The sequence below is a fragment of the Syngnathus leptorhynchus genome, chromosome 6, assembly GCF_054491065.1.
Source record: "Syngnathus leptorhynchus isolate UIUO chromosome 6, UIUO_Slep, whole genome shotgun sequence".
Classification (NCBI taxonomy): Eukaryota; Metazoa; Chordata; class Actinopteri; order Syngnathiformes; family Syngnathidae; genus Syngnathus; species Syngnathus leptorhynchus.
This window is the reverse complement of record NC_141200.1, coordinates 12,645,183-12,706,508: the sequence shown is the minus strand read 5'-3', so window position 1 is coordinate 12,706,508 and position 61,326 is coordinate 12,645,183. Positions and strand designations below refer to the sequence as shown.

General features: G+C 37.9%; 4 protein-coding genes across 8 annotated transcripts; 1 reads left to right on the top strand and 3 right to left on the bottom strand.

Annotated features, from left to right (window-relative positions):
• Window positions 1-2,953: 2,953 nt before the first annotated feature.
• hsf4 (heat shock transcription factor 4) lies at window positions 2,954-14,016 on the bottom strand. The gene is made up of 13 exons (XM_085914083.1): window positions 13,470-14,016; window positions 12,111-12,219; window positions 11,894-12,021; window positions 11,696-11,820; window positions 10,742-10,817; window positions 9,928-9,995; window positions 9,206-9,305; window positions 7,977-8,095; window positions 6,609-6,845; window positions 6,450-6,546; window positions 5,713-5,778; window positions 5,425-5,522; window positions 2,954-5,179 (listed from the first exon to the last, which is right to left on the bottom strand). The coding sequence occupies exons 1-12, from the start codon at window positions 13,593-13,595 to the stop codon at window positions 5,463-5,465; spliced, it is 1,311 nt and encodes a 436-aa protein (XP_085770209.1). The 5' UTR covers window positions 13,596-14,016; the 3' UTR covers window positions 2,954-5,179; window positions 5,425-5,462.
• A 127-nt stretch (window positions 14,017-14,143) lies between these two features.
• LOC147056041 (cytochrome P450 2F2-like) lies at window positions 14,144-21,588 on the bottom strand. Its single transcript, XM_085914082.1, has 11 exons — window positions 21,377-21,588; window positions 19,497-19,659; window positions 18,969-19,121; window positions 18,616-18,776; window positions 17,877-17,945; window positions 17,598-17,702; window positions 17,347-17,488; window positions 16,133-16,218; window positions 15,829-15,930; window positions 14,934-15,075; window positions 14,144-14,865 (listed from the first exon to the last, which is right to left on the bottom strand). The coding sequence occupies exons 1-11, from the start codon at window positions 21,533-21,535 to the stop codon at window positions 14,672-14,674; spliced, it is 1,476 nt and encodes a 491-aa protein (XP_085770208.1). The 5' UTR covers window positions 21,536-21,588; the 3' UTR covers window positions 14,144-14,671.
• Window positions 21,589-22,688: 1,100 nt separating this feature from the next.
• psme3ip1 (proteasome activator subunit 3 interacting protein 1) lies at window positions 22,689-30,125 on the top strand. 3 transcript variants are annotated; one of them, XM_085915314.1, is made up of 8 exons: window positions 22,713-22,837; window positions 23,844-23,977; window positions 24,068-24,166; window positions 26,463-26,585; window positions 27,619-27,757; window positions 28,261-28,337; window positions 28,464-28,670; window positions 29,750-30,125. In XM_085915314.1, the coding sequence occupies exons 2-8, from the start codon at window positions 23,854-23,856 to the stop codon at window positions 29,752-29,754; spliced, it is 774 nt and encodes a 257-aa protein (XP_085771440.1). In that variant the 5' UTR covers window positions 22,713-22,837; window positions 23,844-23,853; the 3' UTR covers window positions 29,755-30,125. The 3 variants fall into 3 exon arrangements, with proteins under 3 accessions (XP_085771438.1, XP_085771440.1, XP_085771437.1); XM_085915312.1 differs by having other exon boundaries at window positions 22,689-22,742; window positions 28,464-30,125; XM_085915311.1 differs by having other exon boundaries at window positions 28,464-30,125.
• A 391-nt stretch (window positions 30,126-30,516) lies between these two features.
• cpne2 (copine II) lies at window positions 30,517-60,906 on the bottom strand. 3 transcript variants are annotated; one of them, XR_015066429.1, is made up of 17 exons: window positions 60,708-60,906; window positions 57,844-58,044; window positions 52,825-53,004; window positions 52,650-52,724; window positions 52,334-52,405; window positions 51,064-51,147; window positions 50,813-50,902; window positions 50,424-50,522; window positions 42,764-42,850; window positions 42,118-42,177; window positions 37,374-37,507; window positions 36,395-36,449; window positions 35,996-36,047; window positions 35,446-35,579; window positions 32,274-32,510; window positions 31,373-31,539; window positions 30,517-31,001 (listed from the first exon to the last, which is right to left on the bottom strand). XR_015066429.1 is itself a non-coding variant. In XM_085914398.1 (16 exons), exons 2-16 carry the CDS (start codon window positions 58,018-58,020, stop codon window positions 31,432-31,434), a joined length of 1,644 nt encoding a protein of 547 aa, XP_085770524.1. In that variant the 5' UTR covers window positions 58,021-58,044; window positions 60,708-60,906; the 3' UTR covers window positions 30,517-31,431. The 3 variants fall into 3 exon arrangements, 2 of the variants coding, with proteins under 2 accessions (XP_085770524.1, XP_085770525.1); XM_085914398.1 differs by having other exon boundaries at window positions 30,517-31,539; XM_085914399.1 differs by lacking the exons at window positions 30,517-31,001; window positions 31,373-31,539 and having other exon boundaries at window positions 32,416-33,034.
• Window positions 60,907-61,326: the final 420 nt, after the last annotated feature.

Here is a 61,326-nt window from a genome sequence, read left to right as displayed (position 1 = left end):
CGGGTGCTGACATATCTCCCCTGCTATTTTTCTGCTCCAGATACCTGAAGGAACATATCTGATCACAAATTTGCTACAGCATGTTAAACAAATGCATACTTATTTCATCACTTAAAGTCATTTATGATGACATTTTGCTTGCACCTCTGCTAAAGAAATTGGCGGTAGGCTTGTGGAATGAGGTCTCTCTGTGCGCGTGCTTCAAAATGCACAAACTTAGGTCATTGCATTTGAATAGTTCACCACCAGATGGTAAATTTAAGATTGTACACACTGTACAAATACACACAGTCCCATTAAAACCACACGAACAGAATAGAGAAGCATGAAGCATACACATCCATTGTTATGTAAATAATAATAATAATAATAATAATAATAATAATAATAATAATAATAGGTGACACACTGGTTAGCACATCCGGCTCACAGTTCGGAGGGTGCGGGTTCGATTCCACCTCCAGTCCTCCCTGTGTGGAGTCTCCTTGTGCCTGGGAGTGTTTTCTCCGGGTCCTCCGGTTTCCTCCCACATCCCAAAAACATGCTTGGTAGGCCGATTGAGCACTCCAAATTGCCCCTAGGTGTGAGTGCGAGTGCGAATGGCCGTTTGTTTCTGTGTGCCCTGCGATTGGCTGGCAACCAGTTCAGGGTGTCTCCTGCCTACTGCCCGAAGACTGCTGGGGATAGGCTTTAGCAGGCCCGTGAGCCCCGTGGGGACAAGCGGTACATGCAACTAGGAATGCTGGAAAATAGAGGGAAACGCGTGGATACTTACAAACATATTGAATAAACAACATTCAACTAACTATTGAAGCCATCATAGAACACGCGGTTAAAGGTTTAGCAATTTAAGCGTCCCAAAACAAAGAATGGCATTCATGGCATGCTCATTTTAGGAGACTAAAAATGTCACTGTTTCAAAGCCTCACACTAGTTTGACGTCAATAACTGATTTCGCAAGCGGCGGGTTTGCATCTTCACATCCCTTGGAGGTCTATTAAAAGATTCTTTTTTTCATAAAAAATGCAGATTTGCTGCAGCAGTCACATCATAATGGCCACTATTAGATCAAAAACACATACTTTTTTCCACAAACACAAGCAGAAAAGGATGGATGTCTTTCAAAGTTGTCATTGTCATGACACAAAAGATAGATATAGAAAAAAACCTGCCTGTGTAAAATGATTTTTTTTTTTGTGTTGCTTTGTGAGAACAAGACAACCCATTCTTCAAACAAAATGTTTCAGGCACAGCGGTTTCTGCTGAAGACTGTCAATGAGTGTACTGGCATACCCTCTTTTGGACTTCCTTTATTGTCCCAGTTGGCAGTTTGGGCAATACGAACATGTTTCTTTTGCCTCCTCTTATTTTTTTATGTTGTAGAAATATGATGATTGGCAGATGAATCGCTTGTGTCGCTGGAAATATAAATAAATAAATAAATAAATAAATAAATAAATAAATAAATGAATGAATGAATGAATGAATGAATGAATGAATGAATAAATAAATAAATAAATAAATAAATACAAACCCCAGGAGCAATTTAGAATTTTGATCTTTAGTTACCTGGCATGTTTTTGAAATTTGGCAACAAACCGGAGTACCTGCAGAAAACCCACACATTGAACAAGGAAAAAACATGCAAAACCCTCACCGGAATTTTCAAAAGTTCATAGACAAACATGTATGCAGTATGCATGAAATAAAGACAATAAAAATATATCCCCTCCATGAGCCGTTACCTTATTATGGTGGAGGGGTTAGCGTGACCTAATGATCCTAGGAGCCAAGTTGCCTTGGGCTATATGCCGCTGGCAGGATCACCCATGGCAAAAGGGTCCTTGGTGAGGGGCCAAACAAAGCATGGTTCATAGATCCTGAAGTGACTAAACCCTATCTAGTTGCTTCCCGGGGTTAATGAATGGAGTTAGGACGTGTGCCTTTGCACTTGACGGAGTAAGCAGACGTAGAGTTCCGTTGGTGTAGGTAAAGAAAAAGACGTGCAGGTTTATTTTCTAAATGAAACACGGCAAATAATTCATAGCATAAAAGTAACCAAAACAACCATGTATGGCTCTCTCTGTAACACAAATAGCTCCAAGGCATTGACACAGTTGAAAACTGCTTACTTCCTGTCAACCCCCGCCGGTGTTCAAATTCACAGCGCGTTTTATAGCTTCCCAGAGTCCCTCTGGTGGTTTAGGAGGTAAATTAACCCCCCCCCTCCATTCAGAAGACGAGTGGTGTTCCACTATTGGACATCTGTGCTCGACATGGATCGTCCATAATGAACACCATGTTAAAGAATAAGGGATCATTGGATTTGTGGCTGCATGTTTGGGACACTCGGGTGAAGAGAGGGGCGGAGTTGTCAACTGATCACCACCTGGTGGTGTGTTGCCTCCGAAGCTGGGGTAAGATGCCTGTCTGACCTGGCAGAGTCAAACGTGTTGTGCAGGCTTTTTAGGCAGAATCCCCTGTCAGAAAGAGCTCCAACTCCCACTTCCAGCCCCTTAGCTCAGACATCAGAGTCAAACTGCTGCTCCTCCACATTGAGGGGAGCCAGACGAGGTGGCTCGGGCATCTCTATAGGATGCCTCCTAGACGCCTCCTTAGGGAGGTGTTCCGGGTATGTCCTACCGGCAGGAGACCCAGGACAAGCTGGAGAGACAATGTCTCTCAGCTGGCCTGGAAATGCCCTGGGATCCCTTGGGATGTGCTGGACGAAGTGGCTGGGGTGAGAGAAGTTTAGGCTTCCCTGCTGAAGGTGCTGCCCCCACGACCCGATCCCAGATAAGCGGTAGAAAATGGATGGATGGAATTACTGCAAAGTGGTGCTGGCGGAGCATGGACATGGACAAAGGATGGCTGGTTTGGATGGATGGATGGATAAAAAGAATTAAAAAAACACCAATGCCATGAAAATGTCTCATTTCAATATCCATTTTCTTTTATTTATTAATATTTTGTTCACATGTGAAATACATATCCAGTTCAACTGACCCTGTGTAATATTGCACTTTAGTCTTTTTATGAAAGCCATTTAACACATTAACATTTGCAGATGATGATGGCCCACTTAAAAAGCATTGAAACACTCATATCTGTTTCATGGTAGTCAAAATATTTTGGTGAAAAGTTTATCTTAAAATGTTCCAAGGCCATTGAGAGTTAGAGATAACACATTCAATTCTATTTTCTGTCCATAGTGTAATAATGCTTTTTGGGTATGTCGGGCTCTTTCTTTTACAGCAGTCATATTTTCATTTGTTTGCTACTAATACTTAGTAGCATACCTTAACACACATCCATTCATGTCCAGTGCAAATGATTAAAAATGAAAATAGGATAAATAAAGAACACAACAGCAGCTGAATGTGTGTAGTCACTCCTGAAAAACAATCGAATTGTTGTGAGGAACAAGAAAATAAATGCATGTCTTAAATGTGCTGTGCCTGTACACTTTCAAATATACAACTGTATTTTTAGTGCAATTCCTCATGTTATACACCAAAGTTAACATGCTAAAAAATCAGAAGGCATATTACTTCTTTTTTGTTCTTGCTCGTTTGGGCTAATTCGGCATCTTCCGCGTGTTTCCATTTGACTCACATCAGGTTCAAATGGAAGCAAACGAACCACGTTCAATTATAAGGGTTATAGTAATATAATGCGTCAGAGTAAAAGTTGTATCAGATAAATTTCCACCAAATTCTAAAGTAAATTAATGCCCTGATTCTCATTCCCAACAGTAAGCCGAATGAAATGTTACGCCTGCCTTGAAAGTTTTTGGACAAGCACTCATTCTCCTTCTGCTGTGCATTTTACTTTGGTGTCTTCCACCTCACCACTCACAGTTGCTCTTTACGACATTCCTATGGTCATCCACATATTGCATTCTGTACAGTATTGCACAAATCATATTTTTTAAAGAAAGCCTCGCCAAGTATACTAGCACTAAAAGTAAAACTAGAAAATATGCAGTGTCTGTGTTTTAAAAAGAATGACATAACATACAGTATGAGTTCATTGGGATATTTTTTTCCAAAGAATAAATCTACAATTCTTGAATTTATAGATGCATAAATGATGAAATGAAATGCTCAAGAAACCACCTCACTGAACCCACATTAAAACACAAGAGGAAATTTGGAAGCGAGGAAAAGCAGTGTCTGATGTTAGTTAGTTAGTTAGTTAGTTAGTTAGTTAGTTAGTTAGTTAGTTAGTTAGAGGAAAGGCAGTGTCTAAATGTTTGATATTTTAGTTAGTTAGTTAGTTAGTTAGTTAGTTAGTTAGTTAGTTAGTTAGTTAGTTAGTTAGTTAGTTAGTTAGTTAGCGTGTTTGTTTGTTTGTTGGTAGGTTCTAAAGATGATTCTAAAGATGATCCAAGTCTACTTTAAACCAGTATGTTTAGAATGCCATCAATTAACAAAGAACAAACTATTTCACCATAACTGTACTATGGAGTTTGTGCAAAAATGCAGTGGTGTGGTGAGTTCAGTCAAATTGAAAAGTCTATCACTTGTTGTCCTTGAAACCAAACATTTAGTTCGACGAAATAGTTACGTGTCTGACCTAAAGTACATAGGTTAGATATTAAAGCTCCTGCAGTATGTCCTACTGATACTTAAAATTGTTTCTGAATGAAGTTTAGAGTGGCTTGATTCCATATGTTGACTGATGAATCTTCTATTTCATGAAGGACAACTTGCCTTTCACTTAAGATGAACACACAAAAATGCTTCTGATTGTGTCTACATTTTGTTTCCAGACCCCCAAAAAATCAGACAGAACAAAATATATAATGACGGTCTCGATCCATGTTTTGCACACACTCAGGAAATCACAATATTTTGTTTTAAATAATTCACTTGTGTGCATTTGCAAATAATATGATTCAAAAATACTAATAAGTTACTGATGTACCCATATGTAGGAATCCCCTCTCACAGAAAGACTAAAGTGCTCAAGCCAAGCATGCACTGTGTGCATCTTGCTGGTAATAGGGTCTTGATTTTCTTGGAGCAATCCATTAAAGAAAAAAGACATTGTTTCTACAAATATGATCATTTCTGCATTTCATAAGAATACTTATGCATGCAAAAAAGGCAAATAAAAGAAATAACCTGGCCAGCTTCTAGGATCAAATTCATGCACGGTAAGATGTGTCTGTGGCCTGTAGAGAAAAGTATAATTATTAGGACCGGACAAAGAAAGGCAATAGATTTTACTGAAAATAGTTGCCACTTTAGTTGTTAAAATAAATACGATTTTGTCGTGTTTTGTTGCTGTCGATTGACCCGAGATTGTCCATTTCTCGTTTGTTAGCTGTTTTCAAATAGGTAGTTCATAAACACCCACGCACGCACACACAGACACACACACACACACATCTTAATGATTATTTGTCAAGATTATTACCTTCGATTTCAAAAAGGGCCAGTCACTGCACAAACTAATCACTGTTTCTCACAAGTGGATGCTGGAAAAGCCTCAGGTTCTTGATTTTGGAACACATACTGTGAAATATAAGACAAATGCACTTCAATGGGAGCAATTTTAATGCTCAATCAGACAGGAAAAGCAGAATTTGGTAAGTCCATGAAATAGTAAAAAGAGAGAACAACTCATTGGGAAAAATGAATAATAATACAAAAAAAAATATTCTAGAGATGTAGAGACTTACAAAATTCACATTGAGTAACTCACCGATTTGAGATTGGACTCCATCTCATTAAAGCTCCATTCAGTCAGAGGAAGGTTTACACTGAAGGGCTGCAAAAGAGACAAAAGCAGGAGAAACATGTTGGGTAGGGAATTGTGACAGGACAGATAATGGTAGGTGGCGAATTCTTGCACAATTCATGACAAAGTAACTCTTGGTGGCAAGATGCCAGTAATGGCCAAATCACCACTGCATAAAAGTAAAGTATTAATGGCCATGCTTTGTGCAGGAAAGAAAGATGAGACGTGATGTATGGACAAATTGCTACATTGGAGTGGAGAAAAAAATAAAAACCTAAGTTGGATTTTAGTTGAAGCGAAGCAATGTGGGCACAAGATACTTGGAAAAATAACAAGAAACCTGAAAAGACACATCGCAGCTAACCACAAAGAGCCATATTTTGTCGAGGTTACCGCATTTGGGATTTTGGCAGATCATTAAGATCTGAATCACATTTATTGGAATTACGGAATACAATCATATCCCAGTAGTAAAAGTGTGTTGACTCTGTCAACAACATGATGTTGTTTATTTTTAAATCCCCTCTGTAAAAGATTCCAAAAATGAGTTGTACAAGTTATAGGTCACATTAAAGATGAAAAATGCTCTGAAAGAATTAATCATAGTCTCATTTCATGTTATCACAAAAAGTGGCCTTTGAACAGGGTTGTGTAGCCTTTTTATCCACATGTGGTTTGCGTGCATGCGTGTGAGTGCTTACATCCATGTTACTCTGTTGATGGCTCCTGAGTATCAGCTGCTGCAACTCCTCCAGGCTCATCTCCATATTTTCCACTGCATCAGAACCACACTCCACTCTGCAGACACAAATAGACCCAGTGACAGGTTGTCAGTGCTTAAACATGACATGAGTGCTTACCTTTCAATAGCAGCTCTCTTATTCCTCCTCTCTGTCACTGAGGCAGATGATCCTCTCCCCTCTAAGACAGACTGCACCATTGCAACAGGAAGGACGGGAGGTTCTGAGGAGCACACCTCACAAGCGGAGTTCAATGCCAGGGTGTCTCCTCCAGCAACACCGCCACCTTTCACTCCTGCTCTCACTCCTGGACTCACAGGCTCTTCTTTGATCAGCATCAGGCACTTTTCCCTATGACTTAAACAAATGGGGCAATTACCCATAAACGAGTTCATGTATAGGCTTGTTACGACCATGAGAATGTGCGTAACTCACAAGTATCACAACAGATCCTTAAAGTCTTGGAAATAAAACCTCATGAGAGCATTGAAATGATACAGTCTACATTTTAATCAATCATAAACAAAACCACTGCCAAACCTGTTATTCCGGAGGATGCTAATATCAGCAGAACATTCTCCATAGCTTCTGCTGATGTTCTCATACGACTCCATATGTTTGACTCTCACGACAAACTTTGAGCCCTCATTGAGCCTGTTAAAGGGGAAGTCCATCCCAAAATTGTCTTTGAAATAATATAGTGTGCAGCCCAACTTGTCAAAACACAGTGGTCTGACTAATGTTTCATTTGTGGAATACGAATTAAACGGGCAAAATGCACATATTTTTATCAATCGCACATTTTGCCTGAAACCTGGTGAGCTGTGATTGGTTGTGACCTGAGACCTGGCAACTTTGATGCCATTTTTAGTCCACAGCAAGTGGGGAAATGGCTGCCCCGTGAGAGTTGAAAACAGGGGAATTTTGCTGCCTAACTCATATTCCACAAAGGCAATATTAATCAGAATGCCGTGTTCAGACCAGTGGGGGCACATACAACAAAAGATGAATATTTGACTTCCCCTTTAACAACGCTGGTGGACATCCATTTTGCATCCTACCTCCTGTTGGTCCTTGCACTCGTACCTAATTTGCTACTGCTTTTCTACGGTGCCCTTGACTTTGCCTGTGTCTTTTGGCATTTTGTCCACGCTCTCCTATTTCCACTGTGCTGGGAAGCACAGCAAAATTCCCTCGAATACCGCATATGCTCTACCGAACAATTCTACTCGAACAATTTCTATGGGCAACAAACTGAGGTTCAATGATACAAACTCATTCTGGGGATAAAATAAAGCTCACATTGAATGCTTCAGACTAGTCCTACAATCACCCTTTAAGTTTTGTCTTAAATCACGTCTGTCACTTTCTTTAAAGTAAATTCAAACAGCTCTTGTCTAGATTTGTGGGAATTGTGTCAGCCATGTGATTAAGATGACAGATGTTCATGTTAAAAAATGTATAGTTTTTTATCCCGACTTTACCCACCTGGTCTCATCAGACTGCATCTGTAGAGGCATGCTCGCTTGAGACATGTCTGTTACATCCGATATGATCGGTCCACCTGCTAGCCCAGTGGTAGAACATGAAGCAGTATCACTGGATGGCTGGGAAAGAAGAGCGGTCAAGTCAAGTTTATTCAAAGTATAGTATCCTTAATCAAAAGGGGCCTCCAAGCGTGTCTAAGGCCACAGTTCACAGAGAACAATGACATCCCCTGGTCTAAACCACCCACCCCTAAAATCTCAGGGCAAACACTTTTGGGAGGAAATGTAAGAAACTTTTGAGTAGAGATCACAGATGAGAGGATGGTGATGGTATTTGCATCTCTCACTAAGCACTGCTTCCATCTAGTGTTGATACAGATTACATAACAGAATACAGGCATTTAGAGAGGAGGTGGGACGAGAAATCTTTCCATGTACACAATCTATCAATGTATGTATCTATGTATCCATGTATCCATGTATCTATGTATCTATGTATCTATGTATCCATCCATCCATCCATCCATCCATCCATCCATCCATCCATCCATCCATCCATCCATCCATCCATCCATCCATCTATGTATCTATGTATCCATCCATCCATCCATCCATCCATCCATCCATCCATCCATCCATCCATCCATCCATCCATCCATCCATCCATCCATCCATCCATCCATCCATCCATCCATCCATCCATCCATCCATCCATCCATCCATCCATCCATCCATCCATCCATCCATCCATCCATCCATCCATCCATCCATCCATCCATCCATCCATCCATCCATCCATCCATCCATCCATCCATCCATCCATCCATCCATCCATCCATCCATCCATCCATCCATCCATCTATCTATCTATCTATCTATCTATCTATCTATCTATCTATCTATCTATCTATCTATCTATCTATCTATCTATCTATCCATCTATCCATCTGTCCATCTGTCCATCTGTCCATCCGTCCATCCGTCCATCCATCCGTCGATCCGTCTGTCCGTCCGCCTGCACGTCCGCCCGCCCGTCCCTCTATTTCTTTCTGTCCGTCCATCCATCCATTTGGCTGGATGGAAATCTTGAGTTACCATCACCATCGTATGTGTCAGTAGCTGAGTATTTTGCTATTTATTCCAGCGCATTGATTCTATGCATGACTGCAAGACTTCAGTAAATGAGTATAAGGCAGCTGCATAAAATGTAAGCTGTGAACATTCTCTCACCGACTGGATGTAGAAGGGCTCATGCACTGGCTCCATTGGGTTAATATGGCTGAACTTGGACGCAGGTGGGCTAAGAGAGCCATCATCCAACATCAATGGCCTGAACAGATAATGAGATTTTAATGTTAGATGTTTGTGTCAGAGCAGTTTCACTATGCTGTCAATACCTATTGAGTGAACAATGAAAGGCTTGTTTGTATGAACTGACTATTGGTACGTTTCCAATACGGTCAGAGCGTTACAGAAAATATTGGGGAAATAAAAAATAAATTCCTAGTTTTACCTTGTAAAACATATTAGGTGTTTACTCATCGGATTCAAGCATGATCACTCACATCATTATGTCAACTCGTGAGCCATCATTGCAGCTTTGCCAGGCAGCATGCTGACCCTGAAATGTCTGTTCTCTTGCCACCTTTGTGTGAGAACGTGCCTTTCCCACCGCAAGGCTGAACCAGCATTTTACATTGGCTCTAGCAGGGTCATGCACTCAGGTCTGCCTTCCATCTGTGTGCACGTGTGTGTGTGTGTGTGTGTGTGTGTGTGTGTGTAACTGATTCAGCACTTGTCGCCATTCACACAGCTTGATGGTTCAGTTTGTCAGCTGAGCCAGCCCTTCCCACTGCCCCACTGTGGCCCCGTTTGTCTAAATTTTGTTGATAGGAACCCCGTGTGTGTTTTGTGTGTGTGTGTGTTTTGTGTGTGTGTGTGTTCATACTCACAGCTTTCTCTTCAAGCTAACAGTGCCGGGTGTGTTGGACTGCATCTGGCTGAACAGAAACTGAATTAGCTGGCAAAGAGAGAAAAGGCACAGCATGAATCAGCAACTCTCTCTCACCTTTCTCTCTCAAACATAAGTGCACACGTACACACACACACATACAAAGAATATTACATTTCAATATCTTTACTTAAGAAGGTTTGTACGGCTATACGTACATATTTAGTTAAACACTGACTAAGTATGTAGTTGGGTTGGCTAATACAAAACAAAACAAAACAAAACAAAACAAAACAAAACAAAACAAAACAAAACAAAACAAAACAATACAATACAATACAATACAATACAATACAATACAATACAATACATCTTTATTTATATAGGCTAAAGATTCGTGGAAAAGTTACAATTAATGCATACGTTTGTGTATCTACATTGACTAAAATGAACGACAAATAATTCCAGTACGTCTTAGTGATATTTCAGATATTTCACTAAAAGTTAATCAATAACTGCTATTGAGATTGAGGAAAAAGTATGTGGCCTTTATTTCAATACATATTTTTAATCATGATTGGTGAAAGAACATCTGAAAGGTTAAGACAAAGATGTTCAATTTTCTAATGAATATAATTGATTATGTGTGCAATTTGTTGTTGATTAAGGCATCTGGAAGCAATTTTTAAAAAGAGCATGAAGTGAATTCAGGTATTATTTACACACATCTGCTATATGGCTAAACAATATTGGCACAATAGTCAGTCAAGCATATTTAGTCAATCAGTCCAATTCTTTAGATCATATGGACTGACCTTGTTCATGACCTTTTGTTGCTGTGTGTGGTTCTGTCTCAGTGAAACCACCTCTCTCCACAGAACCTCATTCTGCCTAAAAATAGGACAGGAAAAAAAAGATATGATTACAAGCTGAAGGGGACATATTTAGGATTTGTTTCAGTTAATACAAGAAGAAGAAAAAAATGTCATGATGATTTGATACAGAAAGAGACAAAGCCCGAATATCATTACATATTTTCCCTAAATGTGTTTAAGATAAGAAATAATTATTTGTACCCAGCAAATGATGAACATTTTTGTGGCATCTTGCGGGCATGGGCATGTGTCCAGTGATCAGATTGTTTTGACACCATCCAATTAGAGCACTATGAAATAATCACTTTGTTATGCCATGGGCAAATTTCATTCTGCTTAACGTTACTGTCAATCGCTCAGAATTATGATTCATGAAAAGTAAGATACTTTTGACAATTGTCATATACATGTATCTTTATCAGTGTGGTCACTGTGTGTGTGTGTGTGTGTGTGTGTGTGTGTGTGTGTGTGTGTGTGTGTGTGTGTGTGTGTGTGTGTGTGTGTGTGTGCGTGCATGCGCCAGTCAGGTGAGCAGGTGAACATTCTCTGCTCTCATTAACAAACAATGCTGAGCACAAAGAATCAGCAGCACACAAAGAGCACACAGCAGCAATTGAACAACAATAGTGGGAAAAAAATGTCCCTTTCATGTACTGGTTGCCATGTTGCAACCATGTAACAAGGCTATCATGATATTTTTTTTCATGCATGTATATTTTCAACAGATGAATGAACAGCATATGATTTTTTTTGAAAATCCTGATCAAAATGTCTCTTGTACTGTATTAAGCAATATAATTATTTTACTGAAATTTAGTTATTGATGAATCTGCCTTGGATTAGTCTACTAGTCCTGTTCCGGGATCAGGAGCACACATGAGGTGGTCTACTCACTGCTTCATGTCCTGCATCTGACACTCCATGTTGTCCTGCTGTGTTCTTAATAGCTGAACTTCATACAACAGTTTGCTGAGGTCCTCTTGACGAACTTTGGTTTCTTCGCTCTTCACTATTGATACCTGCGCGCATGGTTATTTTGTGACATGATGTTTGTTTTGGCGCAGTATTCCTTATTCTGTGTCCATACAATACCTTCCTCTTGATGTGCTCCAGCATATGTTCATGTCCCTGGAGGAAGTACAAATGTTGGAACTCTGTATCATCCCTCTCAGGTTTAACCAGACCGCTTTGCTCAATATTTACAACTTTTCGGAAGCCATCTAGACACACAGATCATACAAAATAGAAATGAATTAGATGGAAAACAGTGGGAAAAGATGACATGATTAAAAAAAAAAAAATGACTCACACATATTGAGCTGTCGGACAAAGCTTGCCATGTTATTGTGTTTAAAGTACTTTGGTAGAACTTCTTTGGCAAAGCGACCCTGGTCAAACACATGGAAACTGGTCCCGGTCTAAAACAGACAAATACAGTAATTACTGCATCGGTGGAATCCTGACTGTTTTAAGAAATCTTGCTCTAATCATAAATCACTATCAAATCAATTAGCATATGTCATGTGTTCAATATAGTCAGATCACCTACCAAATATTGTGAGTCTGGCCATCAGTTACCGTTTACATTCACATTCACATCTATAGGCGATTAAAGACTTAAGTCAAGATAACATGCATGTGGTTGGAATGCCAGAGGATCGCATGAATGTGAGGCAGCTCTCTTGACCACAAGGACATTTCGCTACCTATCTGTCTCATCAAAAGGACAAAAATGGTAGTCGTCAAGAAAAACACTGCAAGCAGCGTATTGTATAGTGTATTGTACAGTTTAGTGTTTGTGAGTCAAGCAAAAATGGTTTACTCATGAATATGTAGCTACAATGGTAATAATGACAGACAGCATACATGACTAGTTATTGTCCACGTTTATTTTTTGTTTATTTGTTTTTGTGTGTGGTACTGTCGAAATCAAACTTTGGTTTTCACTTTCTCATATTTGCTGGGCCAAAACTTCATGTTAAAATTTTGTACATGGAATCTATCTAAAATTTCCCACAAATATTGGTCAGGTCAGTCCACATGTGTTATTTTTGCAATTATTCAGTTGGAAATGGCTTATTTTATTTGACGACGTGATGTTGATGGTTGAACAAACATGTCATTTTTGTCCAGAAAAAAGATTATTATGGAGGTATGAGGATTTGGCCTGACGCTAGTGAATATATTTTTGACTTACTGTATGCAGTGTACAGTGTGAGCAAACGGAGAAAAATATAGTTAGGACTACAGAGTTAATTTTCCATCCTGAAAATTAGCCGGAAAGATCAATAACTAGAGTAATCAAGGTAGCCTGCCCCATAACTACTACAACATAGCATTATCATTATGGTCTTACATTTTTTACTTATATTTTAGGCTAAATACATTATGGAAACCCTCAGAATACTGAATAAGATTTTATTTGTTATAATTCATTTATTTCTTAATTAACAAACACACTGACATATAGCTAACCTGTACATTTTTGATTTTGCGATTAATTAGGATGGTCCAAAGCTGACACATTACATTCACACATCCACATCACAGCTTAAGTATTTCATGAGTAACTTGTGCGTCAAAAAGCATTACTGTACTTTTGATGAACACAGCAGCACACTGGTCCCCTTGTTTACAAGTGTCCAGTGGATGATTTGAGGCTACTCACAGCACTCCAGCAGATGAGGTGGTTGGTATCCGGATCCTCCACTAGAGTCCACAGTTTGGTGAGAAAAGCTGGAACATTGCTGGTGTAGTTGCCATCTACACCCAAGGCACCTGGAGATTCCTGCATGCTGACTTGATATACTGCCACAGCCGGTCTCAACAGGAAACCAGATGTTGTGTGTAAGAGTGAGGAAGGCCTGTATACGAGTGTACGTGTGCCAGTTCCTTCTGACACTATTCCATTTTGGAGAAATCCACTTGTGGAAATCCGTTACTGATATTCTCAAGTTTGCCGCAGTCTATTTGATTCCATGCCTGAGCTTGTTTACGACATGTTCAGCTTTGTATTTACCTTTACGGCCCTTGACTAGCTTGGCAAATATCTTCGAAATATCTGTGTTAATCTCTCCGTAAGAGTGTTGGCCAATTTTTTCTGCCCTCTCTCTGCTCTCTCTGCCCCACCATCATTCAACTGAATGTCATCACAGAAGGTCTTTGTCAGCACCATTCAAAGCCATCCCCTAACACACGCAGGCATGCACACACACATACGTGCGGGTGCACACACACCTACAACAATGCCTTACAAAGAGTGCACTATCATTCTACAAAAAAAAAAAAAAAAAAGACGCACGTGGGTTATTTTTAAAATCATAAAAAAATAACAGAGCTTCCTTTTAAGGTGTTAAGGATTTTCTCTTTATTATGGAACTGTCCATGAGGGGAATTCAAGGATTGAGTGATCTGCATTGGTTATACTCAACATAAACCCTTTTGGGATTTGGTTTACTACAAAAGTTGTCTTTTTAGGTTGAAAGAGACATTTTTTTTTATTTTTAGAACTATTATCAAATCAACATTTCAAGAGTTGCGATAACAGAAATGTACGTATAAGAGCAAATTCAATCAGATGCCTGCCGGTCAAGTGACAAAAGTGTGTGTGTGTGTGTGTGTGTGTGTGTGTGTGTGTGTGTGTGTGTGTGCGTTTTTCTACATTTTAGGTGACATTATCACAAACTGCTTCAAATGGCCTATTAGTGCCACATTTAAAACAGGCTCAGTCTTAATGGTGTTTGTAAAAAGGAAAAAAAAAAAAGAAAAAAGAAGAAACAAATTTTAGATATGCATCGTGCCAGGTTATACCAGCTACCTATATCTCATTAGTCAATAATGGTATAATAGTTAGTCTCATTTCATTTTCACTCAGCTTTCATGCATTGCTCTGAGTTGTATCTTCATGCGATAAGGTTTGGGAGTGAGAGTGACCCCATAGACTGGGGTGAAGTCTGGCTCTCCTGCATCTTCAGGCCAGATGAACTTGAATTTTTTCAGCATAGTCACCGTGATGAGGAAGAGTTCCATACGAGCCAAACCCTCACCGAGACACATGCGAGGACCTGTACGGGAAATGTTGGAGAAATCATTTGCAGCGGTTTCAATTTGTAAAATATTTTTCTATACAAACCTGCAGAAAAAGGCATGAAAGCCTCTGGCTTGACAAACTCGCCCTGGTCATTAAGGAAGTTTTCTGGGTTGAATTTATGAGGGGATTTCCACTGGCCTTCCTCATGGAGCACCGAGGTCAAATTTGGGATGATCATTGTACCCTGGAGAGCCAAAGAAACCAAATGATGTGACGACAGAGTAGTATAAAAAAATTGCGAGATACATACAATAAGATTTACAAAGTTACATCAAAATAATTTAAGAATTATCGCATAGTAATAGTATATAGCAGCTTTTTTATTTTGCTTTTGCCAAGCCAAGCCATGAAAGGAATATATATTGTTTTGATATTGTTTTCTGTTCATTGATTGAGTTCCACAAAACAACAGCTTTTTGAGCAAAGATAATATACCGTTTCATTCCAAAATAACAAGTTATTTAAAATGGACAGAAAATACACAGACATAAAATACTTATTACTGGCTTGGTTCATTACATGTCAAAAATTGGTCAAACTGTTGACAGAAGTCATACATGCACACACGCACACATGCACACACTGTCACTTTCACGGAGGACTATTTAATCAATAATTATTAATGATTTGAGAGACTGAAATTCCAAGAATTTGGGCAATTTTGAATGGAAAAAACAAGTTCTCTAAATCATTAATCGATAATGAAAATTATTACACATTAATTTGATCATGCCTTGGTTATCGATTAATTGTCGCACTTGTACAATATCTATTTTTTTATTTGTTGCACATTTAATCGATCATCATACTGCCAAACACGTGAAAAGAAACATAGTGCGTCAAGATACTGTATTTTCTCCATTTGACAACAATTAGCCCAAAGTTTAGGTTTACATTCATGAAGCCCAGCAAACATTTGCGTTGTCCTGTCTCTTACCTTAGGAATCGAATATCCCATCAACTCTGTGTTTTTTGTTGTACAGTGATAGACACTCAGTGGCACAGTGTTTGCAATTCTCTGAATTTCATGGATTACAGCCTGTAATAAACAAATAAATGAATGAATACATAAATAAATGAACAGATAAAGAAATATTTTCTTAAATTTTGAAATTATTAATAATATCCTGCTTTAGTTGTCTTATAAAAGCAAACGCGCTATTAACATAATTTAACATGGAATAAATTAATACATATCATTTAAAATCATTTACATCACACAGTATAAAATACTGATGTACCTGCACGTATGGCATTTTGTTTCGGTCATCAAAACACACTTTATCCTTTCCGTTCAACACTTCATCAATCTCCTGTTGGCAACGCTCTAACAAATGCAGGAGAAAAAAAAGGTGTGAGAAAAAATACAAATTTAATTCCATATGAAATATCATGAACGTGTGAAATACAATGTCTGCTTTTTTGTATGTGTGAATGTGGAGATTTATGTTTATGTGTAAACAAAGTTTATCCATCAATTAATGTTTTATTCCCTTATTTTATCAAATAATTCATCATTTTATTATTTTAATACATCAAAGGCTTGCACACCACACTGGTGTAGCAACAATCGTCTTCACATGTAGACCTCACATTTATTGATCACCTAATAAAGACAAACTGAGAAACCGCATGCGTATGCAATTTTGAGAACCTTGAGAGATTGCATTTCCGTGTTTAATTTTTTTTGTACTCATATCTGATTATGTTCTGCACAGTGATCTATTAATTAATGAATTATTGGAACATGAGGTGTATCTTGGGAATGTGTAATGTTTTTCAGATTTACTCACAGTGGATTGCTCAAAGCTAGTTTATACACAAAGTGTAATTGCAAATTTCAACTCTACGACTGGGTAAACTTAACTTCTCCTGTTCAAATGACCAGATTGGACAGAGGCCTTCAACCTATCCCCAAGCGGGATACGAGCCAAGTTCCCTACAGTTATAAGCCATCATTCCCTCCTTATGCTCTCTTGTCTTGCTTCCTGGCTTCCCAAACTCCCTCCTAGAATTTCTCATCTGCTCTGCACTTCCCCAGGCCCGTTTTGGGGTGGGGGCTCGGGCATTCTGCACATGGACGCGGCTGAACTCGGCATGAGACTCAGGTACCACGTGGCCTCACTTTGGTTGGGAGACCTAGTTTTTTTGTTTGGCTGGGTGCCAGCACTAGTCAATGCTTTCCAAGGCAGCGAGCATGAGCTCACGTCGGTTCCTGCCGTCATTTGTGATTGTCCTTTATAATCTGATTGTAATATGTAGAAGAAAATGATGATGGTGATGAATATGTTAGTCAGCCTGTATTTAGTCAGAGGATTTGGGAATTTTTCTATTATGGCCTTCTTCTGTAGATAAACTGTAAATGTACATTTTCAGCTCAGCAACAACTGCTTGTAATTTCTAGAACAGGAGACAAACCACCTAAGGAGAAAACAATTACTAGGAGGAAACATACCTTGTATGTCTGGATGAGTCATAAGATAAAGGAAAGCTGTCAGGAGGGTGTTGGAAGTTGTGTCTGTCCCAGCAAAGTGAAGATCTAGAGCGTACATTGACAGCTGGTCCTCTGAAAATGAGGAATCATTATCACCACTTCTCTAAAAAAAAAAAAAAAAAAAAGATTTTTTAAGTATATATTTAAAAAAAACATTCTAGATTTAACAACAACAGCATATTCACAATGCTCCAGTTAATATTTGTGAGCACCTTTGACATTTCATCTAGATAGCAGTCAATAAAGTCACGTGGTTCCTTGGGGATTCTGGTTCTCTTGTGCTCAGCCAACAACTCCTTTGCAAGATTTTGACATTTCTAAAGAACAAGAGTAGACCGTTCAATCATTTTATTTTTACTAAAACAAGGACACTACAGTACCAGAATTTGTCAGCATAACTTTTTTGAGATCTGTTGAAATTCTAAAGTCTGTCGTTGATCTCAATCACATAGCCTTATCTCTAACATTGAATACAAAGTCATATAACATACCTTGACATTTTCAAAAGCCTTCATGAAGGGCAATGGAAGACTACGAATCATCGGCAAGGAGTCATACAGCTGCAAGGATAAATGAGAAAATAATCATGGGTAATCTCCCAATATACCATATATCCAGTGTAAATGCATAATCACACTGATTAAAATGCATCCTTCATAGTGTGTACAAAGTGAAGGGTTTAATTTTGCCTGGTGAATTTGGAGAGCTCAGGGATCAGGGGATCACCCACTGAGACCATTAATAGCCTTTTTCACAAATGGATGACTAGCATGCGCTTTGAATGGCCACATGATTAACACAAGAAATTAAAATCTTTTGAATTATTAATATTTTTTACAACCCCAAAATAAAAATAAAAAGAATGCTGATAAGCATTGAATATATAAATTGTCCATGGAAAAATGGGGAAAATGGGAAGAACAATTCTGGAAAAAAGCCAAAATATGAAAACAATTTGCGAAAAGAAACAGAAAAACAAATCTGCGATCATGCAAATCCACGAGTGCTGAACTGCAAATATACAGGAGTTGACTGTAGTTTTAAGTTGTAATATCAGCATTCACCAGTAGATGGCAGACATGTTTTAGTTACACTGGAGGGCCTATTTTTACGTTGAGCGCAAAGTGCAAGTCTAACACTGCAGATGGGTAGAATTTTCTTCTGGTATTTGCGAGATTTTGAACAAGTACATTTGGGCATAAGGGGGCGTTTGTGTTTTTCTTGACTCACCATAGCCCAAGGTCCATTGGCCAACTTAGCATTCTCAGTGAAACAACGAACAATGACTTTGATGAACTCATCATCATAATCGTAGCGTTTACCAAACAGAACCTGGCAAATGATGTTAGAGGATGCATTATGGAACATAAGTTGGGGACTCAGGGTACTACCTGTAGGAAATGTTTTAATAAAAGATTATTAGTGCAAACTCATGGTACAAACACATTAAATATTTAACACAAAATCCAGCTTTGCAACACGGACTGAGCAAAAGAAAAATTACAAACAGATGAAATAGCATGTATAATTTTGGGTGTGAACAACATCAGATCATGTGTACGGTAAATGTACGCTCCACATACCAGCACACTTTTCCAGTGTATTCATGATGAATTCAGTTTCTCCCAGAATCCTCTCCTCCATTGAATCCTTCCCAAGACCAAAATTCCTCAAAGTCATCAGAGCAAATCGCCGATGTTCCTTCCAACTAGAACCATAGTCAGCCAGAATGACTCCTGCAACAGGTGTAAAGGTAGTTAATGGAGAGAATATGTATGAAAAACAATATACAGTGTAAATGCCAAGAGATACGACTGTGTTTTTTTTTTTTTTTATTATTTCAAAACAAGTAAACATTTGAAATTGAAGATTGGATAACTTATACTTCGCCGTTGCGGAAAGTGGAGGAGTGTGGTACAGACTGAAGCCATTTCAAATGAACTTTCGATTCGATTTTATTTCACTGACAGCTACACCCTCAAAAGTGCTCGATTAAAAATTTAACCAACCCGGAGTTGGGTCAATATGAAACCCAATTGTTGGGCTGTTTTAAGTCAGCTGGGATAGAATCCAACACACCCGTGATCCTAGTGATCTTGGCATCAATTTACCTTTTCTGTTTGTTGTGTCATTGACATAAAGGTCTTGGGGTCGTCCAGCAAAGTCAATCGCTTTGGAGACTAAAGCCTCCTTCATGGCTTGTAACCCATTGATAATAATAGCAGGTCGAGGGCCAAGGTACAAACTGTAGACATTTCCGTATGCCTTCCTTAGCTTAGAAAACATAAAAACAATGTGGAATGTTAGTACAATACAGAAATACAGTATATTAACTTAACATTTACATGTGGTATAAGAGTGGACAGACCTAGAGAACTCAGTGGCTTCGAAGAGGATACACAACTCTTACCTTCTTATTTTGGGTCCTTAAGTAAAACGTAAGAATTGAAGAGGCCTAAAGCCACCAGAGCATAGGCTATGAAGTTGGTAATGTTCAAGACATTGGGTAACAGATAGTATGTTCAGAAATAACCAAATTCAAACTTGTTAAATGTGTGTCGACACACACACCTGCTTTGAAAAACCCCGAATATAGATTTTCCAGAAGGCTTTTCATGACTTTTTTTTAATTGATATAAAGCAGAAGGCTGAAGGTTTTTTACTGACTGTGATTTCAACATACACACTCCAGCTTGCCTATGGACCACGTTCAAGCTAAAGAAAAACAGCCCCTAAGCATGATGCTGGAGAAAAACATACATTAACAAAGGTGGCAACCTTTGGTAAAGTATGTTTTTCTCTTGCACTATAGTGACAGCGCAATTACTTGGGCTTATTTTCATCATGTAGATACTTTAATACAAATCTGTCACAATTTGGTAGGATTTCACATTACTCAAGTCACATAGTACATAATATTCAGTAAATATTGCAGCAATTGGCTAAGTAAACATCATAACATTATTGCAAATGTACTGATGAAAAAACCATGTGTAAATCTAATACTTAAGTAAGTAAGTAAGTAAGTAAGTAAGTAAGTAAGTAAGTAAGTAAGTAAGTAAGTAGGTAGGTAGGTAAGTAAATAAATAAATAAATAAATAAATAAATAAATAAATAAATAAATAAGCCACTGAGGTTTTCTTTGTTGAATGGATTATGGTCATTATGTATTTTGGTTGACTTTGTACATTTTGTATAATTGCATTATGATATCTTTTTTTTCTCGAGTTGTTAGAATAGGACTCTTTGGCATACGTGATTAGATAGGTAGCTTGAACTATGCCATTATCTTGCTGTGACCTATGCTTTCACTGGCCTTCTCTTCTCTATAACCGTATTTGCACATATGTATTCGTTGATTTCAGTTAAGACTGCAACGTCCCACATTGTCACATAGGCTAGGCAGAGTCGCACCCTTGTAGATGGGTGGCCAAGAATATGAATCACAGGGGTGGAGATGAGATCTTCTTCCGCAATTTCGCAGAAAAGGCTACACGGCCGTGTCTCGATCTTTCTGGCACACAGTAAATAGTTAAACTGAGAATTCAGCCTCCAGATTAATACTATTAGCACAGCGAACAATAATGTTAAAGAACTGGGAAAATATAACAGAGTCATGATTCGTGTGTGAACTCTTAAGGTCAAGGCCAAAGAGTAGCCTTGGGTTTTATTAGTGTGGCTAAAGGGTCTAGCTTTCAACTGTGTACAGACTATTGTTATGCAATCATATTGAAATAGTAAAGTTGAGTAAAATCCCTGCCGCAAAAGCATTCACCAGATATTTGATTTTTTGTTTATTTTTTCTATTCAACACATTATGTAGTGGTGAGAATGACATAATGTATTGGTGAGATTGACATAGAAAAATCAAACAAACTCAATATGAGGATTCTATAAAGAAATGCATTCTTGGGAACTTAAGAATTATGTTTTAAAATGTCATAAAATGTATTACACAAATAGCAATTTAAAATGTATCTGTGTTTCATACCCTCTCAAAGTCTTGCAGGGGGTTTTCCAAGCTCAGGCTCAATATGTTTCCCAGGATTGGCAAGATCGTGGGCCCCGGTGGAAAGTTTTTCGGCCTTCGGCACATGAAGTTAAAAAGGAAAAAGAAAACACAAAGTGGAAGGAGGATTGTAGCTAGCATGTTGGAGAAGAGTGGACTGACCAAAACAACACCGCCACTTTTGAGGTTGGGTAACTATCCTGCCTCTGTCTTTGTGTACTTTGCTTTCCTGAATAAGAGAGGGGGAAGGGCGAAGAACAGCGAAAATGAAGCCTATCGATCCCTGTTCAAATGAAAGGTTTTTGTGATATTAACAAAATAACATCAAGAATGTCTGCATATGGTTATTTCATCTATAATTCTAATTGAATATTTTGGACCAAGAAGCATTAAGTGCTAAGCAAAAACCAATAACATTTAAGATCCTTGACAGCCTAACTGTATGCATTATTTACATCTATTTCTGTAGATTTGCGTCTACGGTATGCTCGTTAATACCCACAACTTCCCATGGAAAATTACCAACTGATTTATTCCCTCCCTCTCTCAATCTTTTAAAGGGACTGAGTATAGTCAATGTTGATTAAATCATCCTAAATATAAATGCATCAATTTTGCCCTCACGTATCTGCCTTGACCAGTATAAAGTACAGTATCTCACAAAAGTGAGTACACCCCTCTCATTTCTGCAATGTTTTAATTATATCTTGTCATGGGACAACACTGAAGAAATGACACTTTGAGACAATGTTGAGGGGTGTACACACTTTTGAGATACTGTGTGTATTGACTTTATGAGAACATAGACATAGTTGGTATGTTTTATGCAATCAGATGGAAACAGAAGAGCTGTTGTGTGAAATGTAATTCACCAAATGAGAATATAGACATATTTAGTATTTTTTAATGCAATCAGATGGAAACAGCAGAGGGGTTGTGTGACATGTCATACCTTTAAGATAAAAGATAAAGTTAAAATTCTTCAAGATCCCTGTAACTGATATTGTCAAACAACATTCATGTTTTAAAAACGCTTAAATTCAAAATTGAATCCTTGATCATAAATCATAGATCATAAATACAATCAAATAGAAGAGCTCAATAAAGTGAACTATAGTGCAAATATAAATAATGTAATTAGTCCAACCACTAGTATAATATAAAAGTAAATGAATAAAAAAGATATTGTGAAAGGAGTATGCATTACATCTGAAATGATTTTATAATGTCTATTTAATATTTCATTTTTTGTTTTCTTTTCATTTAATTCCAGCGATAGTTTTTAATTCGCGAAAATAACAGAGGAACTAAAGTCAGACGTTGAAGTTTGCAACGAGCAAATTTTATGGTAACACACCAACGTCATCTACCACTATCAATAGCCTTGTTTGGTAATTTTAGTGGATCGGAAATAATCTAATAGTTTGATCTGCTCAGCGACTGGTATGAAATAAATGTTTGCTTTACGTTGCACATACAAGGGTTGCTTGACACGCTTGATTTTCGGCATATAGTAACGACATCTTGGCTGAATGCTAAAGAAGCTAACGAGCTATTTTGCTGCACGTTTACAGCTTGTAATCAAACAATTTTAGTTGACTTGCATGCATGTGTCTGATTTGTTATAGATTGCTTTGAGGTGCTTCCAGACGGCGAGCCTTACCTTTGCTTTTGTCAAAAACTAATAATCTTTTGTATCAGCTAAGCTGTTTTTTCAGCACTAAGGCATCAAAAGTCATCGAAACGAAATCAAATATGTCGGTAAACATCACGCTTGCCTAATTTAAATTTCCGTTATGGGTTCAGAATGTATTTCTTTACTCGTTTTTGCAAATTAACTCATTGTTTCGTCTTTAATGTGCAACGTGTGCTCCCAATTAATGTCCACTGGGGGGAGCCAAAGCTGTAAATTGCACAGTTAAACTCGATGGGAGTGGAGGCTCATACGGGGTTTCGAGGTCATGAACTTTTGGCGCAGCGGCTAAAAAAAGTACTTTATCACACATCACAAAAATGCACGCTCAGTTACCACAGTTGGAACAAAAGTGACCACATTTTACTTTTTTATTTGATTGTAGAAGACGTGCACATTTATTTAAAAAAAAAAGGTTTAACCATTTACAACATTTGATATCCTTCACCTGTGCCATATCCAGAACGTGGCTTTAAATAACAGACGCATGCGAATGAACTGCGAGCATTGCAGCCCATGTTGAAGAAGTTGACCTAAGGCTATTTGTGCTCAGACCATGTGCTGTACATTGTTGATCTGGGTGGTTGTCTTATCAAAAAGAAGCCTCTTTTGAAGGTGTCCAACAAAAAAGCTTAGAAATGGTTAACATGAACGTTTATGTAAGCTACTGTCTTAAATGCACGTGTCTGCTATGTTGCATGTGTCCAAGGCCACAGCAGAAGCTCAGTCTTGTATGTGTGCGATCTTCCTCTGTAGGTGAGCTGCAATGGAAGGAGGAGGGACAGGTGTTGATCTCACCAGGAAGTTTGTTTCGGAAGCAGAGCTTGACGAGAGGAGGAAACAAAGACAGGAGGAGTGGGAGAAAGTTAGGAAGCCTGATGACCCTGAGAGTAAGATCACCCACAAGAATCCTCAACATACTCCATGTGTCAGTTCTAAATACATCCGCCGCAGATATACTTTTCTTTCTTCTTCCGCAGAGGCCCCCGAGGTAGAGTATGACCCGCGTTCTCTCTTTGAGCGCCTGCGGGACCAGAGAGACAAAAAGCAAGAGGAATTTGAGGAGCAATTCAAATTCAGTGGGTATTGGCATGTTGTTTGTAAATGGTCTATAGTTTTTGTACATTTGGATTTGTTTCCTCTGTGACTGGTCCACCGTAATAAGCCTATCAAGTTTGCTTTTGTAGAATAAGAAATTGACAATAAAGCAGACTTTGACTTTAAAATATATGATTGAATTCGAATTTTTGTTCCCAGTGAGGCTCTTTAGTTGATTTAAATATGCTTGGGATGGTTGTCAATGTGAAATTCCTTTTTAGCTTTTAAAGGAGTAAATTTGTGGATTTTTTGTTTGACTGTATCAGTAACAGTGTTAACAATTGCTTTCAATTCAACTCAGGCCTACTGCACATATAGTGCTTAGCTGAATGCGACTTAGTTTGGCTAAGTGTCAGCAACTAATTTTGCTGCCATTTAGAATTTGAATTAAAGATGAACTGGGATATCATGTCACAACTGTCATAACTAAAAATGCCATGTAAAAATTGTTTACAAAAAAAATGGTACTGTGGCTAAATAAGGAAGAGTGGACAGTGCGTTGCCCAAATGTGTCTAAGTGCAGTCAATGAATGGGGCGATCATTGCTAACAGCCTTTCAATATGCAAAAGCACACTGCACACGCCAAAGTCAAAGTCAGCTTTATTGTCAATCACTTCACATGCCAAGACACACAAAGAGATCGAAATTGCGTTACACACTATCCCACGGTGACAAGACATATAACAAAACATCCAAAAAAACAACAACACAAAAAGCCGCGAGTGTTTTAATGTTTAATTTTCCATGTAAGAGAATATGCACAAATCATACAATATCATAAAAATAATGAGAAATCCATAGATAAGATGCACTGGATTATAAAATGCAGGGTTCAAAGCTGGTGCAAAAAGTACTAGTCCAGAAAATACGGTACACCTAGGGCACACTCTAATATAAATCACACTTGATTATGTATTATTTCCCCAACTGAGCTAGCTTAAAGCTAATACATAATGGAAAACACCATTTACCCGCTACCAAAAATTCTTGCACATACTGGGATTTAACATCCCATAATCATCCGATTTAATAGGCGAGGCTGATGGTCCAAATTCCTTCTCCGCACATGTACTTGGGTAATCCTATTTGTGAAATCAATGCAACCGTGAAAAGAAAGGGCTCCTGTGTTTCTTGTCATGCTTGGATTAAATCACGTCAGTAGTTTTAAGAAATCTGTCTATTTTTTTTACATGACTTAAAATTTCACCTACTATAATGTTGGGGATGCAGTCAGGCCTCTTCACACAAGCGTGGGTCATTATAATATATAGTTGATCAAAATGAAACTTTTTCCATCAAACTTGCAAAATGTAATTGCATTGTTACGTACCGGTACTAGGTATTAAATAAATACATGTACCGTATTTTCCGGACTATAAGGCGCACCTAAAAACCTAAAATTTTCTCAAAAGCTGAGAGTGCGCCTTATATATGGACCACATTCCTAAATTTAAACTGGCCCGAAGCATTGTGTCATGAACTCAATCATAAGTGGCCGGCTGAAGACCATGAATCATGAATCAAAAAGACTGTGGATCATTATTTTGTGATTATAAAGTAATTTGTTGCGTCTGAAGTTGAAATAAAAAAGATAAAATGAATGACAATGATTTGATTTGGATTAAAAATCTGACATGATGCATTAATTATATTACGGTGGACCAGTCACAGAGCAAACAAATCCAAATTATAGTCCGGTGCGCTTTATATAAGGACGTTTTAAAATGGGCCATTCATTGAAGGTGCGCCTTATAGTCCGGTGCGCTTTATAGTCCGGAAAATACGGTAAATGTAAATATAGGCTACTTGACAATAAGTGGCAATATTAATGCTGGGGATATCAAGATTTTATTATAAATGTAGCCTTGTACAGTAAACATGTAACGCGAGGGAATTAATTAAATTTTCTGAGTTTCTTGTTGGATGAAAATTCTGTCATTACGTAATGCAGATACACACTTTATGCATATAACATTTCAAATTGAGAATGGTATGAACAATAATAGTTAACCTTTTAGTTTCTTATAGTAGCACTTTAATTATTGTTACCTGTTTCCCTACAGCAAGCATGGCTCAATATTATGAATGTGTTGAATTGTATTTGAGCGTTGTCAAGCTTATGTTCTCTTTTTGTGTTTTTTCCTTCCTGAAGGTCACCAAAGAGTATTTTTGAACAAACTGTAATACCACTTTTTTTTTTTTTTTCTTCCCCCCTTTACAAAATGCCATGATTGTGCTGCAATGTGCTAAGAGCAGCTTTGTTTCCATGGTGACAGAGAACATGGTGAGGGGATTGGACGATGATGAGACCAGCTTCCTGGACGAGGTTTCCCGGCAACAGAGCCTAGTGGAGAAGCAACGCAGGGATGAAGAGAAACAGGAACTGTTGGAATACAGAATATCCTTTTGATCATGTCAACCTTTTAGTTAATCACTATGGCTAACTCTGTAGTCTTATTTTTGTCCCTTTACACACTGTCCATCTCAGATGGCTTTTTTTTTTTTCTCAAATTTATCTGCTCTTCTGCGTGGAAGTCGGCCAATTCTGGTATCGTCGCGACTCTGAAGCAGGGCTGATATTGGCACGGATGCCGACCGATACTTGGCCATCCCTAATAATTGACACAAAAATGTTGTTAAACCTTAACTTACTAAACCATTGTCGTTATTTTACCTCAAATTTGTTGCGCAAGAGTAATACAAGCTGAGACTTGAGTGTGAGCATTTTTTTCCAGATAGGTCATTTTGACCAACACTTTTGTTTATTTCCTCCATTGGAACATAAAGCGATCTCCTTTTGTTCATTTGCAATGCTGCAAGTCAAACAATTGTAATTTAATGAAAGAAGTACGCCGTTAGATATGAGATCATGGCAACAGAACAGAAATGTTAACATCCATAATGACTTTTTGACATCAAATAGTGTCCTGCAGCTGTATGCTGCATGTTCGCCATTCCCCGTGGCGTACAAGTTTCCCTCCGAGCGCTTTATATCTTCTTCCCTGTTCTTAGCAGAAAACCAGTGCGACAGAGAGGTTTGTCTGTAATTGGCAACAAAGTGGGTTGTCCTGGAAACTGCATCATCATGTGGTAACTACGGTTGCATTTTCAATCTGTCCCGTTGCTTTGAGGAGCTCACAAGGATTCGTACAAACCTCATTGACCCAATACTCTACCCAATTGTGGATGACTGAATGAATTCATGTTGTCGACCCAAGTGCGAATCCCTTGAGCTATTCCCACCTTTTCCTGTTTTAGCCATCTAATCTGTGTCACCTCCCAGTACTGTTCTTAGCCGCTCAGAACTGTGCCATTTTTTTGGGAACATAACGCTGTTAGGCTTTGATAGCTGTCACATGGTACAACATCAGAAAGTAGAATCTTACTTGAGGTGTCACAAAGGTTCATTGACCTTAACTCTATATCGTCACAGTGCTGTAGCAAAGCAAGTCTCCACTGACAGCCGCCCAGAGCCTGAGAAGAAAGCAACTTCGAAACAAACAGTGGTGGAGCAAAAGACCAGCCATTTGTCTCAGGCCCATTTACTGGCTGGTGCTGTCAAGAGACGCAAGTATGGAAAGTATTGGTATCTGTCAATCTGGGTGCAGCACAATACAAGACAAAACCTTGACTTGAAAGCACCTTGTTAAGCTTATTTTATAAACCTCAATTCTTTTAAATGTCAATAAGAACATCTATTTTCTAAACCGCTTCTCCTCACGAACGTCACGGCCGTTCCGGGCCTTGAACTGGTCGCCAGCCAATCTCAGGGCACACATAGACAAACATTCATTCACACCTATGGACAACTTGACGCAACCAATCAGCCCACCATACATGATTTTGAAATGCGGTAGAATTGAACCGTGTGTCTCTGAACTGTGAGCTTACTAGTCCTCCATCTATGCCGTATCATGTTCATAACAATTAAGAAAAATTAGAGCTCTGTATTGGTACATGAGCTTGGTAGCAAATTTTTATTTGGGGGGGGGGTGGGGCAGAGGACAAAGCGAGCATTGAACATGGAACACAGCTGCTTTCTCTCTTTTGCCTCTTTTGTCATCCCTCAACCAGTTCGTCCCAGTCATCAGACAGCAGTAAGAAACAGAGGGTGGAAAGTGCAGCAACGGGAAATGGAGACAGACACACAGGTGGGCATCAAGCATGAGGCCTAGAACTGTTCACAATCATTTTATGATGGAAACTTCAACCTCCTACTTGGTGTCCGAGTTCCTTGTTGAGTTCTCTCAGTCTTGACAATAACTTGTTGTGTTTAGAACAGGAGGGAGGAGGCGGACGAAGATCAGGGGGTGCTGAAAATCAACAAACTGTCACGGGCCTTATGCCCAAAAACCCTTCGCCGCCCCTTAATTCCGGTCCAGCTCTGCTTCACCTGCCCTCGGCAGCGGTCTGCATCGGCGTCCTTCCGGGCCTCTGCGATTATTCCGGCAGCAGCGACTCTGACAGCAGCTCGGACAGCGAAGGTAGCGTAGATGCAATCATGTTGCCGTACCCGAGGCACAGCAGAGCCAATAGATAAGTCTGTTTCACACACACATACTCTTAACTTGTGGGATAATCTGAAACATGCACCTATTTAAACCAAACACCAAGAGTTATACGTGTTCTAGTAATTTAATGTTCTCACAAGAAGTTAGTAGTGAATCGCAATGAATCATTTTGCTAATAACTAACAGTAACGTTGTTGTCGAGGTTGGGCCTGATAATTCAATCGTTATGAATATTGTTGACTATGTGGAAGTATTGATGAATTGTATCTTTGGCAATTTGGGACAAAATGAAGTGGAGCACTTAAAAGTAACCAACTGATTCATTCTCTTCTGTCTTCTAACTATACAGAATGAACCCTTGAACTTCTTCTAAATTACTCACTTTAACTTTGTTCTAATAGCACGTCTACTCATTCGCAGTAGTTCCAACTTGTGCAGTAATTCAACAATCCGAGATTGGGCGAGCTCTACTTTTCTTGGTCTGGGGTTTTGCCAGATTATTTCCCACCCAAAAGGAGATTTATAGTGTAGTGCGACTTGTGTTTTTCCTTCTTAGTGATTCATCCTTTTGACTGTTGCGATTTGTATACCAGGGTGACTTCTATTCTAGAGCGACTTAGTCTGGAAAATGTCATAGTTTCAACGCTTTTGCTGTCTGAAGAAGTAAAACATGACATTAGATATGGTGACCCAAGGCATGTATGGCACAACTCCTCCATGAGGCTCTCCTCTGCTGTGCAAACAGACATTTATGAAAATAACCCCGGTGTGGATTTTCCTCAAGATAATTTAAAAAGGATCATTTCCTTCTCGTATTTTGCTCCTTTACGTCATCAATTCCCACTAAATTCTCGTGAGAACTGTCTGCAACAACCCCTTTCAGTGTTTCTTCTAAAGGGATAAAAAAAAAAAAATGTGTAAAATAATCCTCCTAATAAGGCCCAACATTGAAAACTAACCATTTTGATTGGACTCAATTTGTGTAGCTGCTTGTATTTTTGCTATTGTTGCACTCAAACGTGATGCTTCTCCCTCAATCACGTTTTATGCAGTTTAGCCAAGCAAGCAAGCAATCCCGTACGGCCTACTCCGACGACGTCCCGATCCCCTCTCCCACATACCTCTCCCAACCCAACCCAAGCCACAGTGATGACAAGCTGTGCTTTTGGCTGTGGGAAAAGTGATTGACAGCTGTGGAGGAAGGAAAAGACTTGCGTCGATTGATTCGCATATCACGTAACCCGTACCTTTGTAGCAACCAGCACCAGACTGGTGAGATTCGGCAGGAGACACTCCTTTCTGGGCCCCATGCAGTCGGAATTACATTGGAAAATAATGGAATGAATGTGTGTGTCACATAATTTAGGAGAGATGCTTATGTGTCATGTCCCCAGACTCCAAAGAGAAATAAAAAGCTTCCTGTTTTAATCGCTTTCTGTGTGTTTATTATAAATGTATCCCATCGATGGGGTACATTGTCATTTTTTTTGTGTCACTATCTCCACTTAAGAATCACCAAAAGGTTTTAGGCTGTGATGACAGCTTATGTTAGACATCCGCATTTAAGACAGGTCTGATGAATCTTGAAAGTTTTCAACATTGCCCAGAAATTGCAATTTTAAAACAAGCTTTTACTGGGATTTATTTTTATTTATTTTTTTTTTGGGGGGGGGGGGGATTTTCATCTTTTTGATGTGCCTGCCAAATGTGTTGTCATTTTGTGAATATTTTAAAGAGGTCTTAAGAGCATAGCCATACCCATTAAAAAAATAAACATGTTTTTCATACAAAAACAATGGCACAAACTGATATCGAGAACAGTTATGTTTATTGACCTGAGTGCTGACAGACACAAATTTACAAAATGAAGAGCACCACATTTAGTACAGAGACACTGCAATATGCATTTCATGATTGTATAACTACACAAATCTGCACAGCATAATACAATAAAAATATTTACTGTAGCTTATCAATACCTATTACATCATATGCAATCTAATACTGAATGCATATCACAAACATCTCGTGCACATTTTGACCCACCTTTCTCAAATAATGATACTTTCAAGGTATGACAAAATTCTCATTACAGTATTTACAAAATCTGTAGCACTTGAAAAAAACAATCCCATGCATGCATTTAATGGTCTTTGTTCATTTGTAAACAGTGACTGGCAACATGCTGGATGAGCCAAAGCTGTAGCACACATCTGGAAAAATGGTCCCATATTGAAGAGCAGCATCACACAGTATCCGTGTGTTTTTTTGCCTCCTTCCATTTGCATTGAATGCTTTTTCTACCTGCAAATTGGGGAATGACTGGATTGGATCCACCATAAATCAGCCTTCTTCAATCTGACTGCTACCTGAAAACAAGCCGTACGACCACTGATACTGATTTCAGCCAAGCAGACTGAACACCACAACGTTGTAAGAATCACACGATATCACAAGACACGTGCAAAAAAAAGCGAACCAGACATCCTCGACAATAAAAATGTGCTTCTCTTGAATATGACTGTTGTTAAATATGTGGTTCAAATTTGCTTTGTATCAGTTCTTGAAAAACCGATTCATCCTGAATTATCGACTGAACTGTCTTTAGAGCAGAAAAAAAAATACTAAAATGATGACAAGGATGTCTTCCACATATGAGGTATTCGTCCACGTACTTTCAATTTGCACTGCCTGTTGTGAACGGAAAAGCTAGTTTACAGTGTGAGCTGTCATCTCACTCAGGCGCAGGGTTGATGGGTGGAAGATTCCGCTGTTTAAAGTACTGAGTGACCTGTTGAGGCAGCTCTGCCAGGACAGACTTGGCGAGGGTTTCCTTTGGCGCCTGAGTGAAGGAAAGAAAAGATAAACTTACACAATTCCGTCAATTTCTAAACAACTGCTTACAAGTACCGTATTGGCCCGAATATAAGACGACCCTGATTATAAGACAACCCCCTCTTTTTCAAGACTGAAGTTTGAAGAAAGACTTTTTGAAAACCTAATTTAATTTTTATACAAACACATTTGCACTGAACAATGTTGTAAAAACATCAGTTTTATATTACTTGTTGGACGGCAAACGGCAATGACTCAGTGAAGTGTAGCTAATACTGACTGCCATTTTTAATTTGGGGTTTTGCTCCTTCAAAGAGTATGTCTATAATAGTTATCATAATAGTTTTTGTAAAATTGAATTTTGCAGACTTGTTCTATTTTTTGGGGGAGGCTGGAACAGATTAATGACATTTTCATTCATTTTATTGGGGAAAGATGATTTGAGATTTACATGTTTTGAATGCACGATTAAACTTGTATCGCAAGACTCCACAGTACTTTCTTCAAGCACTTACGTGAAAATGTATCGTGTTAAGTGTAGTATTTAAAAATATTATGCAAGTCTGATCCCTGAAAGAGACAAATTTACTTCTCACTTGGGATATTAATTAGAAATCCAAACTGATTGGAGCTGAATTTTGATGCTCCTCTGTTTCATCAGCAGGATACAGAACCTCTACCAGGAACTGGTTATGTAGACCATGCAGCTGTTTTAGTCCTCAGGCTGAAGTGAATACTCACATTCCGAAAATCTCTAAAGGGGACAAACTGCACAATGTCCCGAACAGCCTCCTCGCCTGTGTTGGACCTCAACACACTGGCGTCTCCATCTAAAAACTCCATGGCGGCAAAGTCCGCATTACCCACACCGATAATGATGATGGACATGGGCAGCTTGGACGCCTGAACAATTGAATGACGTGTCTCATCCATGTCGCTGATGACACCGTCTGTTATAATAAGGAGAGTGAAGTACTGCTGCACAGAGAGAAAGGCGGTAGAGGGAAGATTTGGGAAAGAAAGAGAAACATTGATGCATGTTGTGGTCAAAAATGGTCAATTACATTTCTGATTATTTTTGATGACTAAGATATTCTACAGGGTCCGGCAAAATGATCTGACACATTTGTAGGTTTAATTAAATGCAAATAAATTAAAGAAACAAAAACGTTTTTTATTTTCGAAATGTACATATAATGCCATTTTGTTTTGTTTAATTTCATTTTTGTTTCGTTTTCGAATAATGTTATTTTGTTTTGTTTCAGTTGCTCACATGGATTGGACCGGTGAGCATTTCATTGTGGAAACATTTATAAAGAACGAATCTGTAACTGCAACTGTATATTGTGCAGGATGTACCCTACCCAAAATTGTTAGGAGTGAATATGGGGAACAGAATACATACAATTAAGATGAGGGAGTCACACAACAATTCAGTAATGAGGAAAAATGAAATGAAAGCACTACAGCAAGTTGAGCTTCTTAGACCACACCATCTGTTCCTGTAAAGAAATGATGGTGGCATTAAATGAGAGAGAAAACAAACCCAGGAGAAATCCTAAAAAAAAGGGGAATGTGGCTTCAGTATAAAACTGAAATATTAACATTGAAGAACTAATTTCAGTAAAATCGACTGTGCAGATAAAGTGCATATTGTCTTTGTTACCCTATGTGTTTGTGTGTGTGTGTGTGTGTGTGTGTGTGTGTGTGTGTGTGTGTGTGTGTGTGTGTGTGTGTGTGTGTGTGTGTGCGTGTGTGTTCAAAAGAGTGTAAGAGTGAATGTGTTTTTGGCACTCACATTGCTGCAAGCCTTCTGTGCACTAAAACTAACCTAAATGTGCTCCCCTGGCAAACTATACTTCAACACCTTACTCACGCTCTGGGCCTGCAATTTATATTTATTGCTATAGGATAAAAAATTTTTATGACTTACTTATGTACACAAATACAACATATAAAAATAGGGTGCAAAAAAGCAACGTACCAACATACAGTATATCGTCATGATGTCTTTATTCTGATTCTTATTTCTTCCTTTTCGTATTGTGATTCAGATTCAAACTACTGCATTGATATTGTACTGGACCACAACGCAACAGAAAATTTGTGTGCAACCGTGACTCACTTAGATTTTTTTTTTTATGCATGATGTAGTGATGTTAGTGTAGTGTGGCAATTCTGAAAGTGGGCACATTGCATCACTTCTAAATAACTTATAATACACCCATACCCTCTCATAGCCAACAAGAAACACTACATGTTGGAAAGTTCAACACAATGGTGTTTACATTTCTAAATAATGTATATACCCTTTCTACTTCGCGAATTTTTGCTTTTCGCCGGTTGTTGTGGAACGCATCTCTCGTGAAAAACGAGGAATCACTGTAGTGGCCTTATTCGACTGATGCCAGGTAATATAGATGGTCGGTGATAGTGGGTCCTTAATTTATAATTTGACCTAATCAGATAATAAAATAAAAACTATATAAACAATGTAAATCAAAGTATTTTTTTACACTTACCACAATTGAAGCAACTACGACTTTGTTATCAGGATGAATATTACCATTAGTAACACAAGACTATTTTATGAAATAGAGTAGAGGTTTTGAAAACAGATGCTGACTAAATTCAATGATAGACTTGATATCACAGACAAACACACATCCAGGGCATTGTAAACTTGTCTTTTCAATCGACAGACAGCAGACAGCTTTTTATTAGAGAATCGTTATCACGCAGAGAGCCAGAGTCGCTAACACACTGTGCCATGCAAACTGCTTGGAAAGCCAGCTTGAGGGTGTGTGTCTGTGGTAGTATGACGAGTATTTGCACAAAGTGACAGGTTGGCTCATTAGAACTGAAGGATTGAAATATTGATACCTACATTGACTAGAACCAACCCCTTATCAAGCTACGCGGCCGAATGCTACTTAACACTTGAGTCGCGTCGTGCAGTGTGGGTGGTTCTGCAACTTGTTTTGTGAGTTGGCGACAGTCTGCAACCAGTTTGGGTGTGATTCAAAATCTGAATCACAGGTGAATGGCATCACACAATTGGAAATGGAATGGCCGATCAAATTACCATATTGTATCACGGGATGATTCTCAACAATAACAAAAATCATTTGTTAATACTAATAAGTCAGATCTAGCCATGTTAGTACCATACGCTGAAGAAAATGGTGTGTTGAATGGACTAAATTTTGTTTAGTCAAGTAGTTGCATTAACAAAAACAATCCACTAGATTCATTTTTTAAGGAAGTCTATATAAAAACTATCTGGATTCAGAGTATTTTATGTTGTGCCTGCTACTACTAAAACAAAACAAATAAACACTGAAATAAAACAAACAAACAAACAAACAAACAAACAAACAAACAAGTTGTAAGAGCTTTACAGCGAATCAAAATGCCTGATAAATGATCATATATAACATGCACAGTTATGTTTTTGTGACTACCGGTATATAGTAATGTCAAGGTGTACTCAAAGAGAGTATGAAAAATATGTTTTGTTGCAAAAAATACAGGATTGTCATTAAGTTTGTGTTGGTCAGTCGCCAATTGCAATTTGTTTGTGTTTTGGACGCGTTGCTTGGTGTACGACTGACAGCCTTTGACCCAGCTATAACAACACACACAAATAGGCCTTACATTTCAAGTTGTGTCCAATTCTCACAAAATCTGGTATAAATCAAGCCAGCAGTTATGACAAAAACACAATATAAAGCGCACAATATGTTTTGGCTTTCTTAAATCAAGTATTTGTTCCCTTCTTGTTCTCTTCCATTTATTTATTTATTTATTTATTTATTTATTTATTTGTTTGTTTGTTTGTTTGTTTGTTTGTTTACATGATTTTGAATCTTGTATACATTTAAGGAATTGAAACGTTTGCATTTTCACTTACCGCCGCTTTTTCTTGTTGCAGGGCTTGGGCTGCAAAACGGGCCACGTGGTTAATAATCGGAGCAAAGTTTGTTGGCCCATAAAAACGGATGTGGGGGAGACAGGCAGAGTAAGCCTGTGCAATACCTTCCACACCTAATCGGGAATAAAAAACATATACATTAGTTTTCTGAATTATTGCTACAATTTTTACAGTTATTGAAGGTCATCTGGCCACAACAAAACATTATGTGAACAATATGTGACTCACAATGGTGCTGAATTGCATGGCAACATATATCATACTCAAGATGTAGCTTTATGACGGAACCAAGATAAAAGGTGTCTTTCCGATAGTTTTCAAATGATATAGGCATGAATGTCTGACAATGTCAATAAAATACTGGACATTTATTTTCTTGCAAAAGCACATTTTCTTTACTTGAATTGGCTTGAATTACCATTGTGTGTCTGAGTGGCCTTCATGCTTTGATTGGATGGTGCACTTATGGCTTAACTCAACGAGAACAACATTAAAAAATCATCAACCAGCCAACGGCATCATTACATACCTGAGCAGAATGGATTTGTGGGGTTAAAGTTGATTGCAAATTCATGTGACACCTAAAAACACAAGACAAACTCAATTCACAATAAATATTCTGCTCTTTTTTTTTTCCTGAACCCGCTCCATTTCCCGCATAGTATCACTCCCATCACGTGCGCGCGCGTACGTGCGTGTGTGTGTGAGCTCTTCTCTCTTTTGTCCTTTTCATCAGCACAGCACCATGGCAACACAGATGGGTTGACAATTGCACAATTTGAATATGCAAGTATATGGCTTACAGTTTTGGTTTTGTATTTGCACATGACACTGCTGTTATAGTAGATGATGATGATGATGAAACAAACACATCTATAGAGCATACACATTTAAAAGTATGTACAACCATGCCATCAAAAACATTTACCTTCCAGTCAGGTGGGAGTTGGGCTCCAAATCCCAAAGCAGGAAACATTTTGTCACTGAGGAATAAACCATGACAACAGATTAAAAGATGAGATAAGCCCCCCCCCCACCAATAAAAATTCAACACCCGGCATACAAAAATGTATTCGAAAAAAAATCCAACTCCAACAACAGACATGAACGAGCAACAACAGGCTAAACGATACAGTATGCTAACGTGACATAAACACAAACAAAGAGCTGAGAACGGGCCTGACGTAATATTCAGTTATTCGAATAACTATAACATAAATAACACGTTTATAAAACCATCTGTGTCACTCCAATTCATTAAATCCATCGATCGTCCTTTATGTAAACAATGCCGCGTATGCGCCGCATATGCGCCACTGACGTCGGACTCGTAAATTGCATTTCTAATTATTCCACAGACCCATATAACGATATATAAAGTATATATCAAATTATTATTATTATATAAACAATATTATCAAAGCATCTGTGTCACTCCAAATCATTAAATCCCGTGATCGAATCCTTTGTCCTTTATGTAAACAAAAGGGAATGTGCGCCGCGCCGCAGACGTCAGTTGCAGTTCAAAGAACAGTAATCCCTTGCTACATCGCGGTTCGTCAATCGCGGTTTCACTACACGGATTTTTGAATTTTGAAAATTTGTGAATAATTTCACATATAAGTCGCTCCTCTGTATAATTCGCCCCCACCACCATACACCCAACCTATGAAAAAAAACCACGATTTATAGTCCGAAAAATACGGTACGTTGAGGTGTCACCTGGGTGTTTATCATGACACTATGGTATATACCAAGAGATTGTTGGCTTTCAGACTTCAGGCCGTTTTCATGGAAACAGTCATATAAGAAGTGTGTTTAGTACCATAGTTGCCATGTTAAAAACATGATCCACATTCTGTCAGAAATCTCAATCAATTTTGTAGCTGTCCTCATTAGATACTCACGTGTCATAGTCCTGTATGATTTGTCCAACAGCTAAAATAGCAGCAAGATACTCATTGCTTCCCAGTGGGTTAATGTAATGGAGGGAAGAAGGCTCTCGAGGATTCCCGTTGGATGCTGTGAAGTCGATACCAACCTATTGAAAAAACAAAAAAAAGTCAAATAATTCATTCTCTGAAACAGATTTTCAAAAGGTCAGTGTGAGCGTATAGAAAAACAGAAGCAAATTTGAAGCAGGTGTGGAAGCTAATCCAAAAACCATGCTATGGTGCACAACCAAAAGAGCTATGGACTTTATGAGTGGTTTCATTGGGACATAAAGGATGGTCTCACAGGCAGTGACTGGGCTTCTGGATTATGCTAGGCCTTGGCTTCATCCCCAAGGAGGATCTACTGGCCTTGTCCACTGAGCTTGTGGACGGCCAGTCTCTACGTGTCCCGGGGGAGTTTCATCAAACCGTTGCAACTCCCCCATCAGCAGCCTCTCAATCAACTGTGTTTCCGGACATTTTCTTCTCATTCAGACATGACAACACTGCCGTACCCAGTTCGACATTCCCCCCAAGATTTGAAGTTGTCAAAGTATGTTTTCATCTGCCATGACAGCTATGAAACCCTGCTGTGATTGGTGTGTGACTCTGGTGTCAGCATCCACCTTGAATGATAGCGTTACAATCCCTTGAAGAAAAAGAAGGTCATAGAGTACAACGGCTCAATCCCAATAGCACCCCTTACTTATATTCCACCACTAAATGGGTTGAGCTTTTGAAGGAACCAATGGGACATATCTATTCTACAGCATCCTTGACGTTGGTGCTTCAAGCTGCGGAAAGTTCATCATTTGGTCAGGCCGAAGTTGTAAATAAGAACTTCTTAATTGTTTGCCTGGGTAAATAAAGGTTAAATAAAAAAAAACAAAAAAAAAACAACAGCAATAAACGTGAAAGATCAGATCTTGATGCCTAGTACAAAGTCAACCACATAAATAATGTGATTTGTTTAATAACAAATACTGCTAAAAATAATAATAATATGCATATTTTGGGACAATACAAAAACTCAGTAAGGGTATGATAAAGATTTTTTTTAAAAAGTAGTCAATTTAAAGTAGATTCCATTTGCAAAAAGGCATTAGAATGACCAAATACAATCAAAAGTCATTGTTCTGTCTTAATGTTACGAGATCAGCTTTTGAGTGGATATCGCTTGATACATTCTGAAAAGCAGCAAATGAATAAAGGCATCTTCAACGATTGCTCCAAATCAAAACATCCAATATGGCACAGACGTATGATTCTTGAGTTATTTGCATAGTTTCACTGTACACTGCATCCGCATTTGTACAATGTCTAATTCTGGCACGACATCCAATTCTATTTATGCTGCTATGACACATATCTGAATTGTCACTAGAGAGCAACAACCAAATTTAAAATAGAATTTGAATTGTGTTACTTGAACCACAAGTGTGAATCCAGTCTTAAAAATGAGTAACATCAATTATGCTCTCCAGTTTCGTACATTTTAACAACGGGCAAAAAAAAATAAAAAAATAAAAATAACCCTACCATTTGTAAGAATGGCAATGACAGCACAAGGGCAATCTTGACACTGACGATAACAGAGTGACAATGTGATAACGTATATTACATGTGAATTCAAGGAACTCCCCCCAAACACACGCACTCAATAAATGTGCCTAGACGTAGATGCACAGTGACAAGTTTTTCCACAGGCAATTAACAGTTTGTGTGCTGATGAGTACACTCAACCAGCTCAAAATTTAACAAATTATGTACATAGGTGTGCACAAATTTCCATTTTTTGTATGGAAAAAAAAGCCTTTCAAGAATGAATAAATTACAATTCATAAAAAAACTGATTATTTTGGTATGTAATGCCGGTTAGAAATGTAAAAATCCCAAGCATTTGCCTAAATGAGCAACCATTTCATATGTGCATATCTGAATGCTTACTGACATACAAAAGTGTATTTTGATATTTCCATTACACATCGTATCAGTGCCATCTGGGGAATTACTTTGATGATGCTAAAATATTAAATTTCACAAGGCATTTATGGCATTTTCCTTCAGTGATCTCTGGTGCTAGACATTATTACTTTGATAACTGTAAATTCAGTGTCAGTGGGAGATGACAACATTCTGTTTCCAAATGATTTCTAGCCTTAAGCTATTTGTAATAGTTCATACACAATGCACTAAACATAACATGACAAGCACTCCTGTTCTACAAACAATTGCTAGAAAAATGTAGCGCAGTATGTATTTCAATTATGGAATATAGCATCCCAAAAGCTGCGCTCAATTTTTTCAGTTTTGTTCATTCTTCTTTGCTTCCTTCTTTCCTCGTGTCTTTGCTTCTTCCAACTTTCCTCGTTGATTCCTGCTTCTTAGTTTTTGGTTTTTCCTGGATTCCTTCATTCCGTGCATACTATTTTCCCTGCTTCTTCCTTCATTCCTTGTTTCCTTAGTTCCTATTTTCCTTGCTTCATTTCTTCCTAGTTTCTTGGCTTCTTCCAACCTTTTTTATTTCCTTTCTTCCTTGCTTACAAGTTTCCTGGCTCTCTTCCTTCCTTGCATTTCCTTGATTTCTTGTTTGCCTGTTCCCTTGCTTCCTTCCATCCTAGTATCCTAGCTTCTTTCAATCTTACTTGTTTCCAACTTTCCTCATTTTTTTGCTTCCTAGTTTGCTTGTTCCCTTGATTCTTCCACCCATTTTCTTGTTCACTTGCTTCCTGGCTTTCTTGTTTCATCTCTTCCTTCCTTCTTTGTTTCCTTGCTTTTTGTATGTCGTCGTTTGGTAGTTTGTTGGCATTTTATTTTCAGTTTCTCCAAAATAAATGCTACCCCAATTTTATTATCATTGTCCTCTTATTCCCACATTTTTCAAACCATTTCAGCCTTTTCTTATCACTTTTTTAAAATTCCCAAACAAGATTTTGAAATCCATCATTTTTTGTATTGTCCAATGCATTCTACATTTTTGACCAGGTCATTGTATATCATTCAATATCATTCCATATCATTTGATATTATTCCAAATCATTCCACAATTTTTCATTCAGCATCTCAGCCATCACACAGTTTCCCAGAAATTGCATTCTCTAGTTGAATTATGCTATAGAGCAAATAACAGTGCTGTGAAACTTTAAGTTTTAAGGGGAATAAAATAAAGAAAAGTTATAAATGTAATGAATGTTGAGGACATGTCGATTTCCCCTGTGGTATTAAAATGGTTACACTGGATAATTACCAACAAACGAATGCAAATTCTCAGTAACCAAGCAGACCATCCGCAGCAGCAAATCTCTTTGTGTTGGGAGCGTTCCCAAGAAATGTTGCTGTTCCCTAAAGCCCCACAGCCCTGAGAAAAGGAGAGAGTTTTCTTCCTAAAGATTAGGATTAGAGTCATTCTAAGTCTGATTGAACACCGCAGAAGAGCTCAATCTGCATGTGAGTGTCTACATGTGCACGACTTTGTCTCTCTATACATGTCTGCGACATCTGTGCAAATACATGCGGCGTGTACTATATGACGATATGATAATGAAATTCAGTATGAGTCTTAGCGTGTCTATAGCAGTGTGATTTGGCAGGAAAGGTGTGATGAGATTGAAGGTGTGTGGAATTGCACCTAATACTTGTGCTTAATACAGGTCGGAAATATGTGTGATTCAAGGCCAGTATGAAAAGGAGACTATTTGTGCTTACAGTGTGCTAGGAGGTAGGATGTATACATCACTGAGAGTAAGATACATTTTATTATGCGTATTTGCGACATGAGGAGAGTGGAACATATTTAAAACCCCCTGCTCTGCCAATGGTTTCATCCAAACACCATCACAGACTGACAACTCTTTCCATACTGTATTTTGTGTTCACTAAAATGACATTTAGATCAATTTGCAACTTTACTAGAGGTTTTGGGTTACTATTTCCAATCTGCCCTTGTCTTTTCTCTAGCACATCCGTGGTATCTATCTATCCATCCATCCATCCATCCATCCATCCATCCATCCATCCATCCATCCATCCATCCATCCATCCATCCATCCATCCATCCATCCATCCATCCATCCATCCATCCATCCATCCATCCATCCATCCATCCATCCATCCATCCATCCATCCATCCATCCATCCATCCATCCATCCATCCATCCATCCATCCATCCATCCATCCATCCATCCATCCATCCATCTATCTATCTATCTATCTATCTATCTATCTATCTATCTATCTATCTATCTATCTATCTATCTATCTATCTATCTATCTATCTATCTATCTATCTATCTATCTATCTATCTATCTATCTATCTATCTATCTATCTATCTATCTATCTATCTATCTATCTATCTGTCTATCCGTCCGTCCGTCCGTCCATCCGTCCATCCATCCATCTATCTATCTATAAGGGTTAGGTTAAGCAACAGGTGGATTATTTTCTATCCTAGCTATACATATATTACAATAATTAATACAATATTTATATTGGGCTAGCAGGTGCTGGAAATATATCTCAAAAACCTGATGTGCTCTAAATGAAGAAGAGTTGTTGTTTTTTTTAATCTGTGTCAGAAATACCACGTCTGAATCAAATTTGCTGGTGACCAGAGTAATAATTCGGTTGTACTGTCGGCTGTTCTGCGATGCTGTTTCATAAGGTATGACCAGTGACAACTACTCTGAACTACAAAATGTATTGCAGTCAAACTCACAGTAAACATGAGTTGGCATCCTCCAAGTATGTAATCCAGGAAAGTGTAGTCCCTTGTAATCTGGAGACACAAGAGTCAAAGACTAAAGTGAATTATACAGTACATAAAATACAGCATGGTCCACATTTATTTTTTTTCTTTTCAACCCCCACATTGTGTTGTAAAATGACAATACAACCCATGTTTTTCATGTAAGAGATCACTTTTTTTTTTATATCATTGTCATTAGTCCGGTTGCAGGAATACACACATTTGGTTGTTACTGTCATGCTCTATTCAGTTTAGTTTTTTTCTGTCCATGCTCTTTCTCGTGTTTGTTATTCCTATAAGATCTGCTTTGGGGTCTGTTTCACACCATTACAATTAGTGAAATTAATCCGTTCAATCAAACAACAAAGACAATTACCTGCCATGAAGCGGTACATCTACGGGTACATGTGAAGAAGATTAGCTGGAGTAACAAACTATTATGACTGATTTTATGTAATCTCAAAACATTGACACTTTCATTTGTTTCATTTATTGGTGTTGAAATTTTGCTGTTTTTGTTTTTCCTTTCTTTCTAAATAATCCAAGTTAATTTGAGTGCACTTCTTTCTTGCCGTTTATTGACAAGAACAAACCATCGCTCGGCATTCATTCTTACCTTACATGACTTGAGGATAATAACTCCAGAATTTTTATAATTCTTTTTCTTCTTTTGTTTCTTTGGGTTGATGCATTCAAATTCCACCTGGCAAAGATTTAGAGACAAAATGAATTTGGAAAACATCAATATGAAGGCAGTAGTACAATTTCATGCAGATTTAACTGTAGCTGATAAAGCAATTGTTGACGTTGTTGTTTTTTTAAAGCATCAAACACCAAATCAGTGAGTCAATGCCCTGTAATGTGACTGGAAGTTTCATCAAAAGACTTTGCATCTCAAAATCTCCTCTTATTCTTCTCCATCCCCCATCTCGCTGGTCTTTTCTTGTGAGCTCTTTTTAGACACACACCATTGGCACATGTGAACAGGCTCAGTGGGAGAACAAGTCATGTGGGTGCTTTGTTGCACACACACAGACATAAACACTGACGCATACACACAGCGGATGGCGAATTCACCGTTTTCTGCATAATGTATATCATTAGCAGTTGAAAAAAAAAAGTGGCTCTTTTAAATGTCTCCCTGCTGCAACTCACCTGATTCAAGTGAACATATAATCAGCATGATCTGCAAAAGCTGGATAATGCTCGTGTGATGCAGTAGGGAGACATAAACAGCGAGACATTGAAAACCACCAGGCAGCCTGCCCCCGAGGATCAGGATTGAAGACCACTGGTCAATACAAACAGTGATATTTGTTCTGTGAGAGATTCTCTTACTCCACACAGGGAACCTGGTGTAAAACATGCATCGATAAACAGTCTTTTCAGTGGGGGGAAAAGAAAAACAAATGAAATTCATCAGCAACAGTGGCAACGTATGATGACTGCCCTCTGGCCAGCCACAAACTGTCAATCCTAAATCCAGTCATACTGTATATAAATCCGTGATTACGATTACACTATAAAGCAGAGCACACACCACAGAGCAAGGCTTTGGGACAAATTACTGCAGGGTCTATTAGTAAACGAGTAACCAAACAATGGGCATGATTTTTACATTCATTCTAAATTAAACTTTGAATTAAAGCATGCAGCATATTCTATACATAATTAAGGAAACATCCAGTTTATGAATTTGAGTTACTTGGCAAAAACTATCCATCCATCCATCCATCCATCCATCCATCCATCCATCCATCCATCCATCCATCCATCCATCCATCCATCCATCCATCCATTTTCTGAACCGCTTTGTCCCCACGGGGGTTGCGGGCGTGCTGGAGCCTATCCCAGCAGTCATCGTCCAGTAGGCGGGGGACACCTTGAACCGGTTGCCAGCCAATCGCAGGGCACACAGAGACCAACAACCCTCCGCACTCGCACTCATACCTAGGGACAATTTAGAGTCTTCAATCGGCCTACCAAGCATGTTTTTGGGATGTGGGAGGAAACCGGAGTGCCAGGAGAAAACCCACGCGGACACGGGGAGAACATGCAAACTCCACACAGGGAGGGCTGGAGGTGGACTCGAACCCGCTCCCTCCTAACTGTGAGGCGGACGAAACTAATTAGTGTGAAGGCGAAGGCCTTCACACTATTGTTATTCTACTTTATTTTTCTTCTTATTATTATTAAACAATTTATTCCTCCCACTTTTTTGACACCTAACTACTCCCACATGCTTTAACCGATTCACTCCATTCCAACTTTCACACGTTCCAAAAATTCACGGCATGACTGCTAGTATTTTATTTGTTCATAACATTTACCGTTTTTGCATAATTAGCAAATTTGTGCCTTAAAATCCCCCATTCATTCTTAATGGCACATTAGACACGAGCGACGTTCAGGAGTGAGTTCAAATTTTGACATCTGACAACTTTTTTCATGATTTCTTTCCTTAACTCGTTTATTTAACTCTTTTATTTTTTATTTATTTTCCATTCATTCATTTAGTTATTCATTTAATTTTAAGTTAAAAACATCATTTTACCGTTTTAACGGCATTTACCGTTTTTATTTCTTGTTTAATATCACCATTCCACCGCAGCAACACTAAGCCGCTGTTTAGCTCAGTAAGAAGACAATGATCCTAAGAACACGAGCCACGTCCGATTTCTTTCCTTAACTCGTTTATTTAACTCTTTTATTTTTTATTTATTTATTTTTCATTCATTGATTTAGTTATTCATTTAATTTTAAGTTAAAAACATCATTTTACCGTTTTAACGTTCACCATTTTAATTTCTTGATTAATAGCAACATTCCACCACAGAAAACACAGTCGCAGTTAGCTCAGTGAGAAAACAATGGTCCCTAAACACGAGCCACGTCCGCGAGCGAGTTCGAATCCTGCTTGGCCATAATTTTTTTTTCATTCATTCAATTTTAACACATCACTTTAATAATTACTTTCATCATCATCATTAATTTACCGTTTTTATTTTTCATTTAGTTATTCATTTAATTTTAAGTTAAAAACATCATTTTACCATTTTAACGTTCACCATTTTAATTTCTTGAATAATAGCAACATTCCACCACATTAAACACATAGTCGCTGTTTAGCTCAGTGAGAAAACAATGGTCCCTAAACACGAGCCACGTCCGCGAGCGAGTTCGAATCCTGCTTGGCCATGATTTTTTTTTCATTCATTCTATTTTAACACATCACTTTAATAATTACTTTCATCATCATCATTAATTTACCGTTTTTATTTGATTTAATCATCATTATTAATTTACCATTTTTCTGTCATTTAATCATCATTTCGAGTCCCACAATAGTGTGAAGTGCCTTCGCCTTCACACGCAATTTCTCCAGAAATTGCCAATTCTAGTTATTAGTGTGAAGGTGAAGACCTTCACACTATTGTTATTCCTGTCCTTTATTATTATTTTACTTATTCTGCCTGTTTTTTCGGCGCTTAACTACTTCCACATACTTCAACCAATTCACTCCGTTCCACTTTTCACTTATTCCAAATATTCAGGAATCGCGCGCTCACATTTTATACATTCAAAAAATTTTCCGTTTTCACAAAATTCACAAATTTCCGGCAATTTTTTCCCCATTCATTCTTAATGGCAGATTCAACATTTCACATTTACGTTGTTCCAGTTTGAAATTCACATAATTCAACACATTCAAATCACATTGTGGACATTCCCAAACTTGGCAAATTCAAAATTTTCACATATTCACGTTTCAAAATTTCACAAAATTTCACAAAATTTCACCAAATTTCCTTTTTCACTTCTAATTTCAACATACTTCAACCGATTCAACTCGTTCCAACTTTCAACTGTTCATCTTTTCCCTACCTATTCCACACGTTCCCATTCAGCAAAAATTTCACATTTTTCAAATTTGAAATTCAACCAAATTCTGCAAAATTTCCTTTTTCACCTCTAGTTTCCACATTTTTCAACCGATTCAACCCATTCCACTTTTCAACTCTTCATATTCTTCCTACCTATTCCCCAAATTCACACTTAACAAAAATTCCACATTTTTCAAATTTGAAATTCAACCAAAATTTCCTTTTTCCACTCTAATTTCAACATTCTTCAACCGATTCAACTCATTCCAATTGTATTCACTTTGTTCAACTTATGCATTTTCGCTAACTTTTTCAATTTTTGTCCGATTCAACCCGTTTCAACATTTAACTCCGAAAGTGACAACTAGAAAGCCGTATATTTCGTTTCGTTCCAAATTTCAAAACTTTTTGGCGCAATTTTTTTTAAAAATTCCCATTCATTCTCAATGGGGATTTATCATTTGCTCTAACTTCTACAATTTTCAACCGATTCAACCCATTCCAACTTTCAACTCTTCATATTCTTCCTCCCTATTCCCCAAATTCAAACTTACCATAAATTCCACATTTTGAAATTTGAAATTCAACCAAAATTTCCTTTTTCCACTCTAACTTCTACATTTTTCAACCCATTCCAACTTTCAACTCTTCATATTCTTCCTCCCTATTCCCCAAATTCAAACTTACCATAAATTCCACATTTTCAAATTTGAAATTCAACCAAATTTTCCAAAATTTCCTTTTTCCACTCTAATTTCTACATTTTTCAACCAATTCAACTCGTTTCAACTTTCAACTCTTCATATTCTTCCTCCCTATTCCACAAATTCACACTTACCATAAATTCCACATTTTCAAATTTGAAATTCAACCAAATTTTCCGAAATTTCCTTTTTCCACTCTAATTTCGACATTTTTCTACCGATTCGACTCGTTTCAACATCATTCTTCGGCATTCCCCGAGTATTTATTCAACTTCTTCACCTTCACACGCAATTTCCTCAGGAATTGCAAATTCTAGTTATTAAACAATTTATTCCTCCCACTTTTTTGACACCTAACTACTCCCACATGCTTTAACCGATTCACTCCATTCCAACTTTCACACGTTCCAAAAATTCACGGCATGACTGCTAGTATTTCATTTGTTCATAACATTTACCGTTTTTGCATAATTAGCAAATTTGTGCCTTAAAATCCCCCATTCATTCTTAATGGCGCATTAGACAAGAGTGACGTTCAGGAGTGAGTTCAAATTTTGACATCTGACAACTTTTTTCATGATTTCTTTCCTTAACTCGTTTATTTAACTCTTTTATTTTTTATTTATTTATTTTCCATTCATTCATTTAGTTATTCATTTAATTTTAAGTTAAAAACATCATTTTACCGTTTTAACGGCATTTACCGTTTTTATTTCTTGTTTAATATCATCATTCCACCATAGCAACACTAAGCCGCTGTTTAGCTCAGTAAGAAGACAATGATCCTAAGAACACGAGCCACGTCCGCGAGCGAGTTCGAGTCCCGGTTGGCCATAACTTTTTTATTCATTAATTTTTCATTCATTCAATTTTAACACATTTTAATAATTATTTTCATCATTCATTTAGTTTTTCATTTAATTTTAAGTTAAAAACATCATTTTACCGTTTTAACGGCATGTACCATTTTTATTTCTCGTTTAATAGCATCAGTCCACCAGAATAGCATTAAATCGGTGTTTAGCTCAGTAAGAAGACAATGGCGCTCTGAACACGAGCTACTTCCACGAGGGCGTTCAAATCCCGCTTGGCCATAATTTTTTTATTCATTAATTTTTCATTCATTCAATTTTAACACATTTTAATAATTATTTTCATCATCATCATTAATTTAACATTTTTATTTTATTTAATCATCAATTTACCAATTTTATGTCATTTAATCATCATTTCGAGTCCCACAATAGTGTGAAGTGCCTTCGCCTTCACACGCAATTTCTCCAGAAATTGCCAATTCTAGTTAGTGTGAAGGCGAAGGCCTTCACACTATTGTTATTCTACTTTATTTTTCTTCTTATTATTATTAAACAATTTATTCCTCCCACTTTTTTGACACCTAACTACTCCCACATGCTTTAACCGATTCACTCCATTCCAACTTTCACACGTTCCAAAAATTCACGGCATGACTGCTAGTATTTTATTTGTTCATAACATTTACCGTTTTTGCATAATTAGCAAATTTGTGCCTTAAAATCCCCCATTCATTCTTAATGGCACATTAGACACGAGCGACGTTCAGGAGTGAGTTCAAATTTTGACATCTGACAACTTTTTTCATGATTTCTTTCCTTAACTCGTTTATTTAACTCTTTTATTTTTTATTTATTTATTTTCCATTCATTCATTTAGTTATTCATTTAATTTTAAGTTAAAAACATCATTTTACCGTTTTAACGGCATTTACCGTTTTTATTTCTTGTTTAATATCACCATTCCACCGCAGCAACACTAAGCCGCTGTTTAGCTCAGTAAGAAGACAATGATCCTAAGAACACGAGCCACGTCCGCGAGCGAGTTCGAGTCCCGGTTGGCCATAATTTTTTTATTCATTAATTCTTCATTCATTCAATTTTAACACATTTTAACAATTATTTTCATCATTCATTTAGTTTTTTTTCATTTAATTTTAAGTTAAAAACATCATTTTACCGTTTTAACGGCATGTACCATTTTTATTTCTCGTTTAATATCATCATTCCACCACAGCAACACTAAGCCGCTGTTTAGCTCAGTAAGAAGAGACTGGAATTTGAAGCACGAGCGCTGTTCCCGTGCGAGTTCGAATCCGGCTTGACCAATATTTTTTTTTCATTCATTCAATTTTAACACATCACTTTAATAATTATTTTCGTCATCATCATTAATTTAACATTTTTATTTTATTTAATCATCAATTTACCAATTTTATGTCATTTAATCATCATTTCGAGTCCCACAATAGTGTGAAGTGCCTTCGCCTTCACACGCAATTTCTCCAGAAATTGCCAATTCTAGTTTTTGTTGATTTAGGTAGTACACGAGAGAGAAAAAGAGACACTACCAAACATTAATATACGTAGTACCGTTTTATGACCACAATATATCTAATATTATTAAATGGAGTCACTGATGGAGGTACATTCGCCTGACTATGGTGCAAGAGTTTTGGGTTCAGTCTTGGGCTCAATCATCGTGAATGCGACTGGTCCCTTGACTGACTAGCCCAAATACACGATGTCCCACAAGCTAAAAAGCCGTCAATCATGGCAAGTTAAACATTACACAACCTTAGAGACTTTAAGTGGACACATGGTGGATGGAACGGACAGAAAAAAAGTGATGAAGAACAAAAGCTGGGCACGTACAACAGTTATTGAGACAGATGGTGGAGACACTTCTGTGATGATGTGCGGTGTGAGATAGCTGGCTGAACATTTGAGCAAGTGTGAAACTGGAGTGACTTTAATGAGTTTAGTCTTGTGTATTTCACTGAGGAGCGGAAGAACCTCGAGACCTACTGGCTACCATCTACTGCTTTAATAAGAGAAAGGGAGGGAAAAAATAAAAAATAAACGGTGGGCTGGTTTTATTTCGAAACTGTAGATGTGCCTCTCCGGTCGCGCTGTAGAGTATGTTTCTGTGGCCTTGACAATTTGTTATCACCATGGTATTGGTAACCATCTGGAATTTTAAGCACTCATATAAGATTTGAATTTATTTCATTGATTACAAACTACAAGTATTCGTTTTGAATTAATTTACAATATCCAAATCACAATATACATGGCCAATATATAGAGATTTTCATTTACTGTAGTTGGTACACTCATTACAATAATAATAAAATGTTGCATATTTCAGATAATAGAGCTAAGACTTTGATTTGCTTACTAAAAAAAAATAAAATAAACAAGTGCTGTATTCTAAGATAATTTTATTTCCAATGTTAAACTTAAAATATTAAATTTTCATCTGAACTAACCACATCTCTTTTGCCATGAATTAACTTATAACTAACTTATAAGTTATTTAAACATAAATTAATCAATTTCTTTCGATTTGGCCGGATGTAATACCATTGTATTTACTATAATGGTAGCCCCTGTAATTTCATCCTTTTGTGATTTCCTCCCCAAATGTTTCTATTTGGTTGACTGCTTTGTTTTTGTTTTTAGTATTTGTTGATTATTTTTGTTGTTGTGTGTTTTTACATTTTATTATTGAGGAATTCCAGTTTTGTTGTATTAATTTTAGGACTCCAGGAAGACTAGTGACATCAGTGGAAGCTAATGGGGATCCCAATAAAGAATAGATGACATGAGATAGTATTGTATATTACAGTTTGTATCATTAAAAAAAGTATTACCTCCACGGAATTCTGAGCCTCACTCATCTTGGCTACTGTTGTTTGGAATTCTCCAATAAAATCATGACCGCCATCATTATCATAGTCAAAACACAAAACCTGTTATTGAGTAAGAGAAATAATAAATCAGTGATTCCAATCCATCCATAGGTGAGTATCTTGCAGTTGAGAAATTTAGTCACAGTAAAGCCTCATGCATCATGTAAATAAAAAAAAAAACTATGCATGCCAAAGTCAAAAAATATATTGTACAGAATTATGCATTTCTTCTAAGGGTTTGTTTTTTGCATTTAGATGTGCATTATGGAAAGTCCAGGTAATCACAGAGCGTGCCACTGGAGTGTTGTGAAAGTTCATGTGGCTTCAGCTTCATACGACATGAAACTGACCTTGATGTTTCTGTCCACATCTCCATTACAGAGAGAAACAAGAGGCACAGTAAATTGTTTCCATGAGGGGTCTAAAGTGTTCTTTATGACCTTTGGTGATACAAAAACAAACAAGTGGCAAATAATTCAGTAGCAGACATATCTAGTAGCACCCACATCAGAAACATATGTACACATTCAGTCACTTTTGCAAATGTGAATTGATACATACAAACTTGTGTACAAAGTGACAGTTAAAAAGTTGAACTCACCTCTGTCCTATGCACCAGCATCCATTTGTCATCTTCTCCCTGCTTGTGAAATTCCAGATATGGATCTGACTTCCCAAAAAAATCCTGCAAAGAACAGGGACACATTATGTTCTCTTATAAGGTTAATTGGCTCTTATTTTCATGGACAGTAGATTTGTGTTGAGGCACAAATGCCAGTGGATCCGCCAAATTGATCATGGCAGCACAGCTTACGAAATGCTGTTGGAGATGTGGCTGGTGAACTGAGAATGTAATGGCACAATCCATCTAGATTTAGGTCTTCTCAGACCACATCTAAGTCCTAGGTCTGCGCTTATTTGATCAGAAAACGGGCAAACAGATACTGAGCTCCACGGACGTTTGGTGAGTATCAGGTGTGTTTCAACAACAACTAAGCATTAAACCCTCAGAACATTGTTGAAAGCATCTCATTCAATGCATTTTTATGATAGATTTTTCAATCATCCCACAGCAAACAATCAGGGGTGATCTTCAAGTTCCCACTTTATGGCGCATTTACGCGTGCCGCCATGGCAAAACTCGCATACTAGCCCACGGGATTAGGTGGAATTGAGAGGAGCTGCTTGGATTGGCCATGTTTGAAGTTGGCTCTCACAGCCTCTCAGGCTTCTCTCTATCAGGTCCACTGGCTTGTGCTTGTCTGTGAAATTAGCAGACTTTCTAACTTGCCTCCATGTAGAGTTAGGTTTGGAGGGAGCTAGTTGAGGTAATTTGAGCATCCGGGTGGGATGCCACCTAGATGGCTCCCAGATATGGTGCTGCCTGGACGCCCAAATTTAAGGAGGCTGCGGGGACAACCATGGATGCGCGAGAGAGACTATGACGGAAACATCTTGGGATCTGTCCGAAACAGCTCGTCGAAGTGGCTGGAGAGAAGCAAATCTGGGCTTCCCTTCTCAAACTGCTGCCTCTGTGACTCGACCCGGAAGGAAATGGATGGTAGGATTATGTTACACCTTCTATTTTGGTATGTACATAAAGAAACCCAGTCTGTGGTTTCCTACTCTGGAAAACCATAATAGGGCTCAAGAGCTTATCTTGCGAGTCAGAATATCTAACATTTGGTCCTCTTGGGGGATTTAAATCTTCAACTTTAACTGGGATGCAAAACTATAATCATTTGGCATCACCATTTATAAATGCTGAAGCGTGCATCCTATTCCATCCCTGCATCCATTTTCGGAACCGCTTATCCTCACACTTTGAAGATGTGCATGGTTGCATTTGTGTGGTGGGGAGAACCACCTACCTTCTTGTCCAGTTTACGTCCACTCAGTGTCAACGTGATGATTCTGTTGTCAGACAGCTCCTGGGCAGTAATCTATTAAAGCATAACACAAGATGAAGGGACTTTTCAAATAATAACATCATATCAACAAAATGCATTTATTTTCCAAACCGCTTATCCTCACTAGGGTCGCGAGCATGCTGGAGCCTATCCCAGCAGTCTTTGGGCGTTAGGCGGGGTACACCCTGAACTGGTCGCTAGCCAGTTGTAGATCAACAAAATGGTTGTCTCAACAGGAAAGACATGACAACATTGAAAACAAAGTACACGTTCTTACAGTAATGGATCCTTTACCAGCAGGCTTCCCGTTGGCCAAAATCAATGGGCGGTGAAGTTTCTTATTGGACACAATCTAGTTAAGAATGTAGGAGACACATAATGTATGAATTAAAACGGGAAATGGTGGTGTCCAAAATTAAGTGTGGTTATGGCTAAAAAAGTAAAATCCATACAACTCCAAGTGTGCAAACGTATTCTCCCAAGAAATCATGCTCATAGAGCTGTGTGGCACACTTGTCTTCATCAAACATGGCAAAGCGAAGCTTCTGAATCTCTTCAAAGTGGTAGTCCACCTGGAACTTCACTCCAAAAACTGGGTTCAAGTTATTAACAGCTGTTTCAGTCCGGCCAAGCTGAAACACATGGAGAAGTGAGAATGCTTTTTAGTTGGAACCCTTTCAGAACTCTGGATTTAAAACTGTGTCGCATCCAACCCTAACCTGTACTTGATCAAAATAGTATGCAGTAATAACAAGGCAATCATCTTGAAAAATTAATCCATCCATTTCCAAATGCAACAATGCTCTTTGCACTTGTGATAATACCATTTAGAGGAATTGAACTGTTGATTCCTAACACTTTAATTAAACCTATGAAAAAGAACGTGTGTATATTCTTGAAACAATTGGTTATTTTGATTGCTTCTGTTGTATAGTGATGCTGTTTCATAATATAATGTTTTATGATTGATGTTGATTATTGTGGCACAACATAAAATGAGTGAAAATAGCTGGAAGTTAACTGCAAGTAAACTACCTGCAAGCAGAGCAAAAATTGCTTTTGTGTTCTCTATGAGTGACAGTACAAAGTCATCGGAAAAGAAGCCAAAACAGTCGAAAATGAGATTGCACTAATTAGCTTATTTAACAACTTGAATCAAAACAAGCTAGGAGAAGGTGTCTGAGGCAGATTACTACTACCGTATTTTCCGGACTATAAATCACAGTTTTTTCCTAGTTTGGCTGGGAGATGCAATTTACACTCTGGAGCGACTTGTGTGAAATTATTAACACATTAACACATCATTTCACATGTTATTTTCATACTGAACCGCTAGAGGGTGCACTAGGCCTATGAATAATTGGAACTGCAACAGACGAGTCTGACGTAAGCGGCATAGAAGAGGAAGCGCTGCATCTTTTCTCGCCGGGGTTAGCGGAGTTGTTTAAAAGTGACACGGATGATGAAGATTTCATCGGATTTAGTGATTTGGAGTGACACGGAAGATTTAGTAAACTTTTTAGCGTGTTATTTATGCTATAGTTATCTGAATAACTCTTAATATGTTATGTTAACATACCAGACACATTCTCAGTTTGTTATTTATGTGTCATGTAACGTTAGCATACCGTACAATTATTCAGCCTGTTGTGGGCTCTATTCTATTTTTCTCTTAGTTTTGGATTTTATCTAATAAATTTCCCCCAAAAATGTGATTTATACTCTCGTGCGACTTATATATGTATTTTCTTTCTTTATTATACATTTTATGGCTGGTGCACCGTATACGACATATAATCCAGAAAATACGGTACTTTGCAACTCAACAAAAAAGATTACACAAAACGTGTTATTTAATAGGACAAGCAATTTGAAATAGAATAATATATTTTTAACCTAAAAGTACTTGGTATCCGTTTCAGCGATACTGGGCCAGTATTTACTTGATATCGATCAATACCAAAATCTCAAGTTTTTGCACAGCTATCGTGAGTACCAAAGGCCTCAAAATATAGTCCAGACATAAAACAGACAGAAGTGTGTGGGTGCTTTCAAGTGTCATGTTGTTTTCCCTTGTGGTTATATGATTAACACTCTGACAGTGCACACTCACAACTGATTCAAGCAACATTGTGTCTTTATACACCATCAGACGAGTTTTTTTTTTTTTTTGGCATTAATATATTTTGTTTTTTGTGTGGGAAGATAAATATCCTTATCCCCCTATCCAACTGAATGTGTTTAATTGTTAAGTGTATCTCTTAATACTGTAAAAAAACAAATTTCCTGTACATGAATATCAATTCATTGAGGGTAGGGGAGCAATTATGCGGTGGGTGGAGAAAATGAGGTGGACCACCTTCTAACATCGAGATTTCTTGTCCGGTGGAGTGGACACCCAATGCTGCTCAAAGGGATGAAGTAGATTAAATTCAGTGAATCAGTGTTTCTTAGAAAAAAAAAAGAGAGAAAGCTCTAGCGATCCACCAATATCTATCATTGAAATGTTTTTAAATTGTGCCCTTGATATACAAGAGATATACTAACATTCACACAAAACAATAATTTGTGAAGAAAGCAAACAGTCTGGTGAAGTCAATGGGTCGTAGACTTGATGCAGTTACTGCAAATATGGTTTATGCAAAAGTTAATACGGAATGTTATTCCTTTAAAGCTAATTTAATAATCTCACTTGAAAAGTGGGTGGCTTCATACAAAGGCTGCTCTGTCCTGAGTTTTAACACATTGCATACCATAAAATAAAAGCTGAACTTCTGAATTTTGTCTCATATTCACCTTTTGATCGGAAACACAAATGTATTTAGTATACAAAAAAAAAAAAAAAAAAAGGAATTGACCTTGCCGTTTTAATACCTTGGAGGGGGCTGTATTGTCCCTTAGCAAAGCTAAGTGGATCCTTATAAGATCCTCATCATGGTGGCTGGCATCAGTAATTTTCTGCATTTCATTTCCGTTTTATGAGCATATTCGTTGTTCTGGCTATACTTATAAACTGTACTTTAAATTTTCTGGTCATAGCTGGTTGCTCTCCTCCCTAGGGAGGCTTTGGCCAGACTTCTGTGAAAAGTGTACTGTACACTTAAGCACTTATCTTGGTGTTTCTCGACTGAATGTCACATTAATTTAGCAATTAGTATTAAGTTCTCCATCTTCTTGTGTTTTCTCTTGTTGCTAGGTGTCTTGTATGCTAAGGCTACTACTCGTCTGCCTTTAGTGATAGTGCTACTTATCAGAATTGTATTTGATTTTAGTCACTTAGAGGAGAGAATCTGTACCACGCAGCTCATAGCTGCTGCCCAGAAACATTGTGCTGAGCAAGTTAGCTTAGCCTAGTGTTCGAGAGCAGCAAGGACGATGTGACAGCATGACACTTGTTAAAGCGACTTGAAGCTAATTGGTTTGTGAGACCTGTCCACAATTGGGGATCTTGGGGATAATAGTGCCTAAAAAAATAAAAGAAGAGAAAAAAACGCAGCTTTGAGGATCACGGAATTGTATTGTCTGAGGTCACGGTCTCGCTCCCCAAATCTTTCAGCCCTAATACAAACATCAAAACACGAGTTAACTTTTTTTCCCCCCCTCTTGTTTCAGTTTCTTGCTCCATGTGCCTCCTTTCCACTTTGAGCCCCTGCACATCTAAAGGTCTCTGGTTGCCCCTGGTGTGTTCCTTTTGTCTTTTATCGCTGCACTCTATCATTATATTCTGCTTAACCTCAGAGTCACCTCCTCACATTTTTTTTTTTTGCTTTCTGGCTTGCATTCACACTTTTAGCTTTTCCTGCCCTCTCTTTCCCCATTGGACACAAATGAGTCTCACTCCTCCATCTTGCCGAACAAAGATACATGAATCCATAAATAGGGAAGCAAATGAGGAAAAAACAATTGGTGAAAGAAATTGCCGACAACAAAAGCTAACTGGAGGGATTAGAGCATGTGAAATGCTGCATATGCTAAACTGTGAGCGCTGTGGATAACACCCGAGAAAAGGTTTGGACTACGATTCAGGGACACTAAGCTTATTTAGTTTCTCGATGTGTTACCATAGCAACCGATGGAAATTTCACATCAGAGCAACATACCCCGTTGACCGTAAGCTAGCTACTACTAAGGTCTCGCCTACACACAGGCAGGCACACAGAAACAAACACAAAACCAAGTGCATCTTGTTGGTCAGTTGTTTAAAGCAAAAAATAAACCTTGAAGCAACAGACGTCTTAAAGCAAAAATAATGCCTGAAAATTATTTGTGCAAGGGCAAAAACCCCCCCCCACAATGGAAGTTATCTTCCTTTCCCCGTAAATATATGAAAAACCTATATAGTGAAGATGAGCAAATTTGGCCTCAAGCCTTTCTTTGTGGTGTTGACATGTTCTCCCCAAGCGAATGCGAATGAAATTATGTGTACTGTATATGGCCATGCAGCCCAAGTGGTACCACTTTCTTAAATCAGCTAGGCCGAGCTTCTCCAAACTAACGATCCTTGTGAGAATAGAATACAGAAAATGGAGGAATGAACATTAGCTGTTCTACTTCGTTTTACTTTCTTTTCTCGTTGCAGTTTACATGTCCTGATAATAACTGTATTTGACATTAAAACATGAGTAGGTTTTAACTTTACATTACAACAGAGAAAGAATTCAGTAGATATCGTCAGATTTTTCAAATTGGGAGTGTTTTTTAATGTCATTACTTTTGTCGTATGTTATAATCAGATAATCAGCACACTATGTAGGACCCTGATAATTATCCTGATCATTTGAATCATTTTGAATCATGTATATTGAAGGACAGAAACTTTTATAATGTACACAGTGGCTCTGAGGGACCGGAATTGCCTACCCCTGGTTTAGACATTAATGGCTGTTTTTTTTTTTTTTTGGAGGGGACAGTCAATTCAAGCTATACACTGAATCCTTTATATTGTAGCAACAATTAAGTGTTATTTCTTTATTCATTGTTGTCTCATGAAAAGAGATACGGAAGTGTTCACAAAACTGTGAGCAATGTACTCACTTTTGTGATATACAATACAGTATGTTTTCATAGTGCTGTCATTCAAAAATGCAATACATTTCTCGACATTGATATGCATTCTACAGTGGTATGAGAAATCATCAAGGTTGCAACCACTTTCAATCAACCTGTCAAATTAATGAAATCACTATTTATTATTACAAAAATATATTTGATAATGTATGAAGTCCTCTGATGTATAGTGCAAGGTAGTACAATTCCTAAATGCTCTTACTTTAGTTGGCAGAAGGTACAATAAACCTGTCGCTATTCAAATAATGCGAGTTTATCAGCTTTTTCACAATTCAACAAGCTCTCATTTCACACTTACAATTGTGAGTAAATTAAGATCTTGATTATTTCAGTATTTTTGTTTGGAGTGCTGTGAGATTAGTTCCGAAAATGTTGGTCCCTCTTTTCTGTCAGCACCGTCTTACCTCCACCCAGTTGCCATCCACTTCATGGAACAGAACACAAAACGGGTCTGACTTGGAGGCTACATCGCGGTCCAGAAGATTGGCAGCAGTAACAGAAAGCTCCACCCGTGTGACACAGTGTTGAGGTCCTACTCCACGTGTCTGGCCGTGAATGTCTGAGCCCAAAGTGTAGGCCATCGTCTGACGTTACAAATAGTCACCCTGAAGATTAGAAGAAGAGAAATGTAGCATTTTAGAAATACATTTATCAATATAAAGTAAACCAGCTAAACCAGCATTGATAACAGCAAAATCAAGGTTGGGTCATTTAGTTTGGACATTGGTGTGGGCTTGTTGACCCATCACCCATCAAGTTCTGGGTTGTTCTTAGTAAAGGTGGTATCCCCCTGGATACGGATGGTGACCCAGTTTGATAGTTAATATTTGTTTCCCTATAAAATTAATCACCAGATTTGATTGCTTCTAATATTGCATACTCGGGATGTTCAATTCCACCTTTTCTTTCAGACCTATACCAGTACGAGTCCTCAACTCTTGAGTAGTCACTGATACCAAATACCAATACTACTAGTACTTTTAATGCACAAGATTGACAAAAAAACAGACATATTAAGCACCTGTATATCCCAATATATCTTTTTCCTTAAACTTGTATGAAATTAATGCCAATTTTCAATAACCTTTTTTCCATTTGTTCACAATAGAATATAAATAAAATAAAATAAATAAATGAATAAATAAATAAATAAATAAATAAATAAATAACTCCTGTGTGGAGTTTGCATGTTCTCCCCGTGTCCGCGTGGGTTTTCTCAAAAACATGCTTGTTAGGCTGATTGAGCACTCCAAATTGTCCCTAGGTGTGAGTGCGAGTGCGAATGTTTGTTCGTCTCTGTGTGCCCTGCGATTGGTTGGCAACCGGTTCAGGGTGTCCCCCGCCTACTGCCCGATGACGGCTGGGATAGGCTCCAGCCCGCCCGCGACCCCCGTGGGGACTAAGCGGGTCAGAAAATGGATGGATGGATGGATGGATGGATGGATAGATAAATAAATAAATAAATAAATAAATAAATAAATGAATGTCTAGTGGCCAGAAAAACTACCAATCAAAATAAGTGACAGAGAAAATATGTACAACTTTTCAAGGAAGACAAGTGCAAAGAATTAAATGAAATACAATGGTGCTTCGAGTAACATTTGGAATTGGCTTCCACTTACCCAGAGTTAATCATTTCACAATGACTTACATTTATTTCAATGAAAAGTATTAATGCATTGCTTTGGTGAAACCATGTGCTTTCTGTTGCTTTACCTTGTTGTACAGTGTTACATGCTGAAAGGCACATACAACTCGTACATTACAGTGGTTTGTCATAAAAAGCCAAGCGGAAGTTATAAGTCTGACACGCAATATCAAAACATTACCATTTACTTTAACAACATGAAGTAATGGTCTTGCCCCAAAAAGTAATATACAATAAAGTTTTCATTGGTGAGGTCATTACAGTTCCAGCCTATCCTCTGGATGCAGGATTAACACTCATGTGGCCCTAGTCTGAATTGTGACTAACCTTATATTCCAAAAATATAAGACATATAAAAATGCCACAGTTGAAATCAGGATGGGTTATCAGTAAGGGTTAGAGAGGTAATTGAAGCTCACAATGTATCTTTTTTTCTCTCATAAGAAACACCTCGTGATAAAAAAACAAATACATTACGATGTCATCTGTACACCCACAGAAAATTGTTTGTGTAAAAATGCCTTCAGAAAAAAGCCACAAAACAGGTGTGGCCGTGCAGAATGACCCTGATGGAGGTTACCGTTGCCTTCTAGAAACGAAAGCAATATTGTTTACGATATAATGAAGCAACGTACATCCATAATCGTGCATGCAACACATCCTGACCAAGCCAAAGCCTCCCAAACAAAAAGCCAAGATCTGTCATGGCATAGTGAGTTTTGAAACAATAAAAAAATGTCGCTTTATTTAAAAACTCTTTTTTCACCCCCACTGATATTTGATGCAGCTTTTAGACAACCTAACACCTCATGTCCATTAGGGTGGATTTGTTCACAGAACAGCACGCAAAAAAAAAGGATGCTGTTTGTTGCTAAGATACACAATGTGTCATAACCAACATGATTCCTCTCATGTGATGTCACACTGGTAGTGGTGATGTACTAAGCAGGCGTACAGAGAAATTGCAAAAAACACCTGCTGTACTCCTGCATTTAAAGAGAATAAGAGGTTTTAACTGCAAAACAATTCATGATAGGGAATATCAAACATTGTCATTGAAACAACGGGATACACGCACAGAAAGACATTTAAAGGGACATATTTGATATTTTACTGACCAAATGAAATGCTTGAAACTAGACCCAATGAACATCAAGCTAGAAAAATATATTTAGAATATTTACGTTTTTTAATTTATATATCATATGCCATATATCATTAATTTCAATGCAAGGACTCAAATCTGCATACTCTCTTTGGTCCTACAATACACACCAACGGATGAATTGTCACTTGCTCTCATTGACAGAGCAAGAGCAGTGAGTGACAACCTGTCAAAGAGGATGGCTTGGGTGTGACTAGCAGGAATATAACATAAATATTGCTCCCCAAATTCAAATTCATACCATGTGCTCGCTGATGTTCAATGGGGCGTCAACACACCCTTACTTAAACTTAAATATGGAATTTCAGAGTAGACCCACGTGCGTACACGCACTAGATAAACATGCTTTCTTATATTTAATCGTTGCAAGTTTTCTGCAAAATTGTCGTTTTTTTCCTCATCCAACATCTTTATAGATTCAATTTATCCAGCACACGCTTCTCGACAAATCTTACCGTGATTAACAAACGAAAAGAAAAGAAAAAAAGAGGAAAGCCATCCAACTTCTCCGCGCTTTTTGGGTGACAATGTTTTGCTGCCGCACGATGAACGAATGGTTGTTTTTAAGTTTCATTAAGCTATTTTTTTAAACAGAAGTCCCATCGGCATGTTTATCCTCGGGACCCTGGGAGGCGCAGTTAAACGTTAATTCATCCTTGGAGGAAAGGAACGCATCTTTCTGCCGCTGCTCCGCCAAGTTAAGAGAAATTATATAGCGTGTCACAGGAAGTCAATCAAATCAACCCGTCAAAATAAAAGTAGACCTGTTTTGTTTCAATACTGCCCTTTAACGCCTTATTCGCAAATTGGCATTATTTCCCCTCAGTTTGTTGATATTTTCACAGAAATAAAGAACTATTACAAGACCAAAATAATACCAAACCAGACAAAAAACTCGAGTAAAGCATTAGACGACCTGAATTTCCCCTCGGGTTATCAATATAGTATATATCTATTTATCTATCTACAAGACTGGTAACCCCAAAAGAAGAAAAATGACAGAATGACAGTCATGACAACATGAATGGAAGCAACATATAAAATACTAACGCACATGCGCGCATACACACATGC

Coding starts and splice junctions, on each gene's coding strand:
- cpne2 (XM_085914398.1), bottom strand. CDS start 58,020: ATGGCCTACACTTTGGGCTCAGACATTCACGGCCAGACACGTGGAGTA. Junction 50,903..51,063: donor TGCTGGTGCATAGGACAGAG/GTGAGTTCAACT, acceptor GTATCACCAAAG/GTCATAAAGAACACTTTAGA. Junction 32,511..35,445: donor TGCAACAAGAAAAAGCGGCG/GTAAGTGAAAAT, acceptor CTCTCTGTGCAG/CAGTACTTCACTCTCCTTAT.
- hsf4 (XM_085914083.1), bottom strand. CDS start 13,595: ATGCAGGAATCTCCAGGTGCCTTGGGTGTAGATGGCAACTACACCAGC. Junction 10,818..11,695: donor CAGATGCAGGACATGAAGCA/GTGAGTAGACCA, acceptor TCCTATTTTTAG/GCAGAATGAGGTTCTGTGGA. Junction 9,996..10,741: donor AACAAAAGGTCATGAACAAG/GTCAGTCCATAT, acceptor TCTCTTTGCCAG/CTAATTCAGTTTCTGTTCAG.
- psme3ip1 (XM_085915312.1), top strand. CDS start 23,854: ATGGAAGGAGGAGGGACAGGTGTTGATCTCACCAGGAAGTTTGTTTCG. Junction 27,758..28,260: donor GGTGCTGTCAAGAGACGCAA/GTATGGAAAGTA, acceptor TCCCTCAACCAG/TTCGTCCCAGTCATCAGACA. Junction 28,338..28,463: donor AAATGGAGACAGACACACAG/GTGGGCATCAAG, acceptor TGTTGTGTTTAG/AACAGGAGGGAGGAGGCGGA.
- LOC147056041 (XM_085914082.1), bottom strand. CDS start 21,535: ATGCTAGCTACAATCCTCCTTCCACTTTGTGTTTTCTTTTTCCTTTTT. Junction 19,122..19,496: donor TGACACAACAAACAGAAAAG/GTAAATTGATGC, acceptor CACCTGTTGCAG/GAGTCATTCTGGCTGACTAT. Junction 14,866..14,933: donor TTTCATGCCTTTTTCTGCAG/GTTTGTATAGAA, acceptor TTTCCCGTACAG/GTCCTCGCATGTGTCTCGGT.